The sequence below is a fragment of the Lemur catta genome, chromosome 12 (assembly GCF_020740605.2).
Source record: "Lemur catta isolate mLemCat1 chromosome 12, mLemCat1.pri, whole genome shotgun sequence".
Taxonomy (NCBI): domain Eukaryota; kingdom Metazoa; phylum Chordata; class Mammalia; order Primates; family Lemuridae; genus Lemur; species Lemur catta.
Window position 1 is genome coordinate 99,058,301 of NC_059139.1, and position 68,671 is coordinate 99,126,971.

Here is a 68,671-nt window from a genome sequence, read left to right on the forward strand (position 1 = left end):
GTTAGGGTTAGCATCAGCCCTAGGATAGTGTTAGGGTTACGGTTAGGGTTAGCATCAGCCCTAGGATAGTGTTAGGGTTAGGGTTAGCATCAACCCTAGGATAGTGTTAGGGTTAGGGTTAGGGTTAGCATCAGCCCTAGGATAGTGTTAGGTTTAGGGTTAGCCTCAGCCCTTGGAGAGTGTTAGGGTAAGGGATAGGGTTAGCATCAGGCCTAGGATAGTGTTAGGGTTAGGATTATGGTTAGCATCAGCTTTAGGATAGTGTTAGGGTTAGGGTTAGCATCAGGCCTAGGATAGTGTTAGGGTTAGGGTTAGCATCAGCCCTAGGAGAGTGTTAGTGTTAGTGTTAGCATCAGCCCTAGGATAGTGATAGTGTTAGGGTTAGGGTTAGCATCAGCCCTAGGATAGTGTTAAGGTTAGGGTTAGGGTTATCATCAGGCCCAGGATAGTGTGAGGGCTAGGGTTAGCATCACTCCTACGATAGTGTTAGGGTTAGCGTTAGGGTTAGCACCAGGCCCAGGATAGTGTTAGTGTTAGGGTTAGCATCAGCCTTAGGATAGTGTTAAGGTTAGGGTTAGGGTTAGCATCAGCCGTAGGATAGTGTTTTGGTTAGCGTTAGCCTCAGCCCTAAGATAGTGTTAGAGTTAGGGTTAGGGTTAGCATCAGCCCTAGAATAGTGTTAGGGTTAGGGTTAGGGTTAGCATCAGCCCTAGGATAGTGTTAGTGTTAGGGTTAGCATCAGCCCTAGGATAGTGTTAAGGTTAGGGTTAGGGTTAGCATCCGCCCTAGGATAGTGTTAGGGTTAGGGTTAACATAAACCCTAGGATAGTGTTAGGGTTAGGGTTAGGGTTATCATCAGGCGTAGGATAGTGTTAGGGTTAGGGTTAGGGTTAGCATCAGTTCAAGGATAGTGTTCGGCTTAGCGTTAGGGTTAGCATCAGCCCTAGGATAGAGTTAGGGTTAGGGTTATGGTTAGCATCAGCCCTAGGATAGTGTTAGGGTTAGGGTTAGCATCAGCCCTAGGATAGTGTTAGGGTTAGGGTTAGGGTTACCATCAGGCCTAGGACAGTGTTAGGGTTAGGGTTAGCATCAGCTCTAGGATAGTGTTAGATTTAGGGTTAGGGTTAGCATCAGCCCTAGGATAGTGTTAGGTTTAGGGTTAGGGTTAGCATCAGTTCAAGGATAGTGTTAGGGTTAGCGTTAGGGTTAGCATCAGCCCTAGGATAGTGTTAGGGTTAGGGTTAGCATCAGCCCTAGGATAGTGTTAGAGTTAGGGTTAGGGTTATTATCAGGCCTAGGATAGTGTTAGTGTTAGGGTTAGGGTTAGCATCAGCCCTAGGATAGTATTAGGGTTAGGGTTAGCATCAGCCCTAGGATAGTGTTAGGGTTAGGGTTAGCACCAGGCCCAGGATAGTGTTAGTGTTAGGGTTAGCATCAGCCTTAGGATAGTGTTAGGGTTAGGGTTAGGGTTAGCATCAGCCGTAGGATAGTGTTTGGGTTAGGGTTAGCCTCAGCCCTAAGATAGTGTTAGAGTTAGGGTTAGGGTTAGCATCAGCCCTAGGATAGTGTTAGGGTTAGGGTTAGGGTTAGCATCAGCCCTAGGATAGTGTTAGTGTTAGGGTTAGCATAAGCCCTAGGATAGTGTTAGGGTTAGGGTTAGGGTTACCATCCGCCCTAGGATAGTGTTAGGGTTAGGGATAGGATTAGCATCAGCCCTAGGATAGTGTTATGGTTAGGGTTAACATAAACCCTAGGATAGAGTTAGGGTTAGGGTTAGGGTTATCATCCGGCCTAGGATAGTGTTAGGGTTAGGGTTAGGGTTAGCATCAGTTCAAGGATAGTGTTAGGCTTAGCGTTAGGGTTAGCATCAGCCCTAGGATAGTGTTAGGGTTAGGGTTAGGGTTAGCATCAGCCCTAGGATAGTGTTAGGTTTAGGGTTAGCATCAGCCCTAGGATAGTGTTACGGTTAGGTTTAGGGTTATCATCAGGCTGAGGATAGTGTTAGGGTTAGGGTTAGCATCAGCTCTAGGATAGTGTTAGGGTTAGGGTTAGGGTTAGCATCAGCCCTAGGATAGTGTTAAGGTTATGGTTAGGGTTATCATCAGGCCTAGGATAGTGTGAGGGCTAGGGTTAGCATCAGACTTAGGATAGTGGTAGGGGTAGGGTTAGGTTAGCATCAACCCTAGGATAGTGTTAGTGTTAGGTTTAGCATCAGCCCTAGGATAGTGTTAGGGTTAGGGTTATGGTTAGCATCAGCCCTAGGATAGTGTTAGTGTTAGGGTTAGCATCAGCCCTAGGATAGTGTTAGGGTTAGGGTTAGGGTTAGCATCAGCCCTAGGATAGTGTTAGGGTTAGGGTTAGCATCAACCCTAGGATAGTGTTAGGGTTAGGGTTAGGGTTAGCATCAGCCCTAGGATAGTGTTAGGTTTAGGGTTAGCCTCAGCCCTTGGAGAGTGTTAGGGTAAGGGATAGGGTTAGCATCAGGCCTAGGATAGTGTTAGGGTTAGGATTATGGTTAGCATCAGCTTTAGGATAGTGTTAGGGTTAGGGTTAGCATCAGGCCTAGGATAGTGTTAGGGTTAGGGTTAGCATCAGCCCTAGGAGAGTGTTAGTGTTAGTGTTAGCATCAGCCCTAGGATAGTGATAGTGTTAGGGTTAGGGTTAGCATCAGCCCTAGGATAGTGTTAAGGTTAGGGTTAGGGTTATCATCAGGCCCAGGATAGTGTGAGGGCTAGGGTTAGCATCACTCCTACGATAGTGTTAGGGTTAGCGTTAGGGTTAGCACCAGGCCCAGGATAGTGTTAGTGTTAGGGTTAGCATCAGCCTTAGGATAGTGTTAGGGTTAGGGTTAGGGTTAGCATCAGCCGTAGGATAGTGTTTTGGTTAGCGTTAGCCTCAGCCCTAAGATAGTGTTAGAGTTAGGGTTAGGGTTAGCATCAGCCCTAGAATAGTGTTAGGGTTAGGGTTAGGGTTAGCATCAGCCCTAGGATAGTGTTAGTGTTAGGGTTAGCATCAGCCCTAGGATAGTGTTAAGGTTAGGGTTAGGGTTAGCATCCGCCCTAGGATAGTGTTAGGGTTAGGGTTAACATAAACCCTAGGATAGTGTTAGGGTTAGGGTTAGGGTTATCATCAGGCGTAGGATAGTGTTAGGGTTAGGGTTAGGGTTAGCATCAGTTCAAGGATAGTGTTCGGCTTAGCGTTAGGGTTAGCATCAGCCCTAGGATAGAGTTAGGGTTAGGGTTATGGTTAGCATCAGCCCTAGGATAGTGTTAGGGTTAGGGTTAGCATCAGCCCTAGGATAGTGTTAGGGTTAGGGTTAGGGTTACCATCAGGCCTAGGACAGTGTTAGGGTTAGGGTTAGCATCAGCTCTAGGATAGTGTTAGATTTAGGGTTAGGGTTAGCATCAGCCCTAGGATAGTGTTAAGGTTAGGGTTAGGGTTATCATCAGGACTAGGATAGTGTGAGGTCTAGGGTTAGCATCAGACTTAGGATAGTGTTAGGGTTAGGGTTAGGGTTAGCATCAGCCCTAGGATAGTGTTAGGGTTAGGGTTAGCATCAGCCCTAGGATAGTGTTAGGGTTAGGGTTAGGGTTAGCATCAGCCCAAGGATAGTGTTAGGGTTAGGGTTAGCATCAGCCCTAGGATAGTGTTAGGGTTAGGGTTAGGGTTAGCATCAGCCCTAGGATAGTGTTAGGGTTAGGGTTAGCATCAACCCTAGGATAGTGTTAGTGTTAGGGTTAGGGTTAGCATCAGCCCTAGGATAGTGTTAGGGTTAGGGTTAGCCTCAGCCCTAGGATAGAGTTAGGGTTAGGGATAGGGTTAGCATCAGGCCTAGGATAGTGTTAGCGTTAGGGTTAGGGTTAGCATCAGGCCTAGGATAGTGTTAGGGTTAGGGTTAGGGTTAGCACCAGGCCTAGGATAGTGTTAATGTTAGGGTTAGCATCAGCCTTAGGATAGTGTTAGGGTTAGGGTTAGGCTTAGCATCAGCCGTAGGATAGTGTTTGGTTTAGGGTTAGCCTCAACCCAAAGATAGTGTTAGAGTTAGGGTTAGGGTTAGCATCAGCCCTAGGATAGTGTTACTGTTAGGGTTAGGGTTAGCATCAGCCCTAGGATAGTGTTAGTGTTAGGGTTAGCATCAGCCCTAGGATAGTGTTAGGGTTAGGGTTAACATAAACCCTAGGATAGAGTTAGGGTTAGGGTTAGGGTTATCATCAGGCCTAGGATACCGTTACGGTTAGGGTTAGGGTTAGCATCAGTTCAAGGATAGTGTTAGGGTTAGAGTTAGGGTTAGAATCAGCCATAGGATAGTGTTAGGGTTAGGGTTAGCATCAGCCCTAGGATAGTGTTAGGGTTACGGTAGGGTTATCATCAGGCCTAGGATAGTGTTAGGGTTAGGGTTAGCATCAGCTCTAGGATAGTGTTAGGTATAGGGTTAGGGTTAGCATCAGCCGTAGGATAGTGTTAAGGTTAGGGTTAGGGTTATCATCAGGCCTAGGATAGTGTGAGGGCTAGGGTTAGCATCAGACTTAGGATAGTGTTAGGGTTAGCGTTAGGGTTAGCATCAGCCCTAGGATAGTGTTAGGGTTAGGGTTAGCATCAGCCCTAGGAGAGTGTTAGGGTTAGGGATAGGTTTAGCATCAGGCCTTGGATAGTGTTAGGGTTAGGGTTAGCATCAGCCCTAGGATAGTGTTAGGGTTAGGGTTAGCATCAGGCCTAGGTTAGTGTTAGGGTTAGGGTTAGCATCAGCCCTAGGAGAGTGTTAGGGTTAGGGTTAGGGTTAGAATCAGCCCTAGGATAGTGTTAGGGTTAGGGTTAACATCAGCCCTAGGATAGTGTTAGGGTTAGGGTTAGGGTTAGCATCAGCCCTAGGATAGTGTTAGGTTTAGGGTTAGCATCAGACCTAGGATAGTGTTAGGGTTAGGGTTAGGGTTAGCATCAGCCCTAGGATAGTGTAAGTGTTAGGGTTAGGGTTAGCATCAGGCCTAGGATAGTGTTAGGGTTAGGGTTAGCATCAGCCCTAGGATAGTGTTAGGGTTAGGGTTAGGGTTAGCATCAGCCCTAGGATAGTGTTAGGGTTAGGGTTAGGGTTAGCATCAGCCCTAGGATAGTATTAGGGTTAGGGTTAGCATCAGCCCTAGGATAGTGTTAGGGTTAGGGTTAGGGTTAGCACCAGGCCCAGGATAGTGTTAGTGTTAGGGTTAGCATCAGCCTTAGGATAGTGTTAGGGTTAGGGTTAGGGTTAGCATCAGCCGTAGGATAGTGTTTGGGTTAGGGTTAGCCTCAGCCCTAAGATAGTGTTAGAGTTAGGGTTAGGGTTAGCATCAGCCCTAGGATAGTGTTAGGGTTAGGGTTAGGGTTAGCATCCGCCCTAGGATAGTGTTAGGGTTAGGGATAGGATTAGCATCAGCCCTAGGATAGTGTTAGGGTTAGGGTTAACATAAACCCTAGGATAGTGTTAGGGTTAGGGTTAGGGTTATCATCAGGCGTAGGATAGTGTTAGGGTTAGGGTTAGGGTTAGCATCAGTTCAAGGATAGTGTTAGGCTTAGCGTTAGGGTTAGCATCAGCCCTAGGATAGTGTTAGGGTTAGGGTTAGGGTTAGCATCAGCCCTAGGATAGTGTTAGGTTTAGGGTTAGCATCAGCCCTAGGATAGTGTTAGGGTTAGGTTTAGGGTTATCATCAGGCCTAGGATAGTGTTAGAGTTAGGGTTAGCATCAGCTCTAGGATAGTGTTAAGGTTAGGGTTAGGGTTATCATCAGGCCTAGGATAGTGTGAGGGCTAGGGTTAGCATCAGACTTAGGATAGTGTTAGGGTTAGGGTTAGGGTTAGCATCAGCCCTAGGATAGTGTTAGTGTTAGGGTTAGCATCAGCCCTAGGATAGTGTTAGGGTTATGGTTAGGGTTAGCATCCGCCCTAGGATAGTGTTAGGTTTTGGGTTAGGGTTAGCATCAGCCCTAGGATAGTGTTAGGGTTAGGGTTAACATAAACCCTAGGATAGTGTTAGGGTTAGGGTTAGGGTTATCATCAGGCCTAGGATAGTGTTAGGGTTAGGGTTAGGGTTAGCATCAGTTCAAGGATAGTGTTAGGGTTAGCGTTAGGGTTAGCATCAGCCCTAGGATAGTGTTAGGGTTAGGGTTAGGGTTAGCATCAGCCCTAGGATAGTGTTAAGTTTAGGGTTAGCATCAGACCTAGGATAGTGTTAGGGTTAGGGTTAGGGTTAGCATCAGCCCTAGGATACTGTAAGTGTTAGGGTTAGGGTTAGCATCAGGCCTAGGATAGTGTTAGGGTTAGGGTTAGCATCAGCCCTAGGATAGTGTTAGGGTTAGGGTTAGTGTTAGCATCAGCCCTAGGATAGTGTTAGGGTTAGGGTTAGGGTTAGCATCAGCCCTAGGATAGTATTAGGGTTAGGGTTAGCATCAGCCCTAGGATAGTGTTAGGATTAGGGTTAGCACCAGGCCCAGGATAGTGTTAGTGTTAGGGTTAGCATCAGCCTTAGGATAGTGTTAGGGTTAGGGTTAGGGTTAGCATCAGCCTAGGATAGTGTTTGGGTTAGTGTTAGCCTCAGCCCTAAGATAGTGTTAGAGTTAGGGTTAGGGTTAGCATCAGCCCTAGGATAGTGTTAGGGTTAGGGTTAGGGTTAGCATCAGCCCTAGGATAGTGTTAGTGTTAGGGTTAGCATAAGCCCTAGGATAGTGTTAGGGTTAGGGTTAGGGTTAGCATCCGCCCTAGGATAGTGTTAGGGTTAGGGATAGGATTAGCATCAGCCCTAGGATAGTGTTAAGGTTAGGGTTAACATAAACCCTAGGATAGTGTTAGTGTTAGGGTTAGGGTTATCATCAGGCCTAGGATAGTGTTAGGGTTAGGTTAGGGTTAGCATCAGTTCAAGGATAGTGTTAGGCTTAGCGTTAGGGTTAGCATCAGCCCTAGGATAGTGTTAGGGTTAGGTTTAGGGTTATCATCAGGCCTAGGATAGTGTTAGGTTTAGGGTTAGCATCAGCTCTAGGATAGTGTTAGGGTTAGGGTTAGGGTAGCGTGAGCCCTAGGATAGTGTTAAGGTTAGGGTTAGGGTTATCATCAGGCCTAGGATAGTGTGAGGGCTAGGGTTAACATCAGACTTAGGATAGTGTTAGGGTTAGGGTTAGGTTAGCATCAACCGTAGGATAGTGTTAGTGTTAGGTTTAGCATCAGCCCTAGGATAGTGTTATTGTTAGGGTTATGGTTAGCATCAGCCCTAGGATAGTGTTAGTGTTAGGGTTAGCATCAGCCCTAGGATAGTGTTAGGGTTAGGGTTAGGGTTAGCATCAGCCCTAGGATAGTGTTAGGGTTAGGGTTAGCATCAACCCTAGGATAGTGTTAGGGTTAGGGTTAGGGTTAGCATCAGCCCTAGGATAGTGTTAGGTTTAGGGTTAGCCTCAGCCCTAGGATATTGTTAGGGTTAGGGTTAGGGTTAGCATCAGCCCTAGGATAGTGTTAGGGTTAGGGTTAACATAAACCCTAGGATAGTGTTAGGGTTAGGGTTAGGGTTATCATCAGGCCTAGGATAGCGTTAGGGTTAGGGTTAGGGTTAGCATCAGTTCAAGGATAGTGTTAGGGTTAGCGTTAGGGTTAGCATCAGTCCTAGGATAGTGTTAGGGTTAGGGTTAGCATCAGCTCTAGGATAGTGTTAGGGTTAGGGTTAGGGTTATCATCAGGCCTAGGATAGTGTTAGGGTTAGGGTTAGCATCAGCTCTAGGATAGTGTTAGGGATAAGGTTAGGGTTAGCATCAGCCGTAGGATAGTGTTAAGGTTAGGGTTAGGGTTATCATCAGGCCTAGGATAGTGTGAGGGCTAGGGTTAGCATCAGACTTAGGATAGTGTTAGGGTTAGGGTTAGGGTTAGCATCAGCCCTAGGATAGTGTTAGGGTTAGGGTTAGCATCAGCCCTAGGAGAGTGTTAGGGTTACGGATAGGTTTAGCATCAGGCCTAGGATACTGTTAGGGTTAGGGTTAGCATCAGCCCTAAGATAGTGTTAGGGTTAGGGTTAGCATCAGGCCTAGGTTAGTGTTAGGGTTAGGGTTAGCATCAGCCCTAGGAGAGTGTTAGGGTTAGGGTTAGGGTTAGCATCAGCCCTAGGACAGTGTTAGGGTTAGGGTTATGGTTAGCATCAGCCCTAGGATAGTGTTAGGTTTAGGGTTAGCATCAGACCTAGGGTAGTGTTAGGGTTAGGGTTAGGGTTAGCATCAGCCCTAGGATAGTGTAAGTGTTAGGGTTAGGGTTAGCATCAGGCCTAGGATAGTGTTAGGGTTAGGGTTAGCATCAGCCCTAGGATAGTGTTAGGGTTAGGGTTAGGGTTAGCATCAGCCCTAGGATAGTGTTAGGGTTAGGGTTAGGGTTAGCATCAGCCCTAGGATAGTATTAGGGTTAGGGTTAGCATCAGCCCTAGGATAGTGTTAGGGTTAGGGTTAGGGTTAGCACCAGGCCCAGGATAGTGTTAGGGTTAGGGTTAGCATCAGCCTTAGGATAGTGTTAGGGTTAGGGTTAGGGTTAGCATCAGCCGTAGGATAGTGTTTGGGTTAGGGTTAGCCTCAGCCCTAAGATAGTGTTAGAGTTAGGGTTAGGGTTAGCATCAGCCCTAGGATAGTGTTAGGGTTAGGGTTAGGGTTAGCATCCGCCCTAGGATAGTGTTAGGGTTAGGGATAGGATTAGCATCAGCCCTAGGATAGTGTTAGGGTTAGGGTTAACATAAACCCTAGGATAGTGTTAGGGTTAGGGTTAGGGTTATCATCAGGCGTAGGGTAGTGTTAGGGTTAGGGTTAGGGTTAGCATCAGTTCAAGGATAGTGTTAGGCTTAGCGTTAGGGTTAGCATCAGCCCTAGGATAGTGTTAGGGTTAGGGTTAGGGTTAGCATCAGCCCTAGGATAGTGTTAGGTTTAGGGTTAGCATCAGCCCTAGGATAGTGTTAGGGTTAGGTTTAGGGTTATCATCAGGCCTAGGATAGTGTTAGAGTTAGGGTTAGCATCAGCTCTAGGATAGTGTTAAGGTTAGGGTTAGGGTTATCATCAGGCCTAGGATAGTGTGAGGGCTAGGTTTAGCATCAGACTTAGGATAGTGTTAGGGTTAGGGTTAGGTTAGCATCAACCCTAGGATAGTGTTAGTGTTAGGTTTAGCATCAGCCCTAGGATAGTGTTAGGGTTAGGGTTATGGTTAGCATCAGCCCTAGGATAGTGTTAGTGTTAGGGTTAGCGTCAGCCCTAGGATAGTGTTAGGGTTAGGGTTAGGGTTAGCATCAGCCCTAGGATAGTGTTAGGTTTAGGGTTAGCCTCAGCCCTAGGATAGTGTTAGGGTTAGGGTTAGGGTTAGCATCAGCCCTAGGATAGTGTTAGGGTTAGGGTTAACATAAACCCTAGGATAGTGTTAGGGTTAGGGTTAGGGTTATCATCAGGCCTAGGATAGCGTTTGGGTTAGGGTTAGGGTTAGCATCAGTTCAAGGATAGTGTTAGGGTTAGCGTTAGGGTTAGCATCAGCCCTAGGATAGTGTTAGGGTTAGGGTTAGCATCAGCCCTAGGATAGTGTTAGGGTTAGGGTTAGGGTTATCATCAGGCCTAGGATAGTGTTAGGGTTAGCATCAGCTCTAGGATAGTGTTAGGGATAGGGTTAGGGTTAGCATCAGCCGTAGGATAGTGTTAAGGTTAGGGTTAGGGTTATCATCAGGCCTAGGATAGTGTGAGGGCTAGGGTTAGCATCAGACTTAGGATAGTGTTAGGGTTAGGGTTAGGGTTAGCATCAGCCCTAGGATAGTGTTAGTGTTAGGGTTAGCATCAGCCCTAGGATAGTGTTAGGGTTAGGGTTAGGGTTAGCATCCGCCCTAGGATAGTGTTAGGTTTTGGGTTAGGGTTAGCATCAGCCCTAGGATAGTGTTAGGGTTAGGGTTAACATAAACCCTAGGATAGTGTTAGGGTTAGGGTTAGGGTTATCATCAGGCCTAGGATAGTGTTAGGGTTAGGGTTAGGGTTAGCATCAGTTCAAGGATAGTGTTAGGGTTAGCGTTAGGGTTAGCATCAGCCCTAGGATAGTGTTAGGGTTAGGGTTAGGGTTAGCATCAGCCCTAGGATAGTGTTAGGTTTAGGGTTAGCATCAGACCTAGGATAGTGTTAGGGTTAGGGTTAGGGTTAGCATCAGCCCTAGGATAGTGTAAGTGTTAGGGTTACGGTTAGCATCAGGCCTAGGATAGTGTTAGGGTTAGGGTTAGCATCAGCCCTAGGATAGTGTTAGTGTTAGGGTTAGTGTTAGCATCAGCCCTAGGATAGTGTTAGGGTTAGGGTTAGGGTTAGCATCAGCCCTAGGATAGTATTAGGGTTAGGGTTAGCATCAGCCCTAGGATAGTGTTAGGGTTAGGGTTAGCACCAGGCCCAGGATAGTGTTAGTGTTAGGGTTAGCATCAGCCTTAGGATAGTGTTAGGGTTAGGGTTAGGGTTAGCATCAGCCGTAGGATAGTGTTTGGGTTAGGGTTAGCCTCAGCCCTAAGATAGTGTTAGAGTTAGGGTTAGGGTTAGCATCAGCCCTAGGATAGTGTTAGGGTTAGGGTTAGGGTTAGCATCAGCCCTAGGATAGTGTTAGTGTTAGGGTTAGCATAAGCCCTAGGATAGTGTTAGGGTTAGGGTTAGGGTTAGCATCCGCCCTAGGATAGTGTTAGGGTTAGGGATAGGATTAGCATCAGCCCTAGGATAGTGTTAGGGTTAGGGTTAACATAAACCCTAGGATAGTGTTAGGGTTAGGGTTAGGGTTATCTTCAGGCCTAGGATAGTGTTAGGGTTAGGGTTAGGGTTAGCATCAGTTCAAGGATAGTGTTAGGCTTAGCGTTAGGGTAAGCATCAGCCCTAGGATAGTGTTAGGGGTTGGGTTTAGGGTTATCATCAGGCCTAGGATAGTGTTAGGGTTAGGGTTAGCATCAGCTCTAGGATAGTGTTAGGGTTAGGGTTAGGGTTAGCATCAGCCCTAGGATAGTGTTAAGGTTAGGGTTAGGGTTATCATCAGGCCTAGGATAGTGTGAGGGCTAGGGTTAGCATCAGACTTAGGATAGTGTTAGGGTTAGGGTTAGGTTAGCATCAACCCTAGGATAGTGTTAGTGTTAGGTTTAGCATCAGACCTAGGATAGTGTTAGGGTTAGTTTTATGGTTAGCATCAGCCCTAGGATAGTGTTAGTGTTAGGGTTAGCATCAGCCCTAGGATAGTGTTAGGGTTAGGGTTAGGGTTAGCATCAGCCCTAGGATAGTGTTAGGGTTAGGGTTAGCATCAACCCTAGGATAGTGTTTGGGTTAGGGTTAGGGTTAGCATCAGCCCTAGGATAGTGTTAGGTTTAGGGTTAGCCTCAGCCCTAGGATAGTGTTAGGGTTAGGGTTAGGGTTAGCATCAGCCCTAGGATAGTGTTAGGGTTAGGGTTAACATAAACCCTAGGATAGTGTTAGGGTTAGGGTTAGGGTTATCATCAGGCCTAGGATAGCGTTAGGGTTAGGGTTAGGGTTAGCATCAGTTCAAGGATAGTGTTAGGGTTAGCGTTAGGGTTAGCATCAGCCCTAGGATAGTGTTAGGGTTAGGGTTAGCATCAGCCCTAGGATAGTGTTAGGGTTAGGGTTAGGGTTATCATCAGGCCTAGGATAGTGTTAGGGTTAGGGTTAGCATCAGCTCTAGGATAGTGTTAGGGATAGGGTTATTGTTAGCATCAGCCGTAGGATAGTGTTAAGGTTAGGGTTAGGGTTATCATCAGGCCTAGGATAGTGTGAGGGCTAGGGTTAGCATCAGACTTAGGATAGTGTTAGGGTTAGGGTTAGGGTTAGCATCAGCCCTAGGAGAGTGTTAGGGTTAGGGTTAGCATCAGCCCTAGGAGAGTGTTAGGGTTACGGATAGGTTTAGCATCAGGCCTAGGATAGTGTTAGGGTTAGGGTTAGCATCAGCCCTAGGATAGTGTTAGGGTTAGGGTTAGCATCAGGCCTAGGTTAGTGTTAGGGTTAGGGTTAGCATCAGCCCTAGGAGAGTGTTAGGGTTAGGGTTAGGGTTAGCATCAGCCCTAGGATAGTGTTAGGTTTAGGGTTAGCATCAGACCAAGGATAGTGTTAGGGTTAGGGTTAGGGTTAGCATCAGCCCTAGGATAGTGTAAGTGTTAGGGTTAGGGTTAGCATCAGGCCTAGGATAGTGTTAGGGTTAGGGTTAGCATCAGCCCTAGGATAGTGTTAGGGTTAGGGTTAGGGTTAGCATCAACCCTAGGATAGTGTTAGGGTTAGGGTTAGGGTTAGCATCAGCCCTAGGATAGTATTAGGGTTAGGGTTAGCATCAGCCCTAGGATAGTGTTAGGGTTAGGGTTAGCATCAGCCCTAGGATAGTGTTAGGGTTAGGGTTAGGGTTATCATCAGGCCTAGGATAGTGTTAGGGTTAGGGTTAGCATCAGCTCTAGGATAGTGATAGGGATAGGATTAGGGTTACCATCAGCCGTAGGATAGTGTTAAGGTTAGGGTTAGGGTTATCATCTGGCCTAGGATAGTGTGAGGGCTAGGGTTAGCATCAGACTTAGGATAGTGTTAGGGTTAGGGTTAGGGTTAGCATCAGCCCTAGGATAGTGTTAGGGTTAGGGTTAGCATCAGCCCTAGGAGAGTGTTAGGGTTACGGATAGGTTTAGCATCAGGCCTAGGATAGTTTTAGGGTTAGGGTTAGCATCAGCCCTAGGATAGTGTTAGGGTTAGGGTTAGCATCAGGCCTAGGTTAGTGTTAGGGTTAGGGTTAGCATCAGCCCTAGGAGAGTGTTAGGGTTAGGGTTAGGGTTAGCATCAGCCCTAAGATAGTGTTAGGGTTAGGGTTAACATCAGCCCTAGGATAGTGTTAGGGTTAGGGTTAGTGTTAGCATCAGCCCTAGGATAGTGTAAGTGTTAGGGTTAGGGTTAGCATCAGACCTAGGATAGTGTTAGGGTTAGGGTTAGGGTTAGCATCAGCCCTAGGATAGTGTAAGTGTTAGGTTTAGGGTTAGCATCAGGCCTAGGATAGTGTTAGGGTTAGGGTTAGCATCAGCCCTAGGATAGTGTTAGGGTTAGGGTTAGGGTTAGCATCAGCCCTAGGATAGTGTTAGGGTTAGGTTTAGGGTTAGCATCAGCCCTAGGATAGTATTAGGGTTAGGGTTAGCATCAGCCCTAGGATAGTGTTAGGGTTAGGGTTAGCACCAGGCCCAGGATAGTGTTAGTGTTAGGGTTAGCATCAGCCTTAGGATAGTGTTAGGGTTAGGGTTAGGGTTAGCATCAGCCGTAGGATAGTGTTTGGGTTAGGGTTAGCCTCAGCCCTAAGATAGTGTTAGAGTTAGGGTTAGGGTTAGCATCAGCCCTAGGATAGTGTTAGGGTTAGGGTTAGGGTTAGCATCAGCCCTAGGATAGTGTTAGTGTTAGGGTTAGCATAAGCCCTAGGATATTGTTAGGGTTAGGGTTAGGGTTAGCATCCGCCCTAGGATAGTGTTAGGGTTAGGGATAGGATTAGCATCAGCCCTAGGATAGTGTTATGGTTAGGGTTAACATAAACCCTAGGATAGTGTTAGGGTTAGGGTTAGGGTTATCATCAGGCCTAGGATAGTGTTAGGGTTAGGGTTAGGGTTATCATCAGGCCTAGGATAGTGTTAGGGTTAGGGTTAGGGTTAGCATCAGTTCAAGGATAGTGTTAGGATTAGCGTTAGGGTTAGCATCAGCCCTAGGATAGTGTTAGGGTTAGGGTTAGGGTTAGCATCAGCCCTAGGATAGTGTTAGGTTTAGGGTTAGCATCAGCCCTAGGAGAGTGTTAGGGTTAGGTTTAGGGTTATCATTAGGCTGAGGATAGTGTTAGGGTTAGGGTTAGCATCAGCTCTAGGATAGTGTTAGTGTTAGGGTTAGGGTTAGCATCAGCCCTAGGATAGTGTTAAGGTTATGGTTAGGGTTATCCTCAGACCTAGGATAGTGTGAGGGCTAGGGTTAGCATCAGACTTAGGATAGTGTTAGGGTTAGGGTTAGGTTAGCATCAACCCTAGGATAGTGTTAGTGTTAGGTTTAGCATCAGCCCTAGGATAGTGTTAGGGTTAGGGTTATGGTTAGCATCAGCCCTAGGATAGTGTTAGTGTTAGGGTTAGCATCAGCCCTAGGATAGTGTTAGGGTTAGGGTTAGGGTTAGCATCAGCCCTAGGATAGTGTTAGGGTTAGGGTTAGCATCAACCCTAGGATAGTGTTAGGGTTAGGGTTAGGGTTAGCATCAGCCCTAGGATAGTGTTAGGTTTAGGGTTAGCCTCAGCCCTTGGAGAGTGTTAGGGTTAGGGATAGGGTTAGCATCAGGCCTAGGATAGTGTTAGGGTTAGGATTATGGTTAGCATCAGCTTTAGGATAGTGTTAGGGTTAGGGTTAGCATCAGGCCTAGGATAGTGTTAGGGTTTGGGTTAGCATCAGCCCTAGGACAGTGTTACTGTTAGGGTTAGCATCAGCCCTAGGATAGTGTTAGTGTTAGGGTTAGGGTTAGCATCAGCCCTAGGATAGTGTTAAGGTTAGGGTTAGGGTTATCATCAGGCCCAGGTTAGTGTGAGGGCTAGGGTTAGCATCAGTCCTACGATAGTGTTAGGGTTAGCGTTAGGGTTAGCACCAGGCCCAGGATAGTGTTAGTGTTAGGGTTAGCATCAGCCTTAGGATAGTGTTAGGGTTAGGGTTAGGGTTAGCATCAGCCGTAGGATAGTGTTTTGGTTAGCGTTAGCCTCAGCCCTAAGATAGTGTTAGAGTTAGGGTTAGGGTTAGCATCAGCCCTAGAATAGTGTTAGGGTTAGGGTAAGGGTTAGCATCAGCCCTAGGATAGTGTTAGTGTTAGGGTTAGCATCAGCCCTAGGATAGTGTTAGGGTTAGGGTTAGGGTTAGCATCCGCCCTAGGATAGTGTTAGGGTTAGGGTTAACATAAACCCTAGGATAGTGTTAGGGTTAGGGTTAGGGTTATCATCAGGCGTAGGATAGTGTTAGGGTTAGGGTTAGGGTTAGCATCAGTTCAAGGATAGTGTTCGGCTTAGCGTTAGGGTTAGCATCAGCCCTAGGATAGTGTTAGGGTTAGGGTTATGGTTAGCATCAGCCCTAGGATAGTGTTAGGGTTAGGGTTAGCATCAGCCCTAGGATAGTGTTAGGGTTAGGGTTAGGGTTACCATCACGCCTAGGATTGTGTTAGGGTTAGGGTTAGCATCAGCTCTAGGATAGTGTTAGATTTAGGGTTAGGGTTAGCATCAGCCCTAGGATAGTGTTAAGGTTAGGGTTAGGGTTATCATCAGGCCTAGGATAGTGTGAGGTCTAGGGTTAGCATCAGACTTAGGATAGTGTTAGGGTTAGGGTTAGGGTTAGCATCAGCCCTAGGATAGTGTTAGGGTTAGGGTTAGCATCAGCCCTAGGATAGTGTTAGGGTTAGGGTTAGGGTTAGCATCAGCCCAAGGGTAGTGTTAGGGTTAGGGTTAGCATCAGCCCTAGGATAGTGTTAGGGTTAGGGTTAGGGTTAGCATCAGCCCTAGGATAGTGTTAGGGTTAGGGTTAGCATCAACCCTAGGATAGTGTTAGTGTTAGGGTTAGGGTTAGCATCAGCCCTAGGATAGTGTTAGGGTTAGGGTTAGGCTTAGCATCAGCCGTAGGATAGTGTTTGGTTTAGGGTTAGCCTCAGGCCAAGGATAGTGTTAGAGTTAGGGTTAGGGTTAGCATCAGCCCTAGGATAGTGTTAGTGTTAGGGTTAGCATCAGCCCTAGGATAGTGTTAGGGTTAGGGTTAGGGTTAGCATCAGCCCTAGGATAGTGTTAGGGTTAGGGTTAACATAAACCCTAGGATAGTGTTAGGGTTAGGGTTAGGGTTATCATCAGGGCTAGGATAGCGTTAGGGTTAGGGTTAGGGTTAGCATCAGTTCAAGGATAGTGTTAGGGTTAGCGTTAGGGTTACAATCAGCCCTAGGATAGTGTTAGGGTTAGGGTTAGCATCAGCCCTAGGATAGTGTTAGGGTTAGGGTTAGGGTTATCATCAGGCCTAGGATAGTGTTAGGGTTAGGGTTAGCATCAGCTCTAGGATAGTGTTAGGAATAGGGTTAGGGTTAGCATCAGCCGTAGGATAGTGTTAAGGTTAGGGTTAGGGTTATCATCAGGCCTAGGATAGTGTGAGGGCTAGGGTTAGCATCAGACTTAGGATAGTGTTAGGGTTAGGGTTAGGGTTAGCATCAGCCCTAGGATAATGTTAGGGTTAGGGTTAGCATCAGCCCTAGGAGAGTGTTAGGGTTAGGGAAAGGTTTAGCATCAGGCCTAGGATAGTGTTAGGGTTAGGGTTAGGGTTAGCATCAGCCCTAGGATAGTGTTAGGGTTAGGGTTAGCATCAGCCCTATGAGAGTGTTAGGGTTAGGGATAGGTTTAGCATCAGGCCTAGGATAGTGTTAGGGTTAGGGTTAGCATCAGCCCTAGGAGAGTGTTAGGGTTAGGGATAGGTTTAGCATCAGGCCTAGGATGGTGTTAGTGTTAGGGTTAGCATCAGCCTTAGGAGAGTGTTAGGGTTATTGTTAGGCTTAGCATCAGCCGTAGGATAGTGTTTGGGTTAGGGTTAGCCTCAGCCCAAAGATAGTGTTAGAGTTAGGGTTAGGGTTATTATCAGCCCTAGGATAGTGTTAGTGTTAGGGTTAGTGTTAGCATCAGCCCTAGGATAGTGTTAGTGTTAGGGTTAGCATCAGCCCTAGGATAGTGTTAGGGTTAGGGTTAGGGTTAGCATCAGCCCTAGGATAGTGTTAGTGTTAGGGTTAACATAAACCCTAGGATAGCGTTAATGTTAGGGTTAGGGTTATCATCAGGCCTAGGATAGCGTTAGGGTTAGGGTTAGGGTTAGCATCAGTTCAAGGATAGTGTTAGGGTTAGCGTTAGGGTTAGCATCAGTCCTAGGATAGTGTTAGGGTTAGGGTTAGCATCAGCCCTAGGATAGTGTTAGGGTTAGGGTTAGGGTTATCATCAGCCCTAGGATAGTGTTAGGGTTAGGGTTAACATCAGCCCTAGGATAGTGTTAGGGTTAGGGTTAGTGTTAGCATCAGCCCTAGGATAGTGTAAGTGTTAGGGTTAGGGTTAGCATCAGACCTAGGATAGTGTTAGGGTTAGGGTTAGGGTTAGCATCAGCCCTAGGATAGTGTAAGTGTTAGGGTTAGGGTTAGCATCAGGCCTAGGATAGTGTTAGGGTTAGGGTTAGCATCAGGATTAGGATAGTGTTAGGGTTAGGGTTAGGGTTAGCATCAGCCCTAGGATAGTGTTAGGGTTAGGTTTAGGGTTAGCATCAGCCCTAGGATAGTATTAGGGTTAGGGTTAGCATCAGCCCTAGGATAGTGTTAGGGTTAGGGTTAGCACCAGGCCCAGGATAGTGTTAGTGTTAGGGTTAGCATCAGCCTTAGGATAGTGTTAGGGTTAGGGTTAGGGTTAGCATCAGCCGTAGGATAGTGTTTGGGTTAGGGTTAGCCTCAGCCCTAGGAGAGTGTTAGGGTTAGGGAAAGGTTTAGCATCAGGCCTAGGATAGTGTTAGGGTTAGGGTTAGGGTTAGCATCAGCCCTAGGATAGTGTTAGGGTTAGGGTTAGCATCAGCCCTATGAGAGTGTTAGGGTTAGGGATAGGTTTAGCATCAGGCCTAGGATAGTGTTAGGGTTAGGGTTAGCATCAGCCCTAGGAGAGTGTTAGGGTTAGGGATAGGTTTAGCATCAGGCCTAGGATGGTGTTAGTGTTAGGGTTAGCATCAGCCTTAGGAGAGTGTTAGGGTTATTGTTAGGCTTAGCATCAGCCGTAGGATAGTGTTTGGGTTAGGGTTAGCCTCAGCCCAAAGATAGTGTTAGAGTTAGGGTTAGGGTTAGTATCAGCCCTAGGATAGTGTTAGTGTTAGGGTTAGTGTTAGCATCAGCCCTAGGATAGTGTTAGTGTTAGGGTTAGCATCAGCCCTAGGATAGTGTTAGGGTTAGGGTTAGGGTTAGCATCAGCCCTAGGATAGTGTTAGGGTTAGGGTTAACATAAACCCTAGGATAGTGTTAATGTTAGGGTTAGGGTTATCATCAGGCCTAGGATAGCGTTAGGGTTAGGGTTAGGGTTAGCATCAGTTCAAGGATAGTGTTAGGGTTAGCGTTAGGGTTAGCATCAGCCGTAGGATAGTATTAAGGTTAGGGTTAGGGTTATCATCAGGCCTAGGATAGTGTGAGGGCTAGGGTTAGCATCAGACTTAGGATAGTGTTAGGGTTAGGGTTAGGGTTAGCATCAGCCCTAGGATACTGTTAGGGTTAGGGTTAGCATCAGCCCTAGGAGAGTGTTTGGGTTACGGATAGGTTTAGCATCAGTCCTAGGATAGTGTTAGGGTTAGGGTTAGCATCAGCCCTAAGATCGTGTTAGGGTTTGGGTTAGCATCAGGCCTAGGTTAGTGTTAGGGTTAGGGTTAGCATCAGCCCTAGGAGAGTGTTAGGGTTAGGGTTAGGGTTAGCATCAGCCCTAGGATAGTGTTAGGGTTAGGGTTAACATCAGCCCTAGGATAGTGTTAGGGTTAGGGTTAGGGTTAGCATCAGCCCTAGGATAGTGTTAGGTTTAGGGTTAGCATCAGACCTAGGATACTGTTAGGGTTAGGGTTAGGGTTAGCCTCAGCCCTAGGATAGTGTAAGTGTTAGGGTTAGGGTTAGCATCAGGCCTAGGATAGTGTTAGGGTTAGTGTTAGCATCAGCCCTAGGATAGTGTTAGGGTTAGGGTTAGGGTTAGCATCAGCCCTAGGATAGTGTTAGGGTTAGGGTTAGGGTTAGCATCAGCCATAGGATAGTATTAGTGTTAGGGTTAGCATCAGCCCTAGGATAGTGTTAGGGTTAGGGTTAGGGTTAGCACCAGGCCCAGGATAGTGTTAGTGTTAGGGTTAGCATCAGCCTTAGGATAGTGTTAGGGTTAGGGTTAGGGTTAGCATCAGCCGTAGGATAGTGTTTGGGTTAGGGTTAGCCTCAGCCCTAAGATAGTGTTAGAGTTAGGGTTAGGGTTAGCATCAGCCCTAGGATAGTGTTAGGGTTAGGGTTAGGGTTAGCATCAGCCCTAGGATAGTGTTAGTGTTAGGGTTAGCATAAGCCCTAGGATAGTGTTAGGGTTAGGGTTAGGGTTAGCATCCGCCCTAGGATAGTGTTAGGGTTAGGGATAGGATTATCATCAGCCCTAGGATAGTGTTAGGGTTAGGGTTAACATAAACCCTAGGATAGTGTTAGGGTTAGGGTTAGGGTTAGCATCAGTTCAAGGATAGTGTTAGGCTTAGCGTTAGGGTTAGCATCAGCCCTAGGATAGTGTTAGGGTTAGGGTTAGGGTTAGCATCAGCCCTAGGATAGTGTTAGGTTTAGGGTTAGTATCAGCCCTAGGATAGTGTTAGGGTTAGGTTTAGGGTTATCATCAGGCCTAGGATAGTGTTAGGGTTAGGGTTAGCATCAGCTCTAGGATAGTGTTAGGGTTAGGGTTAGGGTTAGCATCCGCCCTAGGATAGTGTTAAGGTTAGGGTTAGGGTTATCATCAGGCCTAGGATAGTGTGAGGGCTAGGGTTAGCATCAGACTTAGGATAGTGTTAGGGTTAGGGTTAGGTTAGCATCAACCCTAGGATAGTGTTAATGTTAGGTTTAGCATCAGCCCTAGGATAGTGTTAGGGTTAGGGTTATGGTTAGCATCAGCCCTAGGATAGTGTTAGTGTTAGAGTTAGCATCAGCCCTAGGATAGTGTTAGGGTTAGGGTTAGGGTTAGCATCAGCCCTAGGATAGTGTTAGGGTTAGGGTTAGCATCAACCCTAGGATAGTGTTAGGGTTAGGGTTAGGGCTAGCATCAGCCCTAGGATAGTGTTATGTTTAGGGTTAGCCTCAGCCCTAGGATAGTGTTAGGGTTAGGGTTAGGGTTAGCATCAGCCCTAGGATAGTGTTAGGGTTAGGGTTAACATAAACCCTAGAATAGTGTTAGGGTTAGTATTAGGGTTATCATCAGGCCTAGGATAGCGTTAGGGTTAGGGTAAGGGTTAGCATCAGTTCAAGGATAGTGTTAGGGTTAGCGTTAGGGTTAGCATCAGCCCTAGGATAGTGTTAGGGTTAGGGTTAGCATCAGCCCTAGGATAGTGTTAGGGTTAGGGTTAGGGTTATCATCAGGCCTAGGATAGTGTTAGGGTTAGGGTTAGCATCAGCTCTAGGATAGTGTTAATGATAGGGTTAGGGTTAGCATCAGCCGTTGGATAGTGTTAAGGTTAGGGTTAGGGTTATCATCAGGCCTAGGATAGTGTGAGGGCTAGGGTTAGCATCAGACTTAGGATAGTGTTAGGGTTAGGGTTAGGGTTAGCATCAGCCCTAGGAAAGTGTTAGGGTTAGGGTTAGCATCAGCCCTAGGAGAGTGTTAGGGTTACGGATAGGTTTAGCATCAGGCCTAGGATAGTTTTAGGGTTAGGGTTAGCATCAGCCCTAGGATAGTGTTAGGGTTAGGGTTAGCATCAGGCCTAGGTTAGTGTTAGGGTTAGGGTTAGCATCAGCCCTAGGAGAGTGTTAGGGTTAGGGTTAGGGTTAGCATCAGCCCTAGGATAGTGTTAGGGTTAGGGTTAACATCAGCCCTAGGATAGTGTTAGGGTTAGGGTTAGTGTTAGCATCAGCCCTAGGATAGTGTAAGTGTTAGGGTTAGGGTTAGCATCAGACCTAGGATAGTGTTAGGGTTAGGGTTAGGGTTAGCATCAGCCCTAGGATAGTGTAAGTGTTAGGGTTAGGGTTAGCATCAGGCCTAGGATAGTGTTAGGGTTAGGGTTAGCATCAGGCCTAGGATAGTGTTAGGGTTAGGGTTAGGGTTAGCATCAGCCCTAGGATAGTGTTAGGGTTAGGTTTAGGGTTAGCATCAGCCCTAGGATAGTATTAGGGTTAGGGTTAGCATCAGCCCTAGGATAGTGTTAGGGTTAGGGTTAGCACCAGGCCCAGGATAGTGTTAGTGTTAGGGTTAGCATCAGCCTTAGGATAGTGTTAGGGTTAGGGTTAGGGTTAGCATCAACCGTAGGATAGTGTTTGGGTTAGGGTTAGCCTCAGCCCTAAGATAGTGTTAGAGTTAGGGTTAGGGTTAGCATCAGCCCTAGGATAGTGTTAGGGTTAGGGTTAGGGTTAGCATCAGCCCTAGGATAGTGTTAGTGTTAGGGTTAGCATAATCCCTAGGATAGTGTTAGGGTTAGGGTTAGGGTTAGCATCAGCCCTAGGATAGTGTTAGGGTTAGGGATAGGATTAGCATCAGCCCTAGGATAGTGTTAGGGTTAGGGTTAACATAAACCCTAGGATAGTGTTAGGGTTAGGGTTAGGGTTATCATCAGGCCTAGGATAGTGTTAGGGTTAGGTTAGGGTTAGCATCAGTTCAAGGATAGTGTTAGGCTTAGCGTTAGGGTTAGCATCAGCCCTAGGATAGTGTTAGTGTTAGGTTTAGGGTTATCATCAGGCCTAGGATAGTGTTAGGGTTAGGGTTAGCATCAGCTCTAGGATAGTGTTAAGGTTAGGGTTAGGGTTAGCATCAGCCCTAGGATAGTGTTAAGGTTAGGGTTAGGGTTATCATCAGGCCTAGGATAGTGTGAGGGCTAGGGTTAACATCAGACTTAGGATAGTGTTAGGGTTAGGGTTAGGTTAGCATCAACCCTAGGATAGTGTTAGTGTTAGGTTTAGCATCAGCCCTAGGATAGTGTTAGGGTTAGGGTTATGGTTAGCATCAGCCCTAGGATAGTGTTAGTGTTAGGGTTAGCATCAGCCCTAGGATAGTGTTAGGGTTAGGGTTAGGGTTAGCATCAGCCCTAGGATAGTGTTAGGGTTAGGGTTAGCATCAACCCTAGGATAGTGTTAGGGTTGGGGTTAGGGTTAGCATCAGCCCTAGGATAGTGTTAGGTTTAGGGTTACCCTCAGCCCTAGGATAGTGTTAGGGTTAGGGTTAGGGTTAGCATCAGCCCTAGGATAGTGTTAGGGTTAGGGTTAACAGAAACCCTAGGATAGTGTTAGGGTTAGGGTTAGGGTTATCATCAGGCCTAGGATAGTGTTAGGGTTAGGGTTAGGGTTAGCATCAGTTCAAGGATAGTGTTAGGGTTAGCGTTAGGGTTAGCATCAGTCCTAGGATAGTGTTAGGGTTAGGGTTAGCATCAGCCCTAGGATAGTGTTAGGGTTAGGGTTAGGGTTATCATCAGGCCTAGGATAGTGTTAGGGTTAGGGTTAGCATCAGCTCTAGGATAGTGTTAGGGATAAGGTTAGGGTTAGCATCAGCCGTAGGATAGTGTTAAGGTTAGGGTTAGGGTTATCATCAGGCCTAGGATAGTGTGAGGGCTAGGGTTAGCATCAGACTTAGGATAGTGTTAGGGTTAGTGTTAGGGTTAGCATCAGCCCTAGGATAGTGTTAGGGTTAGGGTTAGCATCAGCCCTAGGAGAGTGTTAGGGTTACGGATAGGTTTAGCATCAGGCCTAGGATACTGTTAGGGTTAGGGTTAGCATCAGCCCTAAGATAGTGTTAGGGTTAGGGTTAGCATCACGCCTAGGTTAGTGTTAGGGTTAGGGTTAGCATCAGCCCTAGGAGAGTGTTAGGGTTAGGGTTAGGGTTAGCATCAGCCCTAGGATAGTGTTAGGGTTAGGGTTAGGGTTAGCATCAGCCCTAGGATAGTGTTAGGTTTAGGGTTAGCATCAGACCTAGGGTAGTGTTAGGGTTAGGGTTAGGGTTAGCATCAGCCCTAGGATAGTGTAAGTGTTAGGGTTAGGGTTAGCATCAGGCCTAGGATAGTGTTAGGGTTAGGGTTAGCATCAGCCCTAGGATAGTGTTAGGGTTAGGGTTAGGGTTAGCATCAGCCCTAGGATAGTGTTAGGGTTAGGGTTAGGGTTAGCATCAGCCCTAGGATAGTATTAGGGTTAGGGTTAGCATCAGCCCTAGGATAGTGTTAGGGTTAGGGTTAGGGTTAGCACCAGGCCCAGGATAGTGTTAGTGTTAGGGTTAGCATCAGCCTTAGGATAGTGTTAGGGTTAGGGTTAGGGTTAGCATCAGCCGTAGGATAGTGTTTGGGTTAGGGTTAGCCTCAGCCCTAAGATAGTGTTAGAGTTAGGGTTAGGGTTAGCATCAGCCCTAGGATAGTGTTAGGGTTAGGGTTAGGGTTAGCATCCGCCCTAGGATAGTGTTAGGGTTAGGGATAGGATTAGCATCAGCCCTAGGATAGTGTTAGGGTTAGGGTTAACATAAACCCTAGGATAGTGTTAGGGTTAGGGTTAGGGTTATCATCAGGCGTAGGGTAGTGTTAGGGTTAGGGTTAGGGTTAGCATCAGTTCAAGGATAGTGTTAGGCTTAGCGTTAGGGTTAGCATCAGCCCTAGGATAGTGTTAGGGTTAGGGTTAGGGTTAGCATCAGCCCTAGGATAGTGTTAGGTTTAGGGTTAGCATCAGCCCTAGGATAGTGTTAGGGTTAGGTTTAGGGTTATCATCAGGCCTAGGATAGTGTTAGAGTTAGGGTTAGCATCAGCTCTAGGATAGTGTTAAGGTTAGGGTTAGGGTTATCATCAGGCCTAGGATAGTGTGAGGGCTAGGGTTAGCATCAGACTTAGGATAGTGTTAGGGTTAGGGTTAGGTTAGCATCAACCCTAGGATAGTGTTAGTGTTAGGTTTAGCATCAGCCCTAGGATAGTGTTAGGGTTAGGGTTATGGTTAGCATCAGCCCTAGGATAGTGTTAGTGTTAGGGTTAGCGTCAGCCCTAGGATAGTGTTAGGGTTAGGGTTAGCATCAAACCTAGGATAGTGTTAGGGTTAGGGTTAGGGTTAGCATCAGCCCTAGGATAGTGTTAGGTTTAGGGTTAGCCTCAGCCCTAGGATAGTGTTAGGGTTAGGGTTAGGGTTAGCATCAGCCCTAGGATAGTGTTAGGGTTAGGGTTAGGGTTATCATCAGGCCTAGGATAGCGTTTGGGTTAGGGTTAGGGTTAGCATCAGTTCAAGGATAGTGTTAGGGTTAGCGTTAGGGTTAGCATCAGCCCTAGGATAGTGTTAGGGTTAGGGTTAGCATCAGCCCTAGGATAGTGTTAGGGTTAGGGTTAGGGTTATCATCAGGCCTAGGATAGTGTTAGGGTTAGCATCAGCTCTAGGATAGTGTTAGGGATAGGGTTAGGGTTAGCATCAGCCGTAGGATAGTGTTAAGGTTAGGGTTAGGGTTATCATCAGGCCTAGGATAGTGTGAGGGCTAGGGTTAGCATCAGACTTAGGATAGTGTTAGGGTTAGGGTTAGGGTTAGCATCAGCCCTAGGATAGTGTTAGTGTTAGGGTTAGCATCAGCCCTAGGATAGTGTTAGGGTTAGGGTTAGGGTTAGCATCCGCCCTAGGATAGTGTTAGGTTTTGGGTTAGGGTTAGCAGCAGCCCTAGGATAGTGTTAGGGTTAGGGTTAACATAAACCCTAGGATAGTGTTAGGGTTAGGGTTAGGGTTATCATCAGGCCTAGGATAGTGTTAGGGTTAGGGTTAGGGTTAGCATCAGTTCAAGGATAGTGTTAGGGTTAGCGTTAGGGTTAACATCAGCCCTAGGATAGTGTTAGGGTTAGGGTTAGGGTTAGCATCAGCCCTAGGATAGTGTTAGGTTTAGGGTTAGCATCAGACCTAGGATAGTGTTAGGGTTAGGGTTAGGGTTAGCATCAGCCCTAGGATAGTGTAAGTGTTAGGGTTACGGTTAGCATCAGGCCTAGGATAGTGTTAGGGTTAGGGTTAGCATCAGCCCTAGGATAGTGTTAGGGTTAGGGTTAGTGTTAGCATCAGCCCTAGGATAGTGTTAGGGTTAGGGTTAGGGTTAACATCAGCCCTAGGATAGTATTAGGGTTAGGGTTAGCATCAGCCCTAGGATAGTGTTAGGGTTAGGGTTAGCACCAGGCCCAGGATAGTGTTAGTGTTAGGGTTAGCATCAGCCTTAGGATAGTGTTAGGGTTAGGGTTAGGGTTAGCATCAGCCGTAGGATAGTGTTTGGGTTAGGGTTAGCCTCAGCCCTAAGATAGTGTTAGAGTTAGGGTTAGGGTTAGCATCAGCCCTAGGATAGTGTTAGGGTTAGGGTTAGGGTTAGCATCAGCCCTAGGATAGTGTTAGTGTTAGGGTTAACATAAGCCCTAGGATAGTGTTAGGGTTTTGGTTAGGGTTAGCATCCGCCCTAGGATAATGTTAGGGTTAGGGATAGGATTAGCATCAGCCCTAGGATAGTGTTAGGGTTAGGGTTAACATAAACCCTAGGATAGTGTTAGGGTTAGGGTTAGGGTTATCATCAGGCCTAGGATAGTGTTAGGGTTAGGGTTAGGGTTAGCATCAGTTCAAGGATAGTGTTAGGCTTAGCGTTAGGGTTAGCATCAGCCCTAGGATAGTGTTAGGGTTAGGTTTAGGGTTATCATCAGGCCTAGGATAGTGTTAGGGTTAGGGTTAGCATCAGCCCTAGGATAGTGTTAGGGTTAGGGTTAGCATCAGACCTAGGATAGTGTTAGGGTTAGGGTTAGGGTTAGCATCAGCCCTAGGATAGTGTAAGTGTTAGGGTTAGGGTTAGCATCAGGCCTAGGATAGTGTTAGGGTTAGGGTTAGCATCAGCCCTAGGATAGTGTTAGGGTTAGGGTTAGGGTTAGCATCAGCCCTAGGATAGTGTTAGGGTTAGGGTTAGGGTTAGCATCAGCCCTAGGATAGTATTAGGGTTAGGGTTAGCATCAGCCCTAGGATAGTGTTAGGGTTAGGGTTAGCATCAGCCCTAGGATAGTGTTAGGGTTAGGGTTAGGGTTATCATCATGCCTAGGATAGTGTTAGGGTTAGGGTTAGCATCAGCTCTAGGATAGTGTTAGGGATAGGATTAGGGTTAGCATCAGCCGTAGGATAGTGTTAAGGTTAGGGTTAGGGTTATCATCAGGCTTAGGATAGTGTGAGGGCTAGGGTTAGCATCAGACTTAGGATAGTGTTAGGGTTAGGGTTAGGGTTAGCATCAGCCCTAGGATAGTGTTAGGGTTAGGGTTAGCATCAGCCCTAGGAGAGTGTTAGGGTTACGGATAGGTTTAGCATCAGGCCTAGGATAGTTTTAGGGTTAGGGTTAGCATCAGCCCTAGGATAGTGTTAGGGTTAGGGTTAGCATCAGGCCTAGGTTAGTGTTAGGGTTAGGGTTAGCATCAGCCCTAGGAGAGTGTTAGGGTTAGGGTTAGGGTTAGCATCAGCCCTAGGATAGTGTTAGGGTTAGGGTTAACATCAGCCCTAGGTTAGAGTTAGGGTTAGGGTTAGCATCAGCCCTAGGATAGTGTTAGGTTTAGGGTTAGCATCAGCCCTAGGATAGTGTTAGGGTTAGGTTTAGGGTTATCATCAGGCCTAGGATAGTGTTAGAGTTAGGGTTAGCATCAGCTCTAGGATAGTGTTAAGGTTAGGGTTAGGGTTATCATCAGGCCTAGGATAGTGTGAGGGCTAGGGTTAGCATCAGACTTAGGATAGTGTTAGGGTTAGGGTTAGGTTAGCATCAACCCTAGGATAGTGTTAGTGTTAGGTTTAGCATCAGCCCTAGGATAGTGTTAGGGTTAGGGTTATGGTTAGCATCAGCCCTAGGATAGTGTTAGTGTTAGGGTTAGCGTCAGCCCTAGGATAGTGTTAGGGTTAGGGTTAGCATCAAACCTAGGATAGTGTTAGGGTTAGGGTTAGGGTTAGCATCAGCCCTAGGATAGTGTTAGGTTTAGGGTTAGCCTCAGCCCTAGGATAGTGTTAGGGTTAGGGTTAGGGTTAGCATCAGCCCTAGGATAGTGTTAGGGTTAGGGTTAGGGTTATCATCAGGCCTAGGATAGCGTTTGGGTTAGGGTTAGGGTTAGCATCAGTTCAAGGATAGTGTTAGGGTTAGCGTTAGGGTTAGCATCAGCCCTAGGATAGTGTTAGGGTTAGGGTTAGCATCAGCCCTAGGATAGTGTTAGGGTTAGGGTTAGGGTTATCATCAGGCCTAGGATAGTGTTAGGGTTAGCATCAGCTCTAGGATAGTGTTAGGGATAGGGTTAGGGTTAGCATCAGCCGTAGGATAGTGTTAAGGTTAGGGTTAGGGTTATCATCAGGCCTAGGATAGTGTGAGGGCTAGGGTTAGCATCAGACTTAGGATAGTGTTAGGGTTAGGGTTAGGGTTAGCATCAGCCCTAGGATAGTGTTAGTGTTAGGGTTAGCATCAGCCCTAGGATAGTGTTAGGGTTAGGGTTAGGGTTAGCATCCGCCCTAGGATAGTGTTAGGTTTTGGGTTAGGGTTAGCAGCAGCCCTAGGATAGTGTTAGGGTTAGGGTTAACATAAACCCTAGGATAGTGTTAGGGTTAGGGTTAGGGTTATCATCAGGCCTAGGATAGTGTTAGGGTTAGGGTTAGGGTTAGCATCAGTTCAAGGATAGTGTTAGGGTTAGCGTTAGGGTTAACATCAGCCCTAGGATAGTGTTAGGGTTAGGGTTAGGGTTAGCATCAGCCCTAGGATAGTGTTAGGTTTAGGGTTAGCATCAGACCTAGGATAGTGTTAGGGTTAGGGTTAGGGTTAGCATCAGCCCTAGGATAGTGTAAGTGTTAGGGTTACGGTTAGCATCAGGCCTAGGATAGTGTTAGGGTTAGGGTTAGCATCAGCCCTAGGATAGTGTTAGGGTTAGGGTTAGTGTTAGCATCAGCCCTAGGATAGTGTTAGGGTTAGGGTTAGGGTTAACATCAGCCCTAGGATAGTATTAGGGTTAGGGTTAGCATCAGCCCTAGGATAGTGTTAGGGTTAGGGTTAGCACCAGGCCCAGGATAGTGTTAGTGTTAGGGTTAGCATCAGCCTTAGGATAGTGTTAGGGTTAGGGTTAGGGTTAGCATCAGCCGTAGGATAGTGTTTGGGTTAGGGTTAGCCTCAGCCCTAAGATAGTGTTAGAGTTAGGGTTAGGGTTAGCATCAGCCCTAGGATAGTGTTAGGGTTAGGGTTAGGGTTAGCATCAGCCCTAGGATAGTGTTAGTGTTAGGGTTAACATAAGCCCTAGGATAGTGTTAGGGTTTTGGTTAGGGTTAGCATCCGCCCTAGGATAATGTTAGGGTTAGGGATAGGATTAGCATCAGCCCTAGGATAGTGTTAGGGTTAGGGTTAACATAAACCCTAGGATAGTGTTAGGGTTAGGGTTAGGGTTATCATCAGGCCTAGGATAGTGTTAGGGTTAGGGTTAGGGTTAGCATCAGTTCAAGGATAGTGTTAGGCTTAGCGTTAGGGTTAGCATCAGCCCTAGGATAGTGTTAGGGTTAGGTTTAGGGTTATCATCAGGCCTAGGATAGTGTTAGGGTTAGGGTTAGCATCAGCCCTAGGATAGTGTTAGGGTTAGGGTTAGCATCAGACCTAGGATAGTGTTAGGGTTAGGGTTAGGGTTAGCATCAGCCCTAGGATAGTGTAAGTGTTAGGGTTAGGGTTAGCATCAGGCCTAGGATAGTGTTAGGGTTAGGGTTAGCATCAGCCCTAGGATAGTGTTAGGGTTAGGGTTAGGGTTAGCATCAGCCCTAGGATAGTGTTAGGGTTAGGGTTAGGGTTAGCATCAGCCCTAGGATAGTATTAGGGTTAGGGTTAGCATCAGCCCTAGGATAGTGTTAGGGTTAGGGTTAGCATCAGCCCTAGGATAGTGTTAGGGTTAGGGTTAGGGTTATCATCATGCCTAGGATAGTGTTAGGGTTAGGGTTAGCATCAGCTCTAGGATAGTGTTAGGGATAGGATTAGGGTTAGCATCAGCCGTAGGATAGTGTTAAGGTTAGGGTTAGGGTTATCATCAGGCTTAGGATAGTGTGAGGGCTAGGGTTAGCATCAGACTTAGGATAGTGTTAGGGTTAGGGTTAGGGTTAGCATCAGCCCTAGGATAGTGTTAGGGTTAGGGTTAGCATCAGCCCTAGGAGAGTGTTAGGGTTACGGATAGGTTTAGCATCAGGCCTAGGATAGTTTTAGGGTTAGGGTTAGCATCAGCCCTAGGATAGTGTTAGGGTTAGGGTTAGCATCAGGCCTAGGTTAGTGTTAGGGTTAGGGTTAGCATCAGCCCTAGGAGAGTGTTAGGGTTAGGGTTAGGGTTAGCATCAGCCCTAGGATAGTGTTAGGGTTAGGGTTAACATCAGCCCTAGGTTAGAGTTAGGGTTAGGGTTAGCATCAGCCCTAGGATAGTGTTAGGGTTAGGGTTAGTGTTAGCATCAGCCCTAGGATAGTGTAAGTGTTAGGGTTAGGGTTAGCATCAGACCTAGGATAGTGTTAGGGTTAGGGTTAGGGTTAGCATCAGCCCTAGGATGGTGTAAGTGTTAGGTTTAGGGTTAGCATCAGGCCTAGGATAGTGTTAGGGTTAGGGTTAGCATCAGCCCTAGGATAGTGTTAGGGTTAGGGTTAGGGTTAGCATCAGCCCTAGGATGGTGTTAGGGTTAGGTTTAGGGTTAGCATCAGCCCTAGGATAGTATTAGGGTTAGGGTTAGCATCAGCCCTAGGATAGTGTTAGGGTTAGGGTTAGCACCAGGCCCAGGATAGTGTTAGTGTTAGGGTTAGCATCAGCCTTAGGATAGTGTTAGGGTTAGGGTTAGGGTTAGCATCAGCCGTAGGATAGTGTTTGGGTTAGGGTTAGCCTCAGCCCTAAGATAGTGTTAGAGTTAGGGTTAGGGTTAGCATCGGCCCTAGGATAGTGTTAGGGTTAGGGTTAGGGTTAGCATCAGCCCTAGGATAGTGTTAGTGTTAGGGTTAGCATAAGCCCTAGGATAGTGTTAGGGTTAGGGTTAGGGTTAGCATCCGCCCTAGGATAGTGTTAGGGTTAGGGATAGGATTAGCATCAGCCCTAGGATAGTGTTATGGTTAGGGTTAACATAAACCCTAGGATAGTGTTAGGGTTAGGGTTAGGGTTATCATCAGGCCTAGGATAGTGTTAGGGTTAGGGTTAGGGTTATCATCAGGCCTAGGATAGTGTTAGGGTTAGGGTTAGGGTTAGCATCAGTTCAAGGATAGTGTTAGGCTTAGCGTTAGGGTTAGCATCAGCCCTAGGATAGTGTTAGGGTTAGGGTTAGGGTTAGCATCAGCCCTAGGATAGTGTTAGGTTTAGGGTTAGCATCAGCCCTAGGAGAGTGTTAGGGTTAGGTTTAGGGTTATCATCAGGCTGAGGATAGTGTTAGGGTTAGGGTTAGCATCAGCTCTAGGATAGTGTTAGGGTTAGGGTTAGGGTTAGCATCAGCCCTAGGATAGTGTTAAGGTTATGGTTAGGGTTATCCTCAGGCCTAGGATAGTGTGAGGGCTAGGGTTAGCATCAGACTTAGGATAGTGTTAGGGTTAGGGTTAGGTTAGCATCAACCCTAGGATAGTGTTAGTGTTAGGTTTAGCATCAGCCCTAGGATAGTGTTAGGGTTAGGGTTATGGTTAGCATCAGCCCTAGGATAGTGTTAGTGTTAGGGTTAGCATCAGCCCTAGGATAGTGTTAGGGTTAGGGTTAGGGTTAGCATCAGCCCTAGGATAGTGTTAGGGTTAGGGTTAGCATCAACCCTAGGATAGTGTTAGGGTTAGGGTTAGGGTTAGCATCAGCCCTAGGATAGTGTTAGGTTTAGGGTTAGCCTCAGCCCTTGGAGAGTGTTAGGGTTAGGGATAGGGTTAGCATCAGGCCTAGGATAGTGTTAGGGTTAGGATTATGGTTAGCATCAGCTTTAGGATAGTGTTAGGGTTAGGGTTAGCATCAGGCCTAGGATAGTGTTAGGGTTTGGGTTAGCATCAGCCCTAGGAGAGTGTTACTGTTAGGGTTAGAATCAGCCCTAGGATAGTGTTAGTGTTAGGGTTAGGGTTAGCATCAGCCCTAGGATAGTGTTAAGGTTAGGGTTAGGGTTATCATCAGGCCCAGGATAGTGTGAGGGCTAGGGTTAGCATCAGTCCTACGATAGTGTTAGGGTTAGCGTTAGGGTTAGCACCAGGCCCAGGATAGTGTTAGTGTTAGGGTTAGCATCAGCCTTAGGATAGTGTTATGGTTAGGGTTAGGGTTAGCATCAGCCGTAGGATAGTGTTTTGGTTAGCGTTAGCCTCAGCCCTAAGATAGTGTTAGAGTTAGGGTTAGGGTTAGCATCAGCCCTAGAATAGTGTTAGGGTTAGGGTTAGGGTTAGCATCAGCCCTAGGATAGTGTTAGTGTTAGGGTTAGCATCAGCCCCAGGATAGTGTTAGGGTTAGGGTTAGGGTTAGCATCCTCCCTAGGATAGTGTTAGGGTTAGGGTTAACATAAACCCTAGGATAGTGTTAGGGTTAGGGTTAGGGTTATCATCAGGCGTAGGATAGTGTTAGGGTTAGGGTTAGGGTTAGCATCAGTTCAAGGATAGTGTTCGGCTTAGCGTTAGGGTTAGCATCAGCCCTAGGATAGTGTTAGGGTTAGGGTTATGGTTAGCATCAGCCCTAGGATAGTGTTAGGGTTAGGGTTAGCATCAGCCCTAGGATAGTGTTAGGGTTAGGGTTAGGGTTACCATCACGCCTAGGATTGTGTTAGGGTTAGGGTTAGCATCAGCTCTAGGATAGTGTTAGATTTAGGGTTAGGGTTAGCATCAGCCCTAGGATAGTGTTAAGGTTAGGGTTAGGGTTATCATCAGGCCTAGGATAGTGTGAGGTCTAGGGTTAGCATCAGACTTAGGATAGTGTTAGGGTTAGGGTTAGGGTTAGCATCAGCCCTAGGATAGTGTTAGGGTTAGGGTTAGCATCAGCCCTAGGATAGTGTTAGGGTTAGGGTTAGGGTTAGCATCAGCCCAAGGATAGTGTTAGGGTTAGGGTTAGCATCAGCCCTAGGATAGTGTTAGGGTTAGGGTTAGCAACAACCCTAGGATAGTGTTAGTGTTAGGGTTAGGGTTAGCATCAGCCCTAGGATAGTGTTAGGGTTAGGGTTAGCCTCAGCCCTAGGAGAGTGTTAGGGTTAGGGATAGGGTTAGCATCAGGCCTAGGATAGTGTTAGGGTTAGGGTTAGGGTTAGCATCAGGCCTAGGATAGTGTTAGGGTTAGGGTTAGCATCAGCCGTAGGATAGTGTTAGGGTTAGGGTTAGGGTTAGCATCAGCCCTAGGAGAGTGTTAGGGTTAGGTTTAGGGTTAGCATCAGCCCTAGGATAGTATTAGGGTTAGGGTTAGCATCAGCCCTAGGATAGTGTTAGGGTTAGGGTTAGGGTTAGCATCAGGCCTAGGATAGTGTTAGGGTTAGGGTTAGCATCAGCCTTAGGATAGTGTTAGGGTTAGGGATAGGGTTAGCATCAGCCCTAGGATAGTGTTAGGGTTAGGGTTAGGGTTAGCATCACCCCTAGGATAGTATTAGGTTTAGGGTTAGCATCAGCCCTAGGATAGTGTTAGGGTTAGGGTTAGGGTTAGCACCAGGCCTAGGATAGTGTTAGTGTTAGGGTTAGCATCAGCCTTAGGATAGTGTTAGGGTTAGGGTTAGGCTTAGCATCAGCCGTAGGATAGTGTTTGGTTTAGGGTTAGCCTCAGGCCAAGGATAGTGTTAGAGTTAGGGTTAGGGTTAGCATCAGCCCTAGGATAGTGTTAGTGTTAGGGTTAGCATCAGCCCTAGGATAGTGTTAGGGTTAGGGTTAGGGTTAGCATCAGCCCTAGGATAGTGTTAGGGTTAGGGTTAACATAAACCCTAGGATAGTGTTAGGGTTAGGGTTAGGGTTATCATCAGGCCTAGGATAGCGTTAGGGTTAGGGTTAGGGTTAGCATCAGTTCAAGGATAGTGTTAGGGTTAGCGTTAGGGTTACAATCAGCCCTAGGATAGTGTTAGGGTTAGGGTTAGCATCAGCCCTAGGATAGTGTTAGGGTTAGGGTTAGGGTTATCATCAGGCCTAGGATAGTGTTAGGGTTAGGGTTAGCATCAGCTCTAGGATAGTGTTAGGAATAGGGTTAGGGTTAGCATCAGCCGTAGGATAGTGTTAAGGTTAGGGTTAGGGTTATCATCAGGCCTAGGATAGTGTGAGGGCTAGGGTTAGCATCAGACTTAGGATAGTGTTAGGGTTACGGTTAGGGTTAGCATCAGCCCTAGGATAATGTTAGGGTTAGGGTTAAGGTTAGCATCAGCCCTAGGAGAGTGTTAGGGTTAGGGAAAGGTTTAGCATCAGGCCTAGGATAGTGTTAGGGTTAGGGTTAGGGTTAGCATCAGCCCTAGGATAGTGTTAGGGTTAGGGTTAGCATCATCCCTATGAGAGTGTTAGGGTTAGGGATAGGTTTAGCATCAGGCCTAGGATAGTGTTAGGGTTAGGGTTAGCATCAGCCCTAGGAGAGTGTTAGGGTTAGGGATAGGTTTAGCATCAGGCCTAGGATGGTGTTAGTGTTAGGGTTAGCATCAGCCTTAGGAGAGTGTTAGGGTTATTGTTAGGCTTAGCATCAGCCGTAGGATAGTGTTTGGGTTAGGGTTAGCCTCAGCCCAAAGATAGTGTTAGAGTTAGGGTTAGGGTTAGTATCAGCCCTAGGATAGTGTTAGTGTTAGGGTTAGTGTTAGCATCAGCCCTAGGATAGTGTTAGTGTTAGGGTTAGCATCAGCCCTAGGATAGTGTTAGGGTTAGGGTTAGGGTTAGCATCAGCCCTAGGATAGTGTTAGGGTTAGGGTTAACATAAACCCTAGGATAGTGTTAATGTTAGGGTTAGGGTTATCATCAGGCCTAGGATAGCGTTAGGGTTAGGGTTAGGGTTAGCATCAGTTCAAGGATAGTGTTAGGGTTAGCGTTAGGGTTAGCATCAGCCGTAGGATAGTATTAAGGTTAGGGTTAGGGTTATCATCAGGCCTAGGATAGTGTGAGGGCTAGGGTTAGCATCAGACTTAGGATAGTGTTAGGGTTAGGGTTAGGGTTAGCATCAGCCCTAGGATACTGTTAGGGTTAGGGTTAGCATCAGCCCTAGGAGAGTGTTAGGGTTACGGATAGGTTTAGCATCAGCCCTAGGATCGTGTTAGGGTTTGGGTTAGCATCAGGCCTAGGTTAGTGTTAGGGTTAGGGTTAGCATCAGCCCTAGGAGAGTGTTAGGGTTAGGGTTAGGGTTAGCATCAGCCCTAGGATAGTGTTAGGGTTAGGGTTAACATCAGCCCTAGGATAGTGTTAGGGTTAGGGTTAGGGTTAGCATCAGCCCTAGGATAGTGTTAGGTTTAGGGTTAGCATCAGACCTAGGATAGTGTTAGGGTTAGGGTTAGGGTTAGCCTCAGCCCTAGGATAGTGTAAGTGTTAGGGTTAGGGTTAGCATCAGGCCTAGGATAGTGTTAGGGTTAGTGTTAGCATCAGCCCTAGGATAGTGTTAGGGTTAGGGTTAGGGTTAGCATCAGCCCTAGGATAGTGTTAGGGTTAGGGTTAGGGTTAGCATCAGCCATAGGATAGTATTAGGGTTAGGGTTAGCATCAGCCCTAGGATAGTGTTAGGGTTAGGGTTAGGGTTAGCACCAGGCCCAGGATAGTGTTAGTGTTAGGGTTAGCATCAGCCTTAGGATAGTGTTAGGGTTAGGGTTAGGGTTAGCATCAGCCGTAGGATAGTGTTTGGGTTAGGGTTAGCCTCAGCCCTAAGATAGTGTTAGAGTTAGGGTTAGGGTTAGCATCAGCCCTAGGATAGTGTTAGGGTTAGGGTTAGGGTTAGCATCAGCCCTAGGATAGTGTTAGTGTTAGTGTTAGCATAAGCCCTAGGATAGTGTTAGGGTTAGGGTTAGGGTTAGCATCCGCCCTAGGATAGTGTTAGGGTTAGGGATAGGATTAGCATCAGCCCTAGGATAGTGTTAGGGTTAGGGTTAACATAAACCCTAGGATAGTGTTAGGGTTAGGGTTAGGGTTAGCATCAGTTCAAGGATAGTGTTAGGCTTAGCGTTAGGGTTAGCATCAGCCCTAGGATAGTGTTAGGGTTAGGGTTAGGGTTAGCATCAGCCCTAGGATAGTGTTAGGTTTAGGGTTAGTATCAGCCCTAGGATAGTGTTAGGGTTAGGTTTAGGGTTATCATCAGGCCTAGGATAGTGTTAGGGTTAGGGTTAGCATCAGATCTAGGATAGTGTTAGGGTTAGGGTTAGGGTTAGCATCCGCCCTAGGATAGTGTTAAGGTTAGGGTTAGGGTTATCATCAGGCCTAGGATAGTGTGAGGGCTAGGGTTAGCATCAGACTTAGGATAGTGTTAGGGTTAGGGTTAGGTTAGCATCAACCCTAGGATAGTGTTAATGTTAGGTTTAGCATCAGCCCTAGGATAGTGTTAGGGTTAGGGTTATGGTTAGCATCAGCCCTAGGATAGTGTTAGTGTTAGGGTTAGCATCAGCCCTAGGATAGTGTTAGGGTTAGGGTTAGGGTTAGCATCAGCCCTAGGATAGTGTTAGGGTTAGGGTTAGCATCAACCCTAGGATAGTGTTAGGGTTAGGGTTAGGGTTAGCATCAGCCCTAGGATAGTGTTATGTTTAGGGTTAGCCTCAGCCCTAGGATAGTGTTAGGGTTAGGGTTAGGGTTAGCATCAGCCCTAGGATAGTGTTAGGGTTAGGGTTAACATAAACCCTAGGATAGTGTTAGGGTTAGTATTAGGGTTATCATCAGGCCTAGGATAGCGTTAGGGTTAGGGTTAGGGTTAGCATCAGTTCAAGGATAGTGTTAGGGTTAGCGTTAGGGTTAGCATCAGCCCTAGGATAGTGTTAGGGTTAGGGTTAGCATCAGCCCTAGGATAGTGTTAGGGTTAGGGTTAGGGTTATCATCAGGCCTAGGATAGTGTTAGGGTTAGGGTTAGCATCAGCTCTAGGATAGTGTTAGGGATAGGGTTAGGGTTAGCATCAGCCGTAGGATAGTGTTAAGGTTAGGGTTAGGGTTATCATCAGGCCTAGGATAGTGTGAGGGCTAGGGTTAGCATCAGACTTAGGATAGTGTTAGGGTTAGGGTTAGGGTTAGCATCAGCCCTAGGAAAGTGTTAGGGTTAGGGTTAGCATCAGCCCTAGGAGAGTGTTAGGGTTACGGATAGGTTTAGCATCAGGCCTAGGATAGTTTTAGGGTTAGGGTTAGCATCAGCCCTAGGATAGTGTTAGGGTTAGGGTTAGCGTCAGGCCTAGGTTAGTGTTAGGGTTAGGGTTAGCATCAGCCCTAGGAGAGTGTTAGGGTTAGGGTTAGGGTTAGCATCAGCCCTAGGATGGTGTTAGGGTTAGGGTTAACATCAGCCCTAGGATAGTGTTAGGGTTAGGGTTAGTGTTAGCATCAGCCCTAGGATAGTGTAAGTGTTAGGGTTAGGGTTAGCATCAGACCTAGGATAGTGTTAGGGTTAGGGTTAGGGTTAGCATCAGCCCTAGGATAGTGTAAGTGTTAGGGTTAGGGTTAGCATCAGGCCTAGGATAGTGTTAGGGTTAGGGTTAGCATCAGGCCTACGATAGTGTTAGGGTTAGGGTTAGGGTTAGCATCAGCCCTAGGATAGTGTTAGGGTTAGGTTTAGGGTTAGCATCAGCCCTAGGATAGTATTAGGGTTAGGGTTAGCATCAGCCCTAGGATAGTGTTAGGGTTAGGGTTAGCACCAGGCCCAGGATAGTGTTAGTGTTAGGGTTAGCATCAGCCTTAGGATAGTGTTAGGGTTAGGGTTAGGGTTAGCATCAGCCGTAGGATAGTGTTTGGGTTAGGGTTAGCCTCAGCCCTAAGATAGTGTTAGAGTTAGGGTTAGGGTTAGCATCAGCCCTAGGATAATGTTAGGGTTAGGGTTAGGGTTAGCATCAGCCCTAGGATATTGTTAGTGTTAGGGTTAGCATAAGCCCTAGGATAGTGTTAGGGTTAGGGTTAGGGTTAGCATCCGCCCTAGGATAGTGTTAGGGTTAGGGATAGGATTAGCATCAGCCCTAGGATAGTGTTATGGTTAGGGTTAACATAAACCCTAGGATAGTGTTAGGGTTAGGGTTAGGGTTATCATCCGGCCTAGGATAGTGTTAGGGTTAGGGTTAGGGTTAGCATCAGTTCAAGGATAGTGTTAGGCTTAGCGTTAGGATTAGCATCAGCCCTAGGATAGTGTTAGGGTTAGGGTTAGGGTTAGCATCAGCCCTAGGATAGTGTTAGGTTTAGGGTTAGCATCAGCCCTAGGATAGTGTTAGGGTTAGGTTTAGGGTTACCATCAGGCTGAGGATAGTGTTAGGGTTAGGGTTAGCATCAGCTCTAGGATAGTGTTAGGGTTAGGGTTAGGGTTAGCATCAGCCCTAGGATAGTGTTAAGGTTATGGTTAGGGTTATCATCAGGCCTAGGATAGTGTGAGGACTAGGGTTAGCATCAGACTTAGGATAGTGGTAGGGTTAGGGTTAGGTTAGCATCAACCCTAGGATAGTGTTAGTGTTAGGTTTAGCATCAGCCCTAGGATAGTGTTAGGGTTAGGGTTATGGTTAGCATCAGCCCTAGGATAGTGTTAGTGTTAGGGTTAGCATCAGCCCTAGGATAGTGTTAGGGTTAGGGTTAGGGTTAGCATCAGCCCTAGGATAGTGTTAGGGTTAGGGTTAGCATCAACCCTAGGATAGTGTTAGGGTTAGGGTTAGGGTTAGCATCAGCCCTAGGATAGTGTTAGGTTTAGGGTTAGCCTCAGCCCTTGGAGAGTGTTAGGGTAAGGGATAGGGTTAGCATCAGGCCTAGGATAGTGTTAGGGTGAGGATTATGGTTAGCATCAGCTTTAGGATAGTGTTAGGGTTAGGGTTAGCATCAGGCCTAGGATAGTGTTAGGGTTAGGGTTAGCATCAGCCCTAGGAGAGTGTTAGTGTTAGGGTTAGCATCAGCCCTAGGATAGTGATAGTGTTAGGGTTAGGGTTAGCATCAGCCCTAGGATAGTGTTAAGGTTAGGGTTAGGGTTATCATCAGGCCCAGGATAGTGTGAGGGCTAGGGTTAGCATCAGTCCTACGATAGTGTTAGGGTTAGCGTTAGGGTTAGCACCAGGCCCAGGATAGTGTTAGTGTTAGGGTTAGCATCAGCCTTAGGATAGTGTTAGGGTTAGGGTTAGGGTTAGCATCAGCCGTAGGATAGTGTTTTGGTTAGCGTTAGCCTCAGCCCTAAGATAGTGTTAGAGTTAGGGTTAGGGTTAGCATCAGCCCTAGGATAGTGTTAAGGTTAGGGTTAGGGTTAGCATCCGCCCTAGGATAGTGTTAGGGTTAGGGTTAACATAAACCCTAGGATAGTGTTAGGGTTTGGGTTAGGGTTATCATCAGGCGTAGGATAGTGTTAGGGTTAGGCTTAGGGTTAGCATCAGCCCTAGGATAGTGTTAGGGTTAGGGTTAGCATCAGCCCTAGGATAGTGTTAGGGTTAGGGTTAGGGTTACCATCAGGCCTAGGACAGTGTTAGGGTTAGGGTTAGCATCAGCTCTAGGATAGTGTTAGATTTAGGGTTAGGGTTAGCATCAGCCCTAGGATAGTGTTAAGGTTAGGGTTAGGGTTATCATCAGGACTAGGATAGTGTGAGGTCTAGGGTTAGCATCAGACTTAGGATAGTGTTAGGGTTAGGGTTAGGGTTAGCATCAGCCCTAGGATAGTGTTAGGGTTAGGGTTAGCATCAGCCCTAGGATAGTGTTAGGGTTAGGGTTAGGGTTAGCATCAGCCCAAGGATAGTGTTAGGGTTAGGGTTAGCATCAGCCCTAGGATAGTGTTAGGGTTAGGGTTAGGGTTAGCATCAGCCCTAGGATAGTGTTAGGGTTAGGGTTAGCATCAACCCTAGGATAGTGTTAGTGTTAGGGTTAGGGTTAGCATCAGCCCTAGGATAGTGTTAGGGTTAGGGTTAGCCTCAGCCCTAGGGTAGAGTTAGGGTTAGGGATAGGGTTAGCATCAGGCCTAGGATAGTGTTAGGGTTAGGGTTAGGGTTAGCATCAGGCCTAGGATAGTGTTAGGGTTAGGGTTAGCATCAGCCCTAGGATAGTGTTAGGGTTAGGGTTAGGGTTAGCATCAGGCCTAGGATAGTGTTAGGGTTAGGGTTAGGGTTAGCATCAGCCCTAGGAGAGTGTTAGGGTTAGGGTTAGGGTTAGCATCAGCCCTAGGATAGTATTAGGGTTAGGGTTAGCATCAGCCCTAGGATAGTGTTAGGGTTAGGGTTAGGGTTAGCATCAGGCCTAGGATAGTGTTAGGGTTAGGGTTAGCATCAGCCTTAGGATAGTGTTAGGGTTAGGGATAGGGTTAGCATCAGCCCTAGGATAGTGTTAGGGTTAGGGTTAGGGTTAGCATCACCCCTAGGATAGTATTAGGTTTAGGGTTAGCATCAGCGCTAGGATAGTGTTAGGGTTAGGGTTAGGGTTAGCACCAGGCCTAGGATAGTGTTAGTGTTAGTGTTAGCATCAGCCTTAGGATAGTGTTAGGGTTAGGGTTAGGCTTAGCATCAGCCATAGGATAGTGTTTGGTTTAGGGTTAGCCTCAGCCCAAAGATAGTGTTAGAGTTAGGGTTAGGGTTAGCATCAGCCCTAGGATAGTGTTACTGTTAGGGTTAGGGTTAGCATCAGCCCTAGGATAGTGTTAGTGTTAGGGTTAGCATCAGCCCTAGGATAGTGTTAGGGTTAGTGTTAGGGTTAGCATCAGCCCTAGGATAGTGTTAGGGTTAGGGTTAACATAAACCCTAGGATAGTGTTAGGGTTAGGGTTAGGGTTATCATCAGGCCTAGGATACCGTTAGGGTTAGGGTTAGGGTTAGCATCAGTTCAAGGATAGTGTTAGGGTTAGAGTTAGGGTTAGAATCAGCCCTAGGATAGTGTTAGGGTTAGGGTTAGCATCAGCCCTAGGATAGTGTTAGGGTTAGGGTTAGGGTTATCATCAGGCCTAGGATAGTGTTAGGGTTAGGGTTAGCATCAGCTCTAGGATAGTGTTAGGAATAGGGTTAGGGTTAGCATCAGCCGTAGGATAGTGTTAAGGTTAGGGTTAGGGTTATCATCAGGCCTAGGATAGTGTGAGGGCTAGGGTTAGCATCAGACTTAGGATAGTGTTAGGGTTAGCGTTAGGGTTAGCATCAGCCCTAGGATAGTGTTAGGGATAGGGTTAGCATCAGCCCTAGGAGAGTGTTAGGGTTAGGGATAGGTTTAGCATCAGGCCTAGGATAGTGTTAGGGTTAGGGTTAGCATCAGCCCTAGGATAGTGTTAGGGTTAGGGTTAGCATCAGGCCTAGGTTAGTGTTAGGGTTAGGGTTAGCATCAGCCGTAGGATAGTGTTTGGGTTAGGGTTAGCCTCAGCCCTAAGATAGTGTTAGAGTTAGGGTTAGGGTTAGCATCAGCCCTAGGATAGTGTTAGGGTTAGGGTTAGGGTTAGCATCCGCCCTAGGATAGTGTTAGGGTTAGGGATAGGATTAGCATCAGCCCTAGTATAGTGTTAGGGTTAGGGTTAACATAAACCCTAGGATAGTGTTAGGGTTAGGGTTAGGGTTATCATCAGGCGTAGGATAGTGTTAGGGTTAGGGTTAGGGTTAGCATCAGTTCAAGGATAGTGTTAGGCTTAGCGTTAGGGTTAGCAACAGCCCTAGGATAGTGTTAGGGTTAGGGTTAGGGTTAGCATCAGCCCTAGGATAGTGTTAGGTTTAGGGTTAGCATCAGCCCTAGGATAGTGTTAGGGTTAGGTTTAGGGTTATCATCAGGCCTAGGATAGTGTTAGAGTTAGGGTTAGCATCAGCTCTAGGATAGTGTTAAGTTTAGGGTTAGGGTTATCATCAGGCCCAGGATAGTGTGAGGGCTAGGGTTAGCATCAGTCCTACGATAGTGTTAGGGTTAGCGTTAGGGTTAGCACCAGGCCCAGGATAGTGTTAGTGTTAGGGTTAGCATCAGCCTTAGGATAGTGTTAGGGTTAGGGTTAGGGTTAGCATCAGCCGTAGGATAGTGTTTTGGTTAGCGTTAGCCTCAGCCCTAAGATAGTGTTAGAGTTAGGGTTAGGGTTAGCATCAGCCCTAGAATAGTGTTAGGGTTAGGGTTAGGGTTAGCATCAGCCCTAGGATAGTGTTAGTGTTAGGGTTAGCATCAGCCCTAGGATAGTGTTAAGGTTAGGGTTAGGGTTAGCATCCGCCCTAGGATAGTGTTAGGGTTAGGGTTAACATAAACCCTAGGATAGTGTTAGGGTTAGGGTTAGGGTTATCATCAGGCGTAGGATAGTGTTAGGGTTAGGGTTAGGGTTAGCATCAGTTCAAGGATAGTGTTCGGCTTAGCGTTAGGGTTAGCATCAGCCCTAGGATAGTGTTAGGGTTACGGTTATGGTTAGCATCAGCCCTAGGATAGTGTTAGGGTTAGGGTTAGCATCAGCCCTAGGATAGTGTTAGGGTTAGGGTTAGGGTTACCATCAGGCCTAGGACAGTGTTAGGGTTAGGGTTAGCATCAGCTCTAGGATAGTGTTAGATTTAGGGTTAGGGTTAGCATCAGCCCTAGGATAGTGTTAAGGTTAGGGTTAGGGTTATCATCAGGACTAGGATAGTGTGAGGTCTAGGGTTAGCATCAGACTTAGGATAGTGTTAGGGTTAGGGTTAGGGTTAGCATCAGCCCTAGGATAGTGTTAGGGTTAGGGTTAGCATCAGCCCTAGGATAGTGTTAGGGTTAGGGTTAGGGTTAGCATCAGCCCAAGGATAGTGTTAGGGTTAGGGTTAGCATCAGCCCTAGGATAGTGTTAGGGTTAGGGTTAGGGTTAGCATCAGCCCTAGGATAGTGTTAGGGTTAGGGTTAGCATCAACCCTAGGATAGTGTTAGTGTTAGGGTTAGGGTTAGCATCAGCCCTAGGATAGTGTTAGGGTTAGGGTTAGCCTCAGCCCTAGGATAGAGTTAGGGTTAGGGATAGGGTTAGCATCAGGCCTAGGATAGTGTTAGGGTTAGGGTTAGGGTTAGCATCAGGCCTAGGATAGTGTTAGGGTTAGGGTTAGCATCAGCCGTAGGATAGTGTTAGGGTTAGGGTTAGGGTTAGCATCAGCCCTAGGAGAGTGTTAGGGTTAGGGTTAGGGTTAGCATCAGCCCTAGGATAGTATTAGGGTTAGGGTTAGCATCAGCCCTAGGATAGTGTTAGGGTTAGGGTTAGCATCAGGCCTAGGATAGTGTTAGGGTTAGGGTTAGCATCAGCCTTAGGATAGTGTTAGGGTTAGGGATAGGGTTAGCATCAGCCCTAGGATAGTGTTAGGGTTAGGGTTAGGGTTAGCATCACCCCTAGGATAGTATTAGGTTTAGGGTTAGCATCAGCCCTAGGATAGTGTTAGGGTTAGGGTTAGGGTTAGCACCAGGCCTAGGATAGTGTTAGTGTTAGGGTTAGCATCAGCCTTAGGATAGTGTTAGGGTTAGGGTTAGGCTTAGCATCAGCCGTAGGATAGTGTTTGGTTTAGGGTTAGCCTCAGCCCAAAGATAGTGTTAGAGTTAGGGTTAGGGTTAGCATCAGCCCTAGGATAGTGTTACTGTTAGGGTTAGGGTTAGCATCAGCCCTAGGATAGTGTTAGTGTTAGGGTTAGCATCAGCCCTAGGATAGTGTTAGAGTTAGGGTTAGGGTTAGCATCAGCCCTAGGATAGTGTTAGGGTTAGGGTTAACATAAACCCTAGGATAGTGTTAGGGTTAGGGTTAGGGTTATCATCAGGCCGAGGATACCGTTAGGGTTAGGGTTAGGGTTAGCATCAGTTCAAGGATAGTGTTAGGGTTAGAGTTAGGGTTAGAATCAGCCCTAGGATAGTGTTAGGGTTAGGGTTAGCATCAGCCCTAGGATAGTGTTAGTGTTAGGGTTAGGGTTATCATCAGGCCTAGGATAGTGTTAGGGTTAGGGTTAGCATCAGCTCTAGGATAGTGTTAGGAATAGGGTTAGTGTTAGCATCAGCCGTAGGATAGTGTTAAGGTTAGGGTTAGGGTTATCATCAGGCCTAGGATAGTGTGAGGGCTAGGGTTAGCATCAGACTTAGGATAGTGTTAGGGTTAGCGTTAGGGTTAGCATCAGCCCTAGGATAGTGTTAGGGTTAGGGTTAGCATCAGCCCTAGGAGAGTGTTAGGGTTAGGGATAGGTTTAGCATCAGGCCTAGGATAGTGTTAGGGTTAGGGTTAGCATCAGCCCTAGGATAGTGTTAGGGTTAGGGTTAGCATCAGGCCTAGGTTAGTGTTAGGGTTAGGGTTAGCATCAGCCGTAGGATAGTGTTTGGGTTAGGGTTAGCCTAAGCCCTAAGATAGTGTTAGAGTTAGGGTTAGGGTTAGCATCAGCCCTAGGATAGTGTTAGGGTTAGGGTTAGGGTTAGCATCCGCCCTAGGATAGTGTTAGGGTTAGGGATAGGATTAGCATCAGCCCTAGGATAGTGTTAGGGTTAGGGTTAACATAAACCCTAGGATAGTGTTAGGGTTAGGGTTAGGGTTATCATCAGGCGTAGGATAGTGTTAGGGTTAGGGTTAGGGTTAGCATCAGTTCAAGGATAGTGTTAGGCTTAGCGTTAGGGTTAGCATCAGCCCTAGGATAGTGTTAGGGTTAGGGTTAGGGTTAGCATCAGCCCTAGGATAGTGTTAGGTTTAGGGTTAGCATCAGCCCTAGGATAGTGTTAGGGTTAGGTTTAGGGTTATCATCAGGCCTAGGATAGTGTTAGAGTTAGGGTTAGCATCAGCTCTAGGATAGTGTTAAGGTTAGGGTTAGGGTTATCATCAGGCCTAGGATAGTGTGAGGGCTAGGGTTAGCATCAGACTTAGGATAGTGTTAGGGTTAGGGTTAGGGTTAGCATCAGCCCTAGGATACTGTAAGTGTTAGGGTTAGGGTTAGCATCAGCCCTAGGATAGTGTTAGGGTTAGGGTTTGGGTTTGCATCCGCCCTAGGATAGTGTTAGGTTTTGGGTTAGGGTTAGCATCAGCCCTAGGATAGTGTTAGGGTTAGGGTTAACATAAACCCTAGGATAGTGTTAGGGTTAGGGTTAGGGTTATCATCAGGCCTAGGATAGTGTTAGGGTTAGGGTTAGGGTTAGCATCAGTTCAAGGATAGTGTTAGGGTTAGCGTTAGGGTTAGCATCAGCCCTAGGATAGTGTTAGGGTTAGGGTTAGGGTTAGCATCAGCCCTAGGATAGTGTTAAGTTTAGGGTTAGCATCAGACCTAGGATAGTGTTAGGGTTAGGGTTAGGGTTAGCATCAGCCCTAGGATACTGTAAGTGTTAGGGTTAGGGTTATCATCAGGCCTAGGATAGTGTTAGGGTTAGGGTTAGCATCAGCCCTAGGATAGTGTTAGGGTTAGGGTTAGTGTTAGCATCAGCCCTAGGATAGTGTTAGGGTTAGGGTTAGGGTTAGCATCAGCCCTAGGATAGTATTAGGGTTAGGGTTAGCATCAGCCCTAGGATAGTGTTAGGGTTAGGGTTAGCACCAGGCCCAGGATAGTATTAGTGTTAGGGTTAGCATCAGCCTTAGGATAGTGTTAGGGTTAGGGTTAGGGTTAGCATCAGCCGTAGGATAGTGTTTGGGTTAGGGTTAGCCTCAGCCCTAAGATAGTGTTACAGTTAGGGTTAGGGTTAGCATCAGCCCTAGGATAGTGTTAGGGTTAGGGTTAGGGTTAGCATCAGCCCTAGGATAGTGTTAGTGTTAGGGTTAGCATAATCCCTAGGATAGTGTTAGGGTTAGGGTTAGGGTTAGCATCCGCCCTAGGATAGTGTTAGGGTTAGGGATAGGATTAGCATCAGCCCTAGGATAGTGTTAGGGTTAGGGTTAACATAAACCCTAGGATAGTGTTAGGGTTAGGGTTAGGGTTATCATCAGGCCTAGGATAGTGTTAGGGTTAGGTTAGGGTTAGCATCAGTTCAAGGATAGTGTTAGGCTTAGCGTTAGGGTTAGCATCAGCCCTAGGATAGTGTTAGGGTTAGGGTTAGGGTTAGCATCAGCCCTAGGATAGTGTTAAGGTTAGGGTTAGGGTTATCATCAGGCCTAGGATAGTGTGAGGGCTAGGGTTAACATCAGACTTAGGATAGTGTTAGGGTTAGGGTTAGGTTAGCATCAACCCTAGGATAGTGTTAGTGTTAGGTTTAGCATCAGCCCTAGGATAGTGTTAGGGTTAGGGTTATGGTTAGCATCAGCCCTAGGATAGTGTTAGTGTTAGGGTTAGCATCAGCCCTAGGATAGTGTTAGGGTTAGGGTTAGGGTTAGCATCAGCCCTAGGATAGTGTTAGGGTTAGGGTTAGCATCAACCCTAGGATAGTGTTAGGGTTAGGGTTAGGTTTAGCATCAGCCCTAGGATAGTGTTAGGTTTAGGGTTAGCCTCAGCCCTAGGATAGTGTTAGGGTTAGGGTTAGGGTTAGCATCAGCCCTAGGATAGTGTTAGGGTTAGGGTTAACAGAAACTCTAGGATAGTGTTAGGGTTAGGGTTAGGGTTATCATCAGGCCTAGGATAGTGTTAGGGTTAGGGTTAGGGTTAGCATCAGTTCAAGGATAGTGTTAGGGTTAGCGTTAGGGTTAGCATCAGTCCTAGGATAGTGTTAGGGTTAGGGTTAGCATCAGCCCTAGGATAGTGTTAGGGTTAGGGTTAGCATCAGCCCTAGGAGAGTGTTAGGGTTAGGGATAGGTTTAGCATCAGGCCTAGGATAGTGTTAGGGTTAGGGTTAGCATCAGCCCTAGGATAGTGTTAGGGTTAGGGTTAGCATCAGGCCTAGGTTAGTGTTAGGGTTAGGGTTAGCATCAGCCGTAGGATAGTGTTTGGGTTAGGGTTAGCCTAAGCCCTAAGATAGTGTTAGAGTTAGGGTTAGGGTTAGCATCAGCCCTAGGATAGTGTTAGGGTTAGGGTTAGGGTTAGCATCCGCCCTAGGATAGTGTTAGGGTTAGGGATAGGATTAGCATCAGCCCTAGGATAGTGTTAGGGTTAGGGTTAACATAAACCCTAGGATAGTGTTAGGGTTAGGGTTAGGGTTATCATCAGGCGTAGGATAGTGTTAGGGTTAGGGTTAGGGTTAGCATCAGTTCAAGGATAGTGTTAGGCTTAGCGTTAGGGTTAGCATCAGCCCTAGGATAGTGTTAGGGTTAGGGTTAGGGTTAGCATCAGCCCTAGGATAGTGTTAGGTTTAGGGTTAGCATCAGCCCTAGGATAGTGTTAGGGTTAGGTTTAGGGTTATCATCAGGCCTAGGATAGTGTTAGAGTTAGGGTTAGCATCAGCTCTAGGATAGTGTTAAGGTTAGGGTTAGGGTTATCATCAGGCCTAGGATAGTGTGAGGGCTAGGGTTAGCATCAGACTTAGGATAGTGTTAGGGTTAGGGTTAGGGTTAGCATCAGCCCTAGGATACTGTAAGTGTTAGGGTTAGGGTTAGCATCAGCCCTAGGATAGTGTTAGGGTTAGGGTTTGGGTTTGCATCCGCCCTAGGATAGTGTTAGGTTTTGGGTTAGGGTTAGCATCAGCCCTAGGATAGTGTTAGGGTTAGGGTTAACATAAACCCTAGGATAGTGTTAGGGTTAGGGTTAGGGTTATCATCAGGCCTAGGATAGTGTTAGGGTTAGGGTTAGGGTTAGCATCAGTTCAAGGATAGTGTTAGGGTTAGCGTTAGGGTTAGCATCAGCCCTAGGATAGTGTTAGGGTTAGGGTTAGGGTTAGCATCAGCCCTAGGATAGTGTTAAGTTTAGGGTTAGCATCAGACCTAGGATAGTGTTAGGGTTAGGGTTAGGGTTAGCATCAGCCCTAGGATACTGTAAGTGTTAGGGTTAGGGTTATCATCAGGCCTAGGATAGTGTTAGGGTTAGGGTTAGCATCAGCCCTAGGATAGTGTTAGGGTTAGGGTTAGTGTTAGCATCAGCCCTAGGATAGTGTTAGGGTTAGGGTTAGGGTTAGCATCAGCCCTAGGATAGTATTAGGGTTAGGGTTAGCATCAGCCCTAGGATAGTGTTAGGGTTAGGGTTAGCACCAGGCCCAGGATAGTATTAGTGTTAGGGTTAGCATCAGCCTTAGGATAGTGTTAGGGTTAGGGTTAGGGTTAGCATCAGCCGTAGGATAGTGTTTGGGTTAGGGTTAGCCTCAGCCCTAAGATAGTGTTACAGTTAGGGTTAGGGTTAGCATCAGCCCTAGGATAGTGTTAGGGTTAGGGTTAGGGTTAGCATCAGCCCTAGGATAGTGTTAGTGTTAGGGTTAGCATAATCCCTAGGATAGTGTTAGGGTTAGGGTTAGGGTTAGCATCCGCCCTAGGATAGTGTTAGGGTTAGGGATAGGATTAGCATCAGCCCTAGGATAGTGTTAGGGTTAGGGTTAACATAAACCCTAGGATAGTGTTAGGGTTAGGGTTAGGGTTATCATCAGGCCTAGGATAGTGTTAGGGTTAGGTTAGGGTTAGCATCAGTTCAAGGATAGTGTTAGGCTTAGCGTTAGGGTTAGCATCAGCCCTAGGATAGTGTTAGGGTTAGGGTTAGGGTTAGCATCAGCCCTAGGATAGTGTTAAGGTTAGGGTTAGGGTTATCATCAGGCCTAGGATAGTGTGAGGGCTAGGGTTAACATCAGACTTAGGATAGTGTTAGGGTTAGGGTTAGGTTAGCATCAACCCTAGGATAGTGTTAGTGTTAGGTTTAGCATCAGCCCTAGGATAGTGTTAGGGTTAGGGTTATGGTTAGCATCAGCCCTAGGATAGTGTTAGTGTTAGGGTTAGCATCAGCCCTAGGATAGTGTTAGGGTTAGGGTTAGGGTTAGCATCAGCCCTAGGATAGTGTTAGGGTTAGGGTTAGCATCAACCCTAGGATAGTGTTAGGGTTAGGGTTAGGTTTAGCATCAGCCCTAGGATAGTGTTAGGTTTAGGGTTAGCCTCAGCCCTAGGATAGTGTTAGGGTTAGGGTTAGGGTTAGCATCAGCCCTAGGATAGTGTTAGGGTTAGGGTTAACAGAAACTCTAGGATAGTGTTAGGGTTAGGGTTAGGGTTATCATCAGGCCTAGGATAGTGTTAGGGTTAGGGTTAGGGTTAGCATCAGTTCAAGGATAGTGTTAGGGTTAGCGTTAGGGTTAGCATCAGTCCTAGGATAGTGTTAGGGTTAGGGTTAGCATCAGCCCTAGGATAGTGTTAGGGTTAGGGTTACGGTTATCATCAGGCCTAGGATAGTGTTAGGGTTAGGGTTAGCATCAGCTCTAGGATAGTGTTAGGGATAAGGTTAGGGTTAGCATCAGCCGTAGGATAGTGTTAAGGTTAGGGTTAGGGTTATCATCAGGCCTAGGATAGTGTGAGGGCTAGGGTTGCATCAGACTTAGGATAGTGTTAGGGTTAGGGTTAGGGTTAGCATCAGCCCTAGGATAGTGTTAGGGTTAGGGTTAGCATCAGCCCTAGGAGTGTGTTAGGGTTACGGATAGGTTTAGCATCAGTCCTAGGATACTGTTAGGGTTAGGGTTAGCATCAGCCCTAAGATAGTGTTAGGGTTAGGGTTAGCATCAGGCCTAGGTTAGTGTTAGGGTTAGGGTTAGCATCAGCCCTAGGAGAGTGTTAGGGTTAGGGTTAGGGTTAGCATCAGCCCTAGGATAGTGTTAGGGTTAGGGTTAGGGTTAGCATCAGCCCTAGGATAGTGTTAGGTTTAGGGTTAGCATCAGACCTAGGGTAGTGTTAGGGTTAGGGTTAGTTTTAGCATCAGCCCTAGGATAGTGTAAGTGTTAGGGTTAGGGTTAGCATCAGGCCTAGGATAGTGTTAGGGTTAGGGTTAGCATCAGGCCTAGGATAGTGTTAGGGTTAGGGTTAGGGTTAGCATCAGCCCTAGGATAGTATTAGGGTTAGGGTTAGGGTTAGCATCAGCCCTAGGATAGTATTAGGGTTAGGGTTAGCATCAGCCCTAGGATAGTGTTAGGGTTAGGGTTAGGGTTAGCACCAGGCCAAGGATAGTGTTAGTGTTAGGGTTAGCATCAGCCTTAGGATAGTGTTAGGGTTAGGGTTAGGGTTAGCATCAGCCGTAGGATAGTGTTTGGGTTAGGGTTAGCCTCAGCCCTAAGATAGTGTTAGAGTTAGGGTTAGGGTTAGCATCAGCCCTAGGATAGTGTTAGGGTTAGGGTTAGGGTTAGCATCCGCCCTAGGATAGTGTTAGGGTTAGGGATAGGATTAGCATCAGCCCTAGGATAGTGTTAGGGTTAGGGTTAACATAAACCCTAGGATAGTGTTAGGGTTAGGGTTAGGGTTATCATCAGGCGTAGGGTAGTGTTAGGGTTAGGGTTAGGGTTAGCATCAGTTCAAGGATAGTGTTAGGCTTAGCGTTAGGGTTAGCATCAGCCCTAGGATAGTGTTAGGGTTAGGGTTAGGGTTAGCATCAGCCCTAGGATAGTGTTAGGGTTAGGGTTAGCATCAGCCCTAGGATAGTGTTAGGGTTAGGGTTAGGGTTATCATCAGGCCTAGGATAGTGTTAGTGTTAGGGTTAGCATCAGCTCTAGGATAGTGTTAAGGTTAGGGTTAGGGTTATCATCAGGCCTAGGATAGTGTGAGGGCTAGGGTTAGCATCAGACTTAGGATAGTGTTAGGGTTAGGGTTAGGTTAGCATCAACCCTAGGATAGTGTTAGTGTTAGGTTTAGCATCAGCCCTAGGATCGTGTTAGGGTTAGGGTTATGGTTAGCATCAGCCCTAGGATAGTGTTAGTGTTAGGGTTAGCGTCAGCCCTAGGATAGTGTTAGGGTTAGGGTTAGGGTTAGCATCAGCCCTAGGATAGTGTTAGGGTTAGGGTTAGCATCAAACCTAGGATAGTGTTAGGGTTAGGGTTAGGGTTAGCATCAGCCCTAGGATAGTGTTAGGTTTAGGGTTAGCCTCAGCCTTAGGATAGTGTTAGGGTTAGGGTTAGGGTTAGCATCAGCCCTAGGATAGTGTTAGGGTTAGGGTTAGGGTTACCATCAGGCCTAGGATAGCGTTTGGGTTAGGGTTAGGGTTAGCATCAGTTCAAGGATAGTGTTAGGGTTAGCGTTAGGGTTAGCATCAGCCCTAGGATAGTGTTAGGGTTAGGGTTAGCATCAGCCCTAGGATAGTGTTAGGGTTAGGGTTAGGGTTATCATCAGGCCTAGGATAGTGTTAGGGTTAGCATCAGCTCTAGGATAGTGTTAGGGATAGGGTTAGGGTTAGCATCAGCCGTAGGATAGTGTTAAGGTTAGGGTTAGGGTTATCATCAGGCCTAGGATAGTGTGAGGGCTAGGGTTAGCATCAGACTTAGGATAGTGTTAGGGTTAGGGTTAGGGTTAGCATCAGCCCTAGGATAGTGTTAGTGTTAGGGTTAGCATCAGCCCTAGGATAGTGTTAGGGTTAGGGTTAGGGTTAGCATCCGCCCTAGGATAGTGTTAGGTTTTGGGTTAGGGTTAGCATCAGCCCTAGGATAGTGTTAGGGTTAGGGTTAACATAAACCCTAGGATAGTGTTAGGGTTAGGGTTAGGGTTATCATCAGGCCTAGGATAGTGTCAGGGTTAGGGTTAGGGTTAGCATCAGTTCAAGGATAGTGTTAGGGTTAGCGTTAGGGTTAGCATCAGCCCTAGGATAGTGTTAGGGTTAGGGTTAGGGTTAGCATCAGCCCTAGGATAGTGTTAGGTTTAGGGTTAGCATCAGACCTAGGATAGTGTTAGGGTTAGGGTTAGGGTTAGCATCAGCCCTAGGATAGTGTAAGTGTTAGGGTTACGGTTAGCATCAGGCCTAGGATAGTGTTAGGGTTAGGGTTAGCATCAGCCCTAGGATAGTGTTAGGGTTAGGGTTAGTGTTAGCATCAGCCCTAGGATAGTGTTAGGGTTAGGGTTAGGGTTATCATCAGGCCTAGGATAGTGTTAGGGTTAGCATCAGCCTTAGGATAGTGTTAGGGTTAGGGTTAGGGTTAGCATCAGCCGTAGGATAGTGTTTGGGTTAGGGTTAGCCTCAGCCCTAAGATATTGTTAGAGTTAGGGTTAGGGTTAGCATCAGCCCTAGGATAGTGTTAGGGTTAGGGTTAGGGTTAGCATCAGCCCTAGGATAGTGTTAGTGTTAGGGTTAGCATAAGCCCTAGGATAGTGTTAGGGTTTTGGTTAGGGTTAGCATCCGCCCTAGGATAGTGTTAGGGTTAGGGATAGGATTAGCATCAGCCCTAGGATAGTGTTAGGGTTAGGGTTAACATAAACCCTAGGATAGTGTTAGGGTTAGGGTTAGGGTTATCATCAGGCCTAGGATAGTGTTAGGGTTAGGGTTAGGGTTAGCATCAGTTCAAGGATAGTGTTAGGCTTAGCGTTAGGGTTAGCATCAGCCCTAGGATAGTGTTATTGTTAGGTTTAGGGTTATCATCAGCCCTAGGATAGTGTTAGGGTTAGGGTTAGCATCAGCTCTAGGATAGTGTTAGGGTTAGGGTTAGGGTTAGCATCAGCCCTAGGATAGTGTTAAGGTTAGGGTTAGGGTTATCATCAGGCCTAGGATAGTGTGAGGGCTACGGTTAGCATCAGACTTAGGATAGTGTTAGGGTTAGGGTTAGGTTAGCATCAACCCTAGGATAGTGTTAGTGTTAGGTTTAGCATCAGCCCTAGGATAGTGTTAGGGTTAGTTTTATGGTTAGCATCAGCCCTAGGATAGTGTTAGTGTTAGGGTTAGCATCAGCCCTAGGATAGTGTTAGGGTTAGGGTTAGGGTTAGCATCAGCCCTAGGATAGTGTTAGGGTTAGGGTTAGCATCAACCCTAGGATAGTGTTTGGGTTAGGGTTAGGGTTAGCATCACCCCTAGGATAGTTTTAGGTTTAGGGTTAGCCTCATCCCTAGGATAGTGTTAGGGTTAGGGTTAGGGTTAGCCTCAGCCCTAGGATAGTGTTAGGGTTAGGGTTAGGGTTAGCATCAGCTCTAGGATAGTGTTAGGGATAGGGTTATTGTTAGCATCAGCCGTAGGATAGTGTTAAGGTTAGGGTTAGGGTTATCATCAGGCCTAGGATAGTGTGAGGGCTAGGGTTAGCATCAGACTTAGGATAGTGTTAGGGTTAGGGTTAGGGTTAGCATCAGCCCTAGGAGAGTGTTAGGGTTAGGGTTAGCATCAGCCCTAGGAGAGTGTTAGGGTTACGGATAGGTTTAGCATCAGGCCTAGGATAGTGTTAGGGTTAGGGTTAGCATCAGCCCTAGGATAGTGTTAGGGTTAGGGTTAGCATCAGGCCTAGGTTAGTGTTAGGGTTAGGGTTAGCATCAGCCCTAGGAGAGTGTTAGGGTTAGGGTTAGGGTTAGCATCAGCCCTAGGATAGTGTTAGGTTTAGGGTTAGCATCAGACCTAGGATAGTGTTAGGGTTAGTTTTAGGGTTAGCATCAGCCCTAGGATAGTGTAAGTGTTAGGGTTAGGGTTAGCATCAGCCCTAGGATAGTATTAGGGTTAGGGTTAGCATCAGCCCTAGGATAGTGTTAGGGTTAGGGTTAGCACCAGGTCCAGGATAGTGTTAGTGTTAGGGTTAGCATCAGCCTTAGGATAGTGTTAGGGTTAGGGTTAGGGTTAGCATCAGCCGTAGGATAGTGTTTGGGTTAGGGTTAGCCTCAGCCCTAAGATAGTGTTAGAGTTAAGGTTAGGGTTAGCATCAGCCCTAGGATAGTGTTAGGGTTAGGGTTAGGGTTAGCATCAGCCCTAGGATAGTGTTAGTGTTAGGGTTAGCATAAGCCCTAGGATAGTGTTAGGGTTAGTGTTAGGGTTAGCATCCGCCCTAGGATAGTGTTAGGGTTAGGGATAGGATTAGCATCAGCCCTAGGATAGTGTTAGGGTTAGGGTTAACATAAACCCTAGGATAGTGTTAGGGTTAGGGTTAGGGTTATCATCAGGCCTAGGATAGTGTTAGGGTTAGGGTTAGGGTTAGCATCAGTTCAAGGATAGTGTTAGGCTTAGCGTTAGGGTTAGCATCAGCCCTAGGATAGTGTTAGTGTTAGGGTTAGGGTTAGCATCAGCCCTAGGATAGTGTTAGGTTTAGGGTTAGCATCAGCCCTAGGATAGTGTTAGGGTTAGGTTTAGGGTTATCATCAGGCCTAGGATAGTGTTAGGGTTAGGGTTAGCATCAGCTCTAGGATAGTGTTAGGGTTAGGGTTAGGGTTAGCATCAGCCCTAGGATAGTGTTAAGGTTAGGGTTAGGGTTATCATCAGGCCTAGGATAGTGTGGGGACTAGGGTTAGCATCAGACTTAGGATAGTGTTAGGGTTAGGGTTAGGTTAGCATCAACCCTAGGATAGTGTTAGTGTTAGGTTTAGCATCAGCCCTAGGATAGTGTTAGGGTTAGGGTTATGGTTAGCATCAGCCCTAGGATAGTGTTAGTGTTAGGGTTAGCATCAGCCCTAGGATAGTGTTATGGTTAGGGTTAGGGTTAGCATCAGCCCTAGGATAGTGTTAGGGTTAGGGTTAGCATCAACCCTAGGATAGTGTTAGGGTTAGGGTTAGGGTTAGCATCAGCCCTAGGATAGTGTTAGGTTTAGGGTTAGCCTCAGCCCTAGGAGAGTGTTAGGGTTAGGGATAGGGTTAGCATCAGGCCTAGGAGAGTGTTAGGGTTAGGATTATGGTTAGCATCAGCTTTAGGATAGTGTTAGGGTTAGGGTTAGCATCAGGCCTAGGATAGTGTTAGTGTTAGGGTTAGCATCAGCCCTAGGATAGTGTTAGGGTTAGGGTTAGGGTTAGCATCAGCCCTAGGATAGTGTTAAGGTTAGGGTTAGGGTTATCATCAGGCCCAGGATAGTGTGAGGGCTAGGGTTAGCACCAGCCCTACGATAGTGTTAGGGTTAGGGTTAGGGTTAGCACCAGGCCCAGGATAGTGTTAGTGTTAGGGTTAGCATCAGCCTTAGGATAGTGTTAGGGTTAGGGTTAGGGTTAGCATCAGCCGTAGGATAGTGTTTTGGTTAGCGTTAGCCTCAGCCCTAAGATAGTGTTAGAGTTAGGGTTAGGGTTAGCATCAGCCCTAGGATAGTGTTAGGGTTAGGGTTAGGGTTAGAATCAGCCCTAGGATAGTGTTAGTGTTAGGGTTAGCATCAGCCCTAGGATAGTGTTAGGGTTAGGGTTAGGGTTAGCATCCGCCCTAGGATAGTGTTAGGGTTAGGGTTATCATCAGGCGTAGGATAGTGTTAGGGTTAGGGTTAGGGTTATTATCAGGCGTAGGATAGTGTTAGGGTTAGGGTTAGGGTTAGCATAAGTTCAAGGATAGTGTTAGGCTTAGCGTTAGGGTTAGCATCAGCCCTAGGATAGTGTTAGGGTTAGGGTTATGGTTAGCATCAGCCCTAGGATAGTGTTAGGGTTAGGGTTAGCATCAGCCCTAGGATAGTGTTAGGGTTAGGGTTAGGGTTACCATCAGGCCTAGGATAGTGTTAGGGTTAGGGTTAACATCAGCTCTAGGATAGTGTTAGATTAAGGGTTAGGGTTAGCATCAGCCCTAGGATAGTGTTAAGGTTAGGGTTAGGGTTATCATCAGGCCTAGGATAGTGTGAGGGCTAGGGTTAGCATCAGACTTAGGATAGTGTTAGGGTTATGGTTAGGGTTAGCATCAGCCCTAGGATAGTGTTAGGGTTAGGGTTAGCATCAGCCATAGGATAGTGTTAGGGTTAGGGTTAGGGTTAGCATCAGCCCTAGGATAGTGTTAGGGTTAGGGTTAGCATCAGCCCTAGGATAGTGTTAGGGTTAGGGTTAGGGTTAGCATCAGCCCTAGGATAGTGTTAGGGTTAGGGTTAGCATCAACCCTAGGATAGTGTTAGTGTTAGGGTTAGGGTTAGCATCAGCCCTAGGATAGTGTTAGGGTTAGGGTTAGCCTCAGCCCTAGGAGAGTGTTAGGGTTAGGGATAGGGTTAGCATCAAGCCTAGGATAGTGTTAGGGTTAGGGTTAGGGTTAGCATCAGGCCTAGGATAGTGTTAGGGTTAGGGTTAGCATCAGCCCTAGGATAGTGTTAGGGTTAGGGTTAGGGTTAGCATCAGCCCTAGTAGAGTGTTAGGGTTAGGGTTATGGTTAGCATCAGACCTAGGATAGTATTAGGGTTAGGGTTAGCATCAGCCCTAGGATAGTGTTAGGGTTAGGATTAGGGTTCGCATCAGGCCTAGGATAGTGTTAGGGTTAGGGTAAGCATCAGCCTTAGGATAGCGTTAGGGTTAGGGATAGGGTTAGCATCAGCCCTAGGATAGTGTTAGGGTTAGGGTTAGGGTTAGCATCACCCCTAGGATAGTATTAGGTTTAGGGTTAGCATCAGCCCTAGGATAGTGTTAGGGTTAGGGTTAGGGTTAGAACCAGGCCTAGGATAGTGTTTGGGTTAGGGTTAGCGTCAGCCCAAAGATAGTGTTAGAGTTAGGGTTAGCGTTAGCATCAGCCCTAGGATAGTGTTAGTGTTAGGGTTAGGGTTAGCATCAGCCCTAGGATAGTGTTAGTGTTAGGGTTAGCATCAGCCCTAGGATAGTGTTAGGGTTAGGGTTAGGGTTAGCATCAGCCCTAGGATAGTGTTAGGGTTAGGGTTAACATAAACCCTAGGATAGTGTTAGGGTTAGGGTTAGGGTTATCATTAGGCCTAGGATAGCGTTAGGGTTAGGGTTAGGGTTAGCATCAGTTCAAGGATAGTGTTAGGGTTAGCGTTAGGGTTAGCATCAGCCCTAGGATAGTGTTAGGGTTAGGGTTAGCATCAGCCCTAGGATAGTGTTAGGGTTAGGGTTAGGGTTATCATCAGGCCTAGGATAGTGTTAGGGTTAGGGTTAGCATCAGCTCTAGGATAGTGTTAGGAATAGGGTTAGGGTTAGCATCAGCCGTAGGATAGTGTTAAGGTTAGGGTTAGGGTTATCATCAGGCCTAGGATAGTGTGAGGGCTAGGGTTAGCATCAGACTTAGGATAGTGTTAGGGTTAGGGTTAGGGTTAGCATCAGCCCTAGGATAGTGTTAGGGTTAGGGTTAGCATCAGCCCTAGGAGAGTGTTAGGGTTAGGGATAGGTTTAGCATCAGGCCTAGGATAGTGTTAGGGTTAGGGTTAGCATCAGCCCTAGGATAGTGTTAGGTTTAGGGTTAGCATCAGGCCTAGGTTAGTGTTAGGGTTAGTGTTAGCATCAGCCCTAGGAGAATGTTAGGGTTAGGGTTAGGGTTAGCATCAGCCCTAGGATAGTGTTAGGGTTAGGGTTAGGGTTAGCATCAGCCCTAGGATAGTGTTAGGTTTTGGGTTAGCATCAGACCTAGGATAGTGTTAGGGTTAAGGTTAGGGTTAGCATCAGCCCTAGGATAGTGTAAGTGTTAGGGTTAGGGTTAGCATCAGGCCTAGGATAGTGTTAGGTTTAGGGTTAGCATCAGCCCTAGGATAGTGTTAGGGTTAGGGTTAGGGTTAGCATCAGCCCTAGGATAGTGTTAGGGTTAGGGTTAGGGTTAGCATCAGCCCTAGGATAGTATTAGGGTTAGGGTTAGCATCAGCCCTAGGATAGTGTTAGGGTTAGGGTTAGGGTTAGCACCAGGCCCAGGATAGTGTTAGTGTTAGGGTTAGCATCAGCCTTAGGATAGTGTTAGGGTTAGGGTTAGGGTTAGCATCAGCCGTAGGATATTGTTTGGGTTAGGGTTAGCCTCAGCCCTAAGATAGTGTTAGAGTTAGGGTTAGGGTTAGCATCAGCCCTAGGATAGTGTTAGGGTTAGGGTTAGGGTTAGCATCAGCCCTAGGATAGTGTTAGGGTTAGGGATAGGATTAGCATCAGCCCTAGGATAGTGTTAGGGTTAGGGTAAACATAAACCCTAGGATAGTGTTAGGGTTAGGGTTAGGGTTATCATCAGGCCTAGGATAGCGTTAGGGTTAGGGTTAGGGTTAGCATCAGTTCAAGGATAGTGTTAGGGTTAGCGTTAGGGTTAGCATCAGCCCTAGGATAGTGTTAGGGTTAGGGTTAGCATCAGCCCTAGGATAGTGTTAGGGATAGGGTTAGGGTTAGCATCAGCCCTAGGATAGTATTAGGGTTAGGGTTAGCATCAGCCCTAGGATAGTGTTAGGGTTAGGGTTAGCACCAGGCCCAGGATAGTGTTAGTGTTAGGGTTAGCATCAGCCTTAGGATAGTGTTAGGGTTAGGGTTAGGGTTAGCATCAGCCGTAGGATAGTGTTTGGGTTAGGGTTAGCCTCAGCCCTAAGATAGTGTTAGAGTTAGGGTTAGGGTTAGCATCAGCCCTAGGATAGTGTTAGGGTTAGGGTTAGGGTTAGCATCAGCCCTAGGATAGTGTTAGTGTTAGGGTTAGCATAAGCCCTAGGACAGTGTTAGGGTTAGGGTTAGTGTTAGCATCCGCCCTAGGATAGTGTTAGGGTTAGGGATAGGATTAGCAGCAGCCCTAGGATAGTGTTAGGGTTAGGGTTAACATAAACCCTAGGATAGTGTTAGGGTTAGGGTTAGGGTTATCATCAGGCCTAGGATAGTGTTAGGGTTAGGGTTAGGGTTAGCATCAGTTCAAGGATAGTGTTAGGCTTAGCGTTAGGGTTAGCATCAGCCCTAGGATAGTGTTAGGGTTAGGGTTAGGGTTAGCATCAGCCCTAGGATAGTGTTAGGTTTAGGATTAGCATCAGCCCTAGGATAGTGTTAGGGTTAGGTTTAGGGTTATCATCAGGCCTAGGATAGTGTTAGGGTTAGGGTTAGCATCAGCTCTAGGATAGTGTTAGGGTTAGGGTTAGGGTTAGCATCAGCCCTAGGATAGTGTTAAGGTTAGGGTTAGGGTTATCATCAGGCCTAGGATAGTGTGAGGGCTAGGGTTAGCATCAGACTTAAAATAGTGTTAGGGTTAGGGTTAGGTTAGCATCAACCCTAGGATAGTGTTAGTGTTAGGTTTAGCATCAGCCCTAGGATAGTGTTAGGGTTAGGGTTATGGTTAGCATCAGCCCTAGGATAGTGTTAGTGTTAGGGTTAGCATCAGCCCTAGGATAGTGTTAGGGTTAGGGTTAGGGTTAGCATCAGCCCTAGGATAGTGTTAGGGTTACGGTTAGCATCAACCCTAGGATAGTGTTAGGGTTAGGGTTAGGGTTAGCATCAGCCCTAGGATAGTGTTAGGTTTAGGGTTAGCCTCAGCCCTAGGAGAGTGTTAGGGTTAGGGATAGGGTTAGCATCAGGCCTAGGATAGTGTTAGGGTTAGGATTATGGTTAGCATCAGCTTTAGGATAGTGTTAGGGTTAGGGTTAGCATCAGGCCTAGGATAGTGTTAGGGTTAGGGTTAGCATCAGCCCTAGTAGAGTGTTAGTGTTAGGGTTAGCATCAGCCCTAGGATAGTGTTAGGGTTAGGGTTAGGGTTAGCATCAGCCCTAGGATAGTGTTAAGGTTAGGGTTAGGGTTATCATCAGGTCTAGGATAGTGTGAGGGCTAGGGTTAGCATCAGCCCTACGATAGTGTTAGGGTTAGCGTTAGGGTTAGCACCAGGCCCAGGATAGTGTTACTGTTAGGGTTAGCATCAGCCTTAGGATAGTGTTAGGGTTAGGGTTAGGGTTAGCATCAGCCGTAGGATAGTGTTTTGGTTAGCGTTAGCCTCAGCCCTAAGATAGTGTTAGAGTTAGGGTTAGGGTTAGCATCAGCCCTAGGATAGTGTTAGGGTTAGGGTTAGGGTTGGCATCAGCCCTAGGATAGTGTTAGTGTTAGGGTTAGCATCAGCCCTAGGATAGTGTTAGGGTTAGGGTTAGGGTTAGCATCCGCCCTAGGAAAGTGTTAGGGTTAGAGTTAACATAAACCCTAGGATAGTGTTAGGGATAGGGTTAGGGTTATCATCAGGCGTAGGATAGTGTTAGGGTTAGGGTTAGGGTTAGCATCAGTTCAAGGATAGTGTTAGGCTTAGCGTTAGGTTTAGCATCAGCCCTAGGATAGTGTTAGGGTTAGGGTTATGGTTAGCATCAGCCCTAGGATAGTGTTCGGGTTAGGGTTAGCATCAGCCCTAGGATAGTGTTAGGGTTAGGGTTAGGGTTAGCATCAGCCCTAGGATAGTGTTAGGGTTAGGGTTAGCATCAGCTCTAGGATAGTGTTAGATTTAGGGTTAGGGTTAGCATCAGCCCTAGGATAGTGTTAAGGTTAGGGTTAGGGTTATCATCAGGCCTAGGATAGTGTGAGGGCTAGGGTTAGCATCAGACTTAGGATAGTGTTAGGGTTAGGGTTAGGGTTAGCATCAGCCCTAGGATAGCGTTAGGGTTAGGGTTAGCATCAGCCCTAGGATAGTGTTAGGGTTAGGGTTAGGGTTAGCATCAGCCCTAGGATAGTGTTAGGGTTAGGGTTAGCATCAGCCCTAGGATAGTGTTAGGGTTAGGGTTAGGGTTAGCATCAGCCCTAGGATAGTGTTAGGGTTAGGGTTAGCATCAACCCTAGGATAGTGTTAGTGTTAGGGTTAGGGTTAGCATCAGCCCTAGGATAGTGTTAGGGTTAGGGTTAGCCTCAGCCCTAGGAGAGTGTTAGGGTTAGGGATAGGGTTAGCATCAGGCCTAGGATAGTGTTAGGGTTAGGGTTAGGGTTAGCATCAGGCCTAGGATAGTGTTAGGGTTAGGGTTAGCATCAGCCCTAGGATAGTGTTAGGGTTAGGGTTAGGGTTAGCATCAGCCCTAGGAGAGTGTTAGGGTTAGGGTTAGGGTTAGCATCAGCCCTAGGATAGTATTAGGGTTAGGGTTAGCATCAGCCCTAGGATAGTGTTAGGGTTAGGGTTAGGGTTAGCATCAGGCCTAGGATAGTGTTATGGTTAGGGTTAGCATCAGCCTTAGGATATTGTTAGGGTTAGGGATAGGGTTAGCATCAGCCCTAGGATAGTGTTATTGTTAGGGTTAGGGTTAGCATCACCCCTAGGATAGTATTAGGTTTAGGGTTAGCATCACCCCTAGGATAGTATTAGGTTTAGGGTTAGCATCAGCCCTAGGATAGTGTTAGGGTTAGGGTTAGGGTTAGCACCAGGCCTAGGATAGTGTTAGTGTTAGGGTTAGCATCAGCCTTAGGATAGTGTTAGGGTTAGGGTTAGGCTTAGCATCAGCCGTAGGATAGTGTTTGGGTTAGGGTTAGCCTCAGCCCAAAGATAGTGTTACAGTTAGGGTTAGGGTTAGCATCAGCCCTAGGATAGTGTTAGTGTTAGGGTTAGGGTTAGCATCAGCCCTAGGATAGTGTTAGTGTTAGGGTTAGCATCAGCCCTAGGATAGTGTTAGGGTTAGGGTTAGGGTTAGCATCAGCCCTAGGATAGTGTTAGGGTTAGGGTTAACATAAACCCTAGGATAGTGTTAGGGTTAGGGTTAGGGTTATCATCAGGCCTAGGATAGCGTTATGGTTATGGTTAGGGTTAGCATCAGTTCAAGGATAGTGTTAGGGTTAGCGTTAGGGTTAGCATCAGCCCTAGGATAGTGTTAGGGTTAGGGTTAGCATCAGCCCTAGGATAGTGTTAGGGTTAGGGTTAGGGTTATCATCAGGCCTAGGATAGTGTTAGGGTTAGGGTTAGCATCAGCTCTAGGATAGTGTTAGGAATAGGGTTAGGGTTAGCATCAGCCGTAGGATAGTGTTAAGGTTAGGGTTAGGGTTATCATCAGGCCTAGGATAGCGTTAGGGTTAGTGTTAGGGTTAGCATCAGTTCAAGGATAGTGTTAGGGTTAGCGTTAGGGTTAGCATCAGCCCTAGGATAGTGTTAGGGTTAGGGTTAGCATCAGCCCTAGGATAGTGTTAGGGATAGGGTTAGGGTTAGCATCAGCCCTAGGATAGTATTAGGGTTAGGGTTAGCATCAGCCCTAGGATAGTGTTAGGGTTAGGGTTAGCACCAGGCCCAGGATAGTGTTAGTGTTAGGGTTAGCATCAGCCTTAGGATAGTGTTAGGGTTAGGGTTAGGGTTAGCATCAGCCGTAGGATAGTGTTTGGGTTAGGGTTAGCCTCAGCCCTAAGATAGTGTTAGAGTTAGGGTTAGGGTTAGCATCAGCCCTAGGATAGTGTTAGGGTTAGGGTTAGGGTTAGCATCAGCCCTAGGATAGTGTTAGTGTTAGGGTTAGCATAAGCCCTAGGACAGTGTTAGGGTTAGGGTTAGTGTTAGCATCCGCCCTAGGATAGTGTTAGGGTTAGGGATAGGATTAGCAGCAGCCCTAGGATAGTGTTAGGGTTAGGGTTAACATAAACCCTAGGATAGTGTTAGGGTTAGGGTTAGGGTTATCATCAGGCCTAGGATAGTGTTAGGGTTAGGGTTAGGGTTAGCATCAGTTCAAGGATAGTGTTAGGCTTAGCGTTAGGGTTAGCATCAGCCCTAGGATAGTGTTAGGGTTAGGGTTAGGGTTAGCATCAGCCCTAGGATAGTGTTAGGTTTAGGATTAGCATCAGCCCTAGGATAGTGTTAGGGTTAGGTTTAGGGTTATCATCAGGCCTAGGATAGTGTTAGGGTTAGGGTTAGCATCAGGTCTAGGATAGTGTTAGGGTTAGGGTTAGGGTTAGCATCAGCCCTAGGATAGTGTTAAGGTTAGGGTTAGGGTTATCATCAGGCCTAGGATAGTGTGAGGGCTAGGGTTAGCATCAGACTTAAAATAGTGTTAGGGTTAGGGTTAGGTTAGCATCAACCCTAGGATAGTGTTAGTGTTAGGTTTAGCATCAGCCCTAGGATAGTGTTAGGGTTAGGGTTATGGTTAGCATCAGCCCTAGGATAGTGTTAGTGTTAGGGTTAGCATCAGCCCTAGGATAGTGTTAGGGTTAGGGTTAGGGTTAGCATCAGCCCTAGGATAGTGTTAGGGTTACGGTTAGCATCAAAACTAGGATAGTGTTAGGGTTAGGGTTAGGGTTAGCATCAGCCCTAGGATAGTGTTAGGTTTAGGGTTAGCCTCAGCCCTAGGAGAGTGTTAGGGTTAGGGATAGGGTTAGCATCAGGCCTAGGATAGTGTTAGGGTTAGGATTATGGTTAGCATCAGCTTTAGGATAGTGTTAGGGTTAGGGTTAGCATCAGGCCTAGGATAGTGTTAGGGTTAGGGTTAGCATCAGCCCTAGGATAGTGTTAGGGTTAGGGTTAGGGTTAGCATCAGCCCTAGGATAGTGTTAAGGTTAGGGTTAGGGTTATCATCAGGTCTAGGATAGTGTGAGGGCTAGGGTTAGCATCAGCCCTACGATAGTGTTAGGGTTAGCGTTAGGGTTAGCACCAGGCCCAGGATAGTGTTAGTGTTAGGGTTAGCATCAGCCTTAGGATAGTGTTAGGGTTACGGTTAGGGTTAGCATCAGCCGTAGGATAGTGTTTTGGTTAGCGTTAGCCTCAGCCCTAAGATAGTGTTAGAGTTAGGGTTAGGGTTAGCATCAGCCCTAGGATAGTGTTAGGGTTAGGGTTAGGGTTAGCATCAGCCCTAGGATAGTGTTAGTGTTAGGGTTAGCATCAGCCCTAGGATAGTGTTAGGGTTAGGGTTAGGGTTAGCATCCGCCCTAGGATAGTGTTAGGGTTAGAGTTAACATAAACCCTAGGATAGTGTTAGGGATAGGGTTAGGGTTATCATCAGGCGTAGGATAGTGTTAGGGTTAGGGTTAGGGTTAGCATCAGTTCAAGGATAGTGTTAGGCTTAGCGTTAGGGTTAGCATCAGCCCTAGGATAGTGTTAGGGTTAGGGTTATGGTTAGCATCAGCCCTAGGATAGTGTTCGGGTTAGGGTTAGCATCAGCCCTAGGATAGTGTTAGGGTTAGGGTTAGGGTTAGCATCAGCCCTAGGATAGTGTTAGGGTTAGGGTTAGCATCAGCTCTAGGATAGTGTTAGATTTAGGGTTAGGGTTAGCATCAGCCCTAGGATAGTGTTAAGGTTAGGGTTAGGGTTATCATCAGGCCTAGGATAGTGTGAGGGCTAGGGTTAGCATCAGACTTAGGATAGTGTTAGGGTTAGGGTTAGGGTTAGCATCAGCCCTAGGATAGCGTTAGGGTTAGGGTTAGCATCAGCCCTAGGATAGTGTTAGGGTTAGGGTTAGGGTTAGCATCAGCCCTAGGATAGTGTTAGGGTTAGGGTTAGCATCAGCCCTAGGATAGTGTTAGGGTTAGGGTTAGGGATAGCATCAGCCCTAGGATAGTGTTAGGGTTAGGGTTAGCATCAACCCTAGGATAGTGTTAGTGTTAGGGTTAGGGTTAGCATCAGCCCTAGGATAGTGTTAGGGTTAGGGTTAGCCTCAGCCCTAGGAGAGTGTTAGGGTTAGGGATAGGGTTAGCATCAGGCCTAGGATAGTGTTAGGGTTAGGGTTAGGGTTAGCATCAGGCCTAGGATAGTGTTAGGGTTAGGGTTAGCATCAGCCCTAGGATAGTGTTAGGGTTAGGGTTAGGGTTAGCATCAGCCCTAGGAGAGTGTTAGGGTTAGGGTTAGGGTTAGCATCAGCCCTAGGATAGTATTAGGGTTAGGGTTAGCATCAGCCCTAGTATAGTGTTAGGGTTAGGGTTAGGGTTAGCATCAGGCCTAGGATAGTGTTATGGTTAGGGTTAGCATCAGCCTTAGGATATTGTTAGGGTTAGGGATAGGGTTAGCATCAGCCCTAGGATAGTGTTATTGTTAGGGTTAGGGTTAGCATCACCCCTAGGATAGTATTAGGTTTAGGGTTAGCATCAGCCCTAGGATAGTGTTAGGGTTAGGGTTAGGGTTAGCACCAGGCCTAGGATAGTGTTAGTGTTAGGGTTAGCATCAGCCTTAGGATAGTGTTAGGGTTAGGGTTAGGCTTAGCATCAGCCATAGGATAGTGTTTGGGTTAGGGTTAGCCTCAGCCCAAAGATAGTGTTACAGTTAGGGTTAGGGTTAGCATCAGCCCTAGGATAGTGTTAGTGTTAGGGTTAGGGTTAGCATCAGCCCTAGGATAGTGTTAGTGTTAGGGTTAGCATCAGCCCTAGGATAGTGTTAGGGTTAGGGTTAGGGTTAGCATCAGCCCTAGGATAGTGTTAGGGTTAGGGTTAACATAAACCCTAGGATAGTGTTAGGGTTAGGGTTAGGGTTATCATCAGGCCTAGGATAGCGTTATGGTTAGGGTTAGGGTTAGCATCAGTTCAAGGATAGTGTTAGGGTTAGCGTTAGGGTTAGCATCAGCCCTAGGATAGTGTTAGGGTTAGGGTTAGCATCAGCCCTAGGATAGTGTTAGGGTTAGGGTTAGGGTTATCATCAGGCCTAGGATAGTGTTAGGGTTAGGGTTAGCATCAGCTCTAGGATAGTGTTAGGAATAGGGTTAGGGTTAGCATCAGCCGTAGGATAGTGTTAAGGTTAGGGTTAGGGTTATCATCAGGCCTAGGATAGTGTGAGGGCTAGGGTTAGCATCAGACTTAGGATAGTGTTAGGGTTAGGGTTAGGGTTAGCATCAGCCCTAGGATAGTGTTACGGTTAGGGTTAGCATCAGCACTAGGAGAGTGTTAGGGTTAGGGATAGGTTTAGCATCAGGCCTAGGATAGTGTTAGGGTTAGGGTTAGCATCAGCCCTAGGATAGTGTTAGGGTTAGGGTTAGCATCAGGCCTAGGTTAGTGTTAGGGTTAGGGTTAGCATCAGCCCTAGGAGAGTGTTAGGGTTAGGGTTAGGGTTAGCATCAGCCCTAGGATAGTGTTAGGGTTAGGGTTAACATCAGCCCTAGGATAGTGTTAGGGTTAGGGTTAGGGTTAGCATCAGCACTAGGATAGTGTTAGGTTTAGGGTTAGCATCAGACCTAGGATAGTGTTAGGGTTAGGCTTAGCATCAGCCCTAGGATAGTGTAAGTGTTAGGGTTAGGGTTAGCATCAGGCCTAGGAGAGTGTTAGGGTTAGGGTTAGCATCAGCCCTAGGATAGTGTTAGGGTTAGGGTTAGGGTTAGCATCAGCCCTAGGATAGTGTTAGGGTTAGGGTTAGGGTTAGCATCAACCCTAGGATAGTATTAGGGTTAGGGTTAGCATCAGCCCTAGGGTAGTGTTAGGGTTAGGGTTAGGGTTAGCACCAGGCCCAGGTTAGTGTTAGTGTTAGGGTTAGCATCAGCCTTAGGATAGTGTTAGGGTTAGGGTTAGGGTTAGCATCAGCCGTAGGATAGTGTTTGGGTTAGGGTTAGCCTCAGCCCTAAGATAGTGTTAGAGTTAGGGTTAGGGTTAGCATCAGCCCTAGGATAGTGTTAGGGTTAGGGTTAGGGTTAGCATCAGCTCTAGGATAGTGTTAGTGTTAGGGTTAGCATAAGCCCTAGGATAGTGTTAGGGTTAGGGTTAGGGTTAGCATCCGCCCTAGGATAGTGTTAGGGTTAGGGATAGGATTAGCATCAGCCCTAGGATAGTGTTAGGGTTAGGGTTAACATAAACCCTAGGATAGTGTTAGGGTTAGGGTTAGGGTTATCATCAGGCCTAGGATAGTGTTAGGGTTAGGGTTAGGGTTAGCATCAGTTCCAGGATAGTGTTAGGCTTAGCGTTAGGGTTAGCATCAGCCCTAGGATAGTGTTAGGGTTAGGGTTAGGGTTAGCATCAGCCCTAGGATAGTGTTAGGTTTAGGGTTTGCATCAGCCCTAGGATAGTGTTAGGGTTAGGTTTAGGGTTATCATCAGGCCTAGGATAGTGTTAGGGTTAGGGTTAGCATGAGCTCTAGGATAGTGTTAGGGTTAGGGTTAGGGTTAGCATCAGCCCTAGGATAGTGTTAAGGTTAGGGTTAGTGTTATCATCAGGCCTAGGATAGTGTGAGGGCTAGGGTTAGCATCAGACTTAGGATAGTGTTAGGGTTAGGGTTAGGTTAGCATCAACCCTAGGATAGTGTTAGTGTTAGGTTTAGCATCAGCCCTAGGATAGTGTTAGGGTTAGGGTTATGGTTAGCATCAGCCCTAGGATAGTGTTAGTGTTAGGGTTAGCATCAGCCCTAGGATAGTGTTAGGGTTAGGGTTAGGCTTAGCATCAGCCGTAGGATAGTGTTTGGGTTAGGGTTAGCCTCAGCCCAAAGATACTGTTAGAGTTAGGGTTAGGGTTAGCATCAGCCCTAGGATAGTGTTAGTGTTAGGGTTAGGGTTAGCATCAGCCCTAGGATAGTGTTAGTGTTAGGGTTAGCATCAGCCCTAGGATAGTGTTAGGGTTAGGGTTAGGGTTAGCATCAGCCCTAGGATAGTGTTAGGGTTAGGGTTAACATAAACCCTAGTATAGTGTTAGGGTTAGGGTTAGGGTTATCATCAGGCCTAGGATAGCGTTAGGGGTAGGGTTAGGGTTAGCATCAGTTCAAGGATAGTGTTAGGGTTAGCGTTAGGGTTAGCATCAGCCCTAGGATAGTGTTAGGGTTAGGGTTAGCATCAGCCCTAGGATAGTGTTAGGGTTAGGGTTAGGGTTATCATCAGGCCTAGGATAGTGTTAGGGTTAGGGTTAGCATCAGCTCTAGGATAGTGTTAGGAATAGGGTTAGGGTTAGCATCAGCCGTAGGATAGTGTTAAGGTTAGGGTTAGGGTTATCATCAGGCCTAGGATAGTGTGAGGGCTAGGGTTAGCATCAGACTTAGGATAGTGTTAGGGTTAGGGTTAGGGTTAGCATCAGCCCTAGGATAGTGTTACGGTTAGGGTTAGCATCAGCACTAGGAGAGTGTTAGTGTTAGGGATAGGTTTAGCATCAGGCCTAGGATAGTGTTAGGGTTAGGTTTAGCATCAGCCCTAGGATAGTGTTAGGGTTAGGGTTAGCATCAGGCCTAGGTTAGTGTTAGGGTTAGGGTTAGCATCAGCCCTAGGAGAGTGTTAGGGTTAGGGTTAGGGTTAGCATCAGCCCTAGGATAGTGTTAGGGTTAGGGTTAACATCAGCCCTAGGAGAGTGTTAGGGTTAGGGTTAGGGTTAGCATCAGCCCTAGGATAGTGTTAGGTTTAGGGTTAGCATCAGACCTAGGATAGTGTTAGGGTTAGGGTTAGGGTTAGCATCAGCCCTAGGATAGTGTAAGTGTTAGGGTTAGGGTTAGCATCAGGCCTAGGATAGTGTTAGGGTTAGGGTTAGCATCAGCCCTAGGATAGTGTTAGGGTTAGGGTTAGGGTTAGCATCAGCCCTAGGATAGTGTTAGGGTTAGGGTTAGGGTTAGCATCAGCCCTAGGATAGTATTAGGGTTAGGGTTAGCATCAGCCCTAGGATAGTGTTAGGGTTAGGGTTAGGGTTAGCACCAGGCCCAGGATAGTGTTAGTGTTAGGGTTAGCATCAGCCTTAGGATAGTGTTAGGGTTAGGGTTAGGGTTAGCATCAGCCGTAGGATAGTGTTTGGGTTAGGGTTAGCCTCAGCCCTAAGATAGTGTTAGAGTTAGTGTTAGGGTTAGCATCAGCCCTAGGATAGTGTTAGGGTTAGGGTTAGGGTTAGCATCAGCTCTAGGATAGTGTTAGTGTTAGGGTTAGCATAAGCCCTAGGATAGTGTTAGGGTTAGGGTTAGGGTTAGCATCCGCCCTAGGATAGTGTTAGGGTTAGGGTTAGGGTTATCATCAGGCCTAGGATAATGTTAGGGTTAGGGTTAGGGTTAGCATCAGTTCAAGGATAGTGTTAGGCTTAGCGTTAGGGTTAGCATCAGCCCTAGGATAGTGTTAGGGTTAGGGTTAGGGTTAGCATCAGCCCTAGGATAGTGTTAGTGTTAGGTTTAGCATAAGCCCTAGGATAGTGTTAGGGTTAGGGTTAGGGTTAGCATCCGCCCTAGGATGATGTTAGGGTTAGGGATAGGATTAGCATCAGCCCTAGGATAGTGTTATGGTTAGGGTTAACATAAACCCTAGGATAGTGTTAGGGTTAGGGTTAGGGTTATCATGAGGCCTAGGATAGTGTTAGGGTTAGGGTTAGTGTTAGCATCAGTTCAAGGATAGTGTTAGGCTTAGCGTTAGGGTTAGCATCAGCCCTAGGATAGTGTTAGGGTTAGGGTTAGGGTTAGCATCAGCCCTAGGATAGTGTTAGGTGTAGGGTTAGCATCAGCCCTAGGATAGTGTTAGGGTTAGGTTTAGGGTTATCATCAGGCCTAGGATAGTGTTAGGGTTAGGGTTAGCATCAGCTCTAGGATAGTGTTAGGTTTAGGGTTAGGGTTAGCATCAGCCCTAGGATAGTGTTAAGGTTAGGGTTAGGGTTATCATCAGGCCTAGGATAGTGTGAGGGCTAGGGTTAGCATCAGACTTAGGATAGTGTTAGGGTTAGGGTTAGGTTAGCATCAACCCTAGGATAGTGTTAGTGTTAGGGTTAGCATCAGCCCTAGGATAGTGTTAGGGTTAGGGTTAGGGTTAGCATCAGCCCTAGGATAGTGTTAGGGTTAGGGTTAGCATCAACCCTAGGATAGTGTTAGGGTTAGGGTTAGGGTTAGCATCAGCCCTAGGATAGTGTTAGGTTTAGGTTTAGCCTCAGCCCTAGGAGAGTGTTAGGGTTAGGGATAGGGTTAGCATCAGGCCTAGGATAGTGTTAGGGTTAGGGTTAGCATCAGCCCTAGGAGAGTGTTAGTGTTAGGGTTAGCATCAGCCCTAGGATAGTGTTAGGTTTAGGGTTAGGGTTAGCATCAGCCCTAGGATAGTGTTAAGGTTTGGGTTAGGGTTATCATCAGGCCCAGGATAGTGTGAGGGCTAGGGTTAGCATCAGCCCTACGATAGTGTTAGGGTTAGCGTTAGGGTTAGCACCAGGCCCAGGATAATGTTAGTGTTAGGGTTAGCATCAGCCTTAGGATAGTGTTAGGGTTAGCGTTAGGGTTAGCATCAGCCGTAGGATAGTGTTTTGGTTAGCGTTAGCCTCAGCCCTAAGATAGTGTTAGAGTTAGGGTTAATGTTAGCATCAGCCCTAGGATAGTGTTAGGGTTAGGGTTAGGGTTAGCATCAGCCCTAGGATAGTGTTAGTGTTAGGGTTAGCATCAGCCCTAGGATAGTGTTAGGGTTAGGGTTAGGGTTAGCATCCGCCCTAGGATAGTGTTAGGGTTAGGGTTAGGGTTAGCATCAGCCCTAGGACAGTGTTAGGGTTAGGGTTAACATAAACCCTAGGATAGTGTTAGGGTTAGGGTTAGGGTTATCATCAGGCGTAGGATAGTGTTAGGGTTAGGGTTAGGGTTAGCATCAGTTCAAGGATAGTGTTAGGCTTAGCGTTAGGGTTAGCATCAGCCCTAGGATAGTGTTAGGGTTAGGGTTAGCATCAGCTCTAGGATAGT